Source organism: Peromyscus leucopus, chromosome 7 (genome assembly GCF_004664715.2).
Source record: "Peromyscus leucopus breed LL Stock chromosome 7, UCI_PerLeu_2.1, whole genome shotgun sequence".
Classification (NCBI taxonomy): Eukaryota; Metazoa; Chordata; class Mammalia; order Rodentia; family Cricetidae; genus Peromyscus; species Peromyscus leucopus.
The window spans coordinates 3,186,473-3,254,826 of NC_051069.1; the positions used below are offsets into that span (position 1 = coordinate 3,186,473).

A 68,354-nucleotide genomic window follows, 5' to 3' on the forward strand; every position below is an offset into this window, starting at 1 on the left:
AAGGGTCCATTTATTATATATCTTTACTTTTATATTATTTAAATTACTGTTTTCAGCATTTAAAAGCCTAATAATGTTTTTTGGGTTTTTTTTTTTTCTTTTGGTTTTTCAAGACAGGATTTCTCTGTGTAGCTTTGTGCCTATCCTGGAACTCACTTGGTAGACCAGGCTGGCCTCGAACTCACAGAGATCCGCCTGGCTCTGCCTCCTGAGTGCTGAGATTAAAGGCGTGCACCACCACTGCCCGGCAACAATGTTTTTATTCCTATAAGAAATTACTACTTATAATTATAAGAAAGCATTAAAAGCTCAATGACTTTTTTTTTTTTTTTTTTTTGAGGCAGGGTCTCAAACTCACTAAGTAGCCAAGGATGACCTTGAACTTCTGATCTTTCTGCCCCCATCTCCTGAGTGCTGGGATCACAGGCCTGGGCCATACTAGTATATGTGGGTGCTACAAGGCTCACTACGTGAACCCAAGGTTTGGTGCGTGCCAGGCAGACTGTTTACCAACTGAGCTACCCTTCCAGCCCCAGGACTCCCAGACACATAAAATTTTAGATCTTAAGAAGACTTGAAACTATAGCCTTCAAACTTGTCATTTTATGGGCTTTAAAAACGAAACAGTTGCGGGCCAGTGAAATGCCTTAGTGGGTAAAGGCACTTGCTAGCAAGCCTGACGACCCGGGTTCAATCCCTAGAATGCACACAGAGAACAACTCCCATAGGTTGTCTCTGCCTTCCCCACACACACATTCACTGTGGCATGTGTGAACACACATACACACCCAGATTAAATTTTTTAATTTAAAAAATACAGTTGAACATGTGGGTCATGCCTGTAATCCAAGCACTTGGGGGGGGGGGGGCTAAGGAGGAGAACTGTGAACTAAATGGTGAGAATCCGTATCGAAGAAAAAATAAGAAATACAAAAAAGGCCAAAGGTGGGTAGGAGCTGAACCAAGGTCAGAAAGAAAAGCCACAAACTGGCCTGCCCTGGTTCTCTCCTCCTCCCATCCCCCATGTCCATGAAAGATGAAGGTGAGCGTGCACACATGGGTACATGCCTGTCTGGGACACCCAGGATGACCTTGAGTGGCACTCCTCAGAAGGCACTGGCCCCTTGCTTTTTGAGACAGGGCAGTCTCTCTGTGGCCTGAAGCTCACTGATTACATCAGCTGGTAGGCCGGCAAGCCCCAGAGATCTGCCTGTCTTTACCTGTCTCCACCTTCCCAGGGCTGGGATTACAAGCGTGTGCACCACACCCACATTCTTATTTTTAATTCTGAGGCGTGAACTCAGATCTTCCAGTTTATGCAATGAATGTCTTACACAGACTCTTTATAATAATAACCATATTTTTTAAGATAAGAGGAACAGCATTAGAAAACCACTAAGGACCCCCACCCCACCCCCATGCAATGTTGAAGGTAAAGCGTCCTCTCTGGAAATTTCTGGAACTCATTCCATGCCTGTTCATGCCAGCCTCAGTTCTTAACGGAATTACAGAATGTAAAGACCTGATCATGGGAAGTTTGCCCTTAGAACCACAGCAGGTATTAGAGACTGACTTCATAGTTATTAGGAACAAGTTTTAGTCACTTACGAAAAGTCCACAGACTTTGTTTATAAAATCTGAAGAAAGTCCCTTGATCAGTAAGTAGCCCTCAAATCTTCAGCGGATCCATGGATGTGGTCATGCTCCACTTCTCCACAAGGTGGCACTCTGCCTTACTGTAAATTCTCTCCTTCTCCAAGCAGAGACAGATGGAATTGTGAACTCTAGAGATGGTTTCACGTGCCTCTGTGCGTAGTGTCCTGATAACACATTTATAACAATCTGATCTACCTCCCAGAACATGAGCATGTGACAAGGTGTGCACCCTGAAGTTCTGGCAAAAGAGTTGGCGATGTTCTGAGGGAATGTCCAGCCTTGGGACAAAATTAGATGTGAGAGGTTGAGCGTGTGTGTGTGGGGGGGGGGGTTGGTTGGTGTGGGTTTGTATGTATGTGTGTGGGTTTGCAATACGTGCATTTGAGGTCTGTTTTCCTGTGTGAGTAGGGGTATGTTAGTGTGTGCACGTTTATGTGTGCTGGTGAGTATTTGCATGTGTGTGCATGTTCTGGTGTGTGAGTTTGCATGTATACGTATGTTTTGTGGTGTGCATTTGCATGTTTATGTATTCTAGTCTCTGTGTGCTGAAATATGTGTGTTTACAGTGAACGAGTAAGCAAGAAACAAGGCTTGCATTAAGCCCAGACTTTAAAAGTCTTCCTTGTCAGCCAGGCAGTGGTGGCACACGCCTTTATTTCCAGCACTTGGGAGGCAGAGGCAGGCAGATCTCTGTGAGTACGAGGCCAGCCTGGTCTACAGAGTGAGTTCCAAAACAGGCTCCAAAGCTACAGAGAAACCCTGTCTCGAAAAGCCAAAAAAAAAAAAAAAAAAAAAAAAAAAAAAGCCTTCCTTGTCATATATGAATTCAACAAATCATGGCAAAGGCGATGGCATTGTTCATGTTCCTTTTCCAGGCCCCCAGACAAAGTATCTCCCAGGGTCGGCTTTATTCCGGCTCACGGTTTCAGAGGGCCTCAGTCGGCCAGAGTGGGGAGGCATGGGGATGTTTATGGCTGTGGGAACGTGGTGTGGAGAGATTGACATCGTGGAAGACTGAAAACGGAGGGAGGGAAGGGAATCTGGGGCCAGGAGTCATCTCCAAAGGCCGGCTGCAGAGCCTTACACCCCAAGCCCAGCCCCAACCCCAGCAGTTCTCACAGCCTTCAAATTACCACCCCACACTGGGAGCCAGGTGTCAGTGAAGTGAGCTTGTGAAGGACGTTTCAGGTCAAACCGAGACGTTCTCCCAAGCTCAAGGACCCACAGGGAACTTTGAATTCCCTGAGGGCACTGTCCTAAGACATTTGTCTACTTCTTTCCCAGCTCCTTTCCACACCTTAAAACTTTAAAAGTACCTCAATCTGATTTAGTGTGCGTGAGTGTTTCCCTTGCATGTGTGTCTGTCACCACATGGAAGCCTCACAAGCCTGTTGGATCCCCTGAAACTGCAGCTACAGTTGGTTATGAGCCACTATGTGGGTGCTGGGAATTGAACCCAGCACCTCTGCAAGAGTGGCCAGTGCTCCTAACCTCAGAACCATCTCTCCAGCCTCTACTCCTTGAATTTTATAACTTTGTTTTGTTTCTTTTCTGAAGCCAGGTCTTCTTATACTGCACAGGCTGGCCTTGAACTCTTAGGCTCAAGTGACCCTCCTGCCTCAGCCTCTTGAGCAGCTGGGACTGTGGGTAGACATCACACACACACACACACACACACACACACACACACACACACACACACACACACACACACACACACACACACACACACACACACCACACACACACACACACACACACACACACACACACACCTCACACACACACCTCCCGGGGCTTAAAGTTCATGTTTAGAAATCTGCTTGACAGTAAATAGCCTTGATCTGTAATGGGTTATAGCTAAGGACGTTCCTACCATTTAAAAGCAACAGTCACCCCCACAGTCAGATTTGACTGGTACGTTTCTTCCTGGCTGATTTCTCAGTGTCTGCTTTGGCTACAGATCAGCCATGGAAGAGGGTCTGCTGAAGGAGAGCAGATAATCATCCTAGACACAGCCACATATCCTAAAATGACATTGCGGTCCTATCTAGTGGTCATCTATAAGATTGTATATCTATATAATTGTACCCAGTCTTGGTTTGTAGCCTCTGTGGTGTTCGCTGTGACAAAACTCATCTAATGTGCGTTTCCTTTGATACTCCTGATGTGAGGGTCCGCCGGAGTCCAGCTCCGACCTGCTTGCACCTTTCGAAGGGTTCTTGGGTGGAGGAGATAGGAATGAGGAGATATTAGGTAGAAAGATAGAAAGAGACGATAAGAAAGGCAGAATTACAGGACAGCTTCGGGAGGGCCCTGGGTCAATACTCAGCCTCTGCTGCCCGCTGTTCGCCTCTCCCACAGGAGCTCTGCTGGGCTCCTCAAGGTTGAGCATAGCCTCTAGGCCTATCAGTCCGGGGCTCTCACAAGCACCCTGGCTGACTGCACTCTCCTCACCGAGGCTCCTCATGGCAGAAAGCACGCAGACCCCTACTGCTCACGCTGGCTCTCTCCGCATCTACTGCCTGTGACTCCATGATGCCCCGAAGATCTCAGCCGCTGCTCCCATCCACCCCACCCCCACCCCCGCATGAATATCATCACGCTCAATTAATTCCGAGCATGCTCCCTTAACCCACGTTGTTCCTTCTCTTTATCCTCCATACCTAAGTTCCACATTCTGGCACCGTATGTGGGGGTCCACCAGAGTCCAGCCCCGACAGACTCCCACACCCTAACGATTAATCTTTCAAATAATTTTTAGAATTATCTTATCATTTTATGTGTATGAGTGTTTTAGCTTCATGTATACATGTGCATGCTGGTACCTCAGGAGGCCAGAAGAGGGTGCTGGAGTCCCTGGATGTGAGCACTGGGAGTTGAATCCCAGTCCTCTACAAGAACAGCCAGTGCCTCTAACCACTGAGCCATCTCTAAGCCCAATGATGGTTAATCTTTATTGTTAACTTGATTTGATTTAGAAGCACCATGTAAACCTTTGTTTGGGGATGTCTGCCAGGGATAATCTACATGAAGCTCACTGAAGTTGGTGGCACTCTATGGCACTCTGTTCCCTAGGCTGCGATCTCAAACTGAATAGAAAGGAAAAAGTGAGCTGGGCACCAGCATCCATTCTCTCTCTCTCTCTCTCTCTCTCTCTCTCTCTCTCTCTCTCTCTCTCTCTCTCTCTCTCTCTCTCCTCTCCTCCCCCACCCCCCATGTGATGTTTCCAGTGGCTTCAAGCTCCTGCCTGTTGGGGAATATTATTTTAAGGTGTGTTACTTTTGTTTACATCACATTCATTTAACCCTGTGAAGCTGTGATACCTTGCCTATCTAAAACACCCGATGGTCTAATACAGAGCTGAACAGCCAATAGTGAAGCAGGAAAGAGAAATAGGTGGGGCTGGCAGGCAGAGAGAATATATAGAAGAAATCTGGAGGAGAAGGAGCCAGAGAAGGGGGAGGACATCAGGGACCAGCCACCCAGCTACACAGCTTCACAGCCAACCATGGAGTAAGGGTAAGATTTACAGAAGAGAATAGGAAAAGCCCGGAGGCAAAAGTTAGATGGGGTTCATTTAGGTTAAGAAAAGCTGGTGAGAAACAAGCCAAACTAAGGCCGAGCATTTATAATTAAGAATAAGCCTCCGTGTGTGATTTATTTGGGAGCTGGGTGGCGGGCCCCCCTCGAAAAGGAGCAGAAAACAAACAGCCCCTGCCACCACACCTTCCCACCAACCTGTCTTCTCTTTCACTTTCCTCAGACATTTTGTCAGGGCAGGGACGGAAGTACAAATCCATTAGCCTCGCCATTAAATAATGCATTACTTCCCTGTGGTTTCAGAAGCCCAAGAAACTCTCTTGTACCCCGACTTCCCTCTATTTCTTCCATTGATTAAAGACAATGCTTTCATGCCAAGTTTCAAGATAAGGCCAACCATGTTAACTCGGCTCTGGGAAAAGTGTTCAGGGTGTGTGATGGTTCATTTTAATTATCAACTTGATTCAACCTAGAATCACCCGGGAAGAGAGTCTCAGTGAGAGATTATCTAGATTATGCTGGAGCCTGTGAGTACATCTATGGGGGGGGGGAGGGTAGGCTCAATTACATTAATCAATGTGGGAAGACCCAGCCCACTCTGGGTAGCACCATTCCCTACGCAAATAACCTCAAAACAGTGTAAGAATAGAGAAAGCAAGCAAAGAATGAGCAAGCACATGAGATTGTCTAAGTTCATTGCTCTCTGCTCTGAGCTGTGGACATGGTATGGTTAGCTTTCTGAAGTCCCTGACTTGATGTCCGCACCATGTTGACCTCTAATTGGAACTGTATACTTAAATAAACCCCCTCTCTTCCCAAAGTTGCCTTTTGTCTGGGTATTTTATCACAGCAACAGAAATAAAACCAGAACTGGCCAGCCAGCCAAACCAAACCAAAGGTAGTGTTCATAGTTATAGTTTGGTTTTCTCAGGCCAAACCCAGGTCCTTATAACCTTAGTTGAGCGATCTACCCCAGAGCCATAATCCCAGCTCCTCCTCTTTGTTGGTTTTTTAGACAGTTTCACTGTAGTTCAGGCTAGCCTTGAACTCACTGTTTGGCCCTGGCTGCCCTGGCAATCAGGATTCTCCTGCCTAACCCCCCTGAGTGCTGGGATTTTAGATGTGTGCCACCATGCCAGGCATCTAAGACTTAAACAGCATTCTGATGACTCTGAAAGGAGATCATCCAGGACAGCGGTTGAGGGGACTCACACCCATTCCTGACCATGCCCCAGTTTTGCTCAGAACCCAACATAGCTGTCAGCTGAAGATTGCCCACACAGATGTGTACCACCACCAGGATGCCTATAGAAAGTGGCTGCTGGCTCACTCGCCCCTCTCACTCTAGCGTAAGAACTAGGCTAAGCATTTTGATTAGGAATGCATGGCTGGGACCAGCACAAATGCAAAAGAGGGCATTGGAGGGGGAGAGTGTGCTTCTCTCTCCCAGGAAACCTGCTGACTTAGGGGATGCTTCAGTCTTTCTACAGAAATGCTGCCTTCCGTGGACAAAATTCCAGCCACAATCAAGTTAATTGAATGCACAAATGTAATATTTTTTTCCGGGGCACCTCTAACTTAACGCCTGATGAGATGGCGTCCTTCGCATATATTTACAAAAGCTTTTCTTCACGGGGCAACGTCGGTTCAGATTGCTTATAGATGCTGAGATAGCAAGTCACCCTTCTAACGTAATGAGATAAGTCATCTCTATAAACTTGGCTTGCTCAAATGTATGTGAGTAAAAGAAATCAGGCAACAGGCTTTTCTCAATAAAGAGAACCAGCAGCTTGGACTTGATGGCTATGGTATGTTCTGCCTCATTGCTATGAGATGTTTCAAAGTGCTCCCTGCCCTTCCCCGCTTCTCCTCTGCTCCCCTCCCCTCCCCTCCCCTCCCCTCCCCTTCCCTCTCTCCTCCCTTTCTCGCTTACACCAGAGTTTTCAATTTGGTTATTAGTAGAAAAGGGGGGGGGGTAAAAGAAATAAGCTACATATCAAGCTATGGAGAGAAGCCTAGACACTGGAGGATTTAAAGGATTATTGTCCTCAAGTCATTTTTCTTGCTAAATGCAGCAATGTACCTACTTTATAAGCCTGCCCTCCCCCTTTAGTTATCGCTACTAAAAATCTGCATGCTGGGATCAACATGTTCTGATGAAGACTCTTACACGTCATCATGTGCCCATTGCCCAGTGATGAAGAAGCCAAGGGGAAATGGGACCTTCGGGGTCTCCCCATCAGCAGCTGCTGGCTAAGATTTGTCTCTTGCCTTTTATGTATCTTATTTTATTGTCTTATTTCACGTTTAGCCCAGGCTCACCTTGAGCTCTCCATGAAGCTAACAATGATCTTGAACTTCAAGTCCTCCTGCTCCTGTCTTCTAAGTGCTGTTACAGATGTGCACCACTGTGCCCAGTGTACACAGCACTAGGAATCTAAGTGCTGCTACAGATGTGCACCGCTGTGCCCAGTGTACACAGCACTAGGAATCAAGCCCAGGGCTTTGTGAACGCTAGGACAATCACCCTCCAGTCCATCCCTTGCCTCGTTTTTTGTTGTTGTTTTGTTTTTTTGTGGTGTTTGTGTGTGTGTGTGTGTGTGTGTGTGTGTGTATGTGTGTGTGTGTGTATGTGTGTGTGTGTGTGTGTGTGTGTGTGTGTGTGTGTGTTTTGGTTTGGGTTTTTTTGTTTTGTTTTTTGTTTTTGTTTGTTTGTTTGCTTGCTTTTTAATCTGGAAGCCTAGTTCCCAGAGGTGGAGGGTGGGGGTTCCTAACAGACCATCTCATACATACTTTGGGATTACAGGATAGACCTATCATGTCTGGACACTCAGGGTGTGTGCTGTACAACTTCATGGGTGAATACATGTATGTGGATTTTAATGTACAGAGCACGTTAAGTTGTGTAACATGACAGCCCTGGCCCACCTACAGGCCAGGGGGAATAAAACGTATGTACTTACTCACATGGTCGGAGTACAGCACATTTCCATGGTTACATGCCTCCATGAGATCCGGCTGTAAGGCATTTTCTCAATTAGTGATCAATGGAGAAGGGCCTAGCTCATGGTGGGTGGTCCCTGGGCTGGTGGTCCCTGGGCTGGTGGTCCCTGGGCTGGTGGTCCTGGGCTGGTGGTCCTGGGCTGGTGGTCCCTGGGCTGGTGGTCCTGGGCTGGTGGTCCTGGGCTGGTGGTCCTGGGCTGGTGGTCCCTGGGCTGGTGGTCCCTGGGCTGGTGATCCTGGGCTGGTGGTCCTGGGTTCTCTAAGAAAGCAGACTGAGCAAGCCAGGGGAAGCAAGCCAGTAAGCAGCACTCCTCTCTGGCCTCTCCATCAGCTCCTGCCTCCAGGATCCTGCCCTGTTTGAGTTCCTGTCCTGACTTCCTTTGGCAATGAACAGCAACGTAGAAGTAAGTGGAAGCCAAATAGACCTTTTCCCCACCGACTTGCTTTTGGGTCCTTGTGTTGTTATGTCACAGCAGGTAGAACTGACACCACCTGACATCTTTCCCCATTTCTTTGCAAAATGAAATTGTTTGAGAGCGTATGCCAATCTCCAGAGAGTGGCTTTTGCTTCAAGAGATGCTTTGGCCACACTGACTGAGGAGAACAGGCTAAAATGCGGAAGAAATGGAGACAGAACTCCAACAGCCTTAACTGTGGATTTTGGGAGACACCAGACAACCACAGCTCACACCAGAAGGAAGCAAGCAGGTTTCAACCAGTTCTCGGGCACCCTTCCTAGTCAGTTTGCCTTTTGGAGTTTCCCTCACACCTGCAGGAGGGGCAGGGCCAGCAGACTGGAGGCCACGGTGTTCAGGTCCCTCTGAGTCTGGCCTTCCCTTCGTCCTGCTGCCTCCCACCCCCACCCCCACCCCCACCCCCTCACAGCCTGAAGCTCATTTTCTGGAGAGAGTAGAGCGGGCGGGCGGGCGAGTGAGCGAGCTGAACACTTGGAAGGAAACACCGTCGTGGCAGCCTCTGCCCGGCCCTCTCAACTCACAGTTCAGCACAATAATTTGGGGTCAAAGAGAGAGGTCCCACTTCTTATGCATTTCCTTGAACTCTGCCCCTAAGCACACGGAGGAGTGGATTTGGGGATTCTGGGCTCTGATTCTAATGTGCTGGGAGATTATTTGACCAAACAGCCTAGGTTTGTGTAACCTGTCATTGTTAAGATATCTTAGTGGCCTTAGAGGTGCTTTATGGGCCCCTCATGCCCCGGGAGCCACACTCCATCTGAATTTCCATCTCAAGTGTGCCCAGGGGTCATAGTAGCAAGCCAATCAGCTCACAGACCCGTTCGGTTTGCTCAACACAGTTCCAGCTGCTGTCACTGCTTTAATTGCACTTCAATTCCCGGAGCAGAGCAGGTGGCGTCCATATTTCCAGACTCCCCGCTTCTGTCCACGGCTCATCTCACACACACGTTCTGAGCCTGCAGACTATTGGGCACACAACCTTTGGCAGACAGGTGTCTTCTGGTAGGAAAGTACAGTAGGGGCTTGTGGGGGGCACCCTCTGTTTGGAGACAGTACTGATAGAAGCTGCTTTCAACGGGACCCTGGGCCAGCAGCCTATGCCCAGGGTGCCCCCACATGTGTGAGCACAGGTGGAAATATAAAAACACACATGCTTATCTTACACAGTCCATTCATGAAGGGACCTGCCAGAGACCACGGACTCTAGGGAAGGCTGCTAGCTGGCCAGACAGTGGAAGGGGGGGGGGACACTGAATCCTCCTCATTGTATAGCTAGCTATTGTGTTACCAAAGCGAAATCTAAATAAACCCTTACTTTCTTTGCTCTTAGTGAACTAAAAAAAAAAAAATCATAGATTTGGGCTGGTAGGATTGTAAACTAATCCAGAGTCACCGTGGAAGTCAGTGAGGTCCTCAAAAATATTAACAACAGATCTTCCACGAGCCTGGCCCTAGCACTCCAAGCTGTTCACCCCAAATACTCCGAGTCAGTGTATTCCAGAGATCCTTGCGCATCAGCGTTGACTCCGGCACTAGTCACGTGAGGAAACTATGGAAATAACCCAGGTGTCCAGATATAGGAGAATGGATAAGGAAATGTGGTTTACATACACAGTGACTTGTTTTCCCCGGCCATAAAAAGAGAGCAAAGTCATGCCATTTGCAGGAAAATAAATGCAAGAGGAGATGACCATGTTAAGTGAACCAAGCCAGGCTGAGAAAAGACAAATGCCATTTGTTTTTTCATTTAAACATTGATGGTTGTCTCTTATTTGTGGCTCCTAGATTTTAGACATTCGCCAAAAACCATGTGTGCATATATTAAATGAGAGTAGGTGTGAAACTGTCTAGGGGAGGAAGGGGGTCAGTGGGGGAGGGAAGAAGACAGGTGGGATGGAGGAGGCATGAGAAGGATACCCACATACAATGTATTCATGTGAAAGCTTCAAAATAAATTTTAGAAAGCCATCAATGCTGAAGGCCATATGGCTAGACAATACATCATTTGCCTCCCCCCGCCTTGCGTAGAGAGCTGGTCTGACTATGAAAACAATTACCTAGGTTATTTTCTGGGGACTCTCGGGCCACTCTCGCTGAAAACATTGATCTCTCCCCGAGACCTGCAGAGGTCCCATAGGTGACAGGAACACATGAGAAAGGCTTCTGACATCTGTCTTCACATTTGTCCGTCTCCTCTGTGGCCTTAACCTTTGGGCTGTAGACACCCACAAGCCTCCATGAAGGAGAGCACAAAGCCATGACAGACGCACAGAGAGGAAGCATAAAGGAATTATGGAGAGAAGTCGGTGGGCAGGTAGCTCAGTGGTAGAGTGTTTGCTTAGCATGCATGGAGACCTAGGTGTGACCCCCCCAGTAGGGGGGTATGTGGTTGGTTTTAAATGTCGACTTGCCACCACTTGGACTCAGCTGAGTAGAAACATCAATGTAGAAACCATCTGGAACAGGTTGACCTAGTAGAATCTGGGGGTGGGGGTGGGGTCTCTTGATTGCTTTAATTAATGTGAGAAGGTCCACGTGTGGGCAGCACCTTCTGGTAGCAACCGAGACCAAAAAGGAAATGGGAAAAGGAAGGTCATCAGCTCTTGACTGCTTGACCTTTCTAGAGTTCGTTTACCCCATGCTTCTGCTGCTGCTGGTGGTGATGATGATGATAGTGATGCTGATGCTGTGATCCCTTCACTGACACTAGAGCCTGATGATGATGTTGATGATGATGATGTTGATGATGATGATGCCTTCACCGACACTAAAGCCAGCTTTTCTAGACTTCCAGCTGATGACCAGCAGCTCTCCAGGAACCCTCCAGGCCTCTAGTGCCATATTGAATCTTCCAAGGCACCCAGTCCCATAGACTGAACAACTATCAGGTTTTGGATCTTTCAGGTGTGAGACGTCTGTGGGACCATTTAGACTCTATTGCATAAGCTGATTTAGTAAGTCTTTAAATTTATTTATTTTTAAATATAAATTAATTCTGTCGGTTCTGTCCCTCTAGAGGACCGACCCTGACTGATACTGGGGAAGGTCTAGACATGAATAGTCATTATTCCCCTCTCTCTGTAACTCCTTTCCCCTGGAGCTGAGCCGGCACAGGCTCTCCCTCTTCCATTCTTTGGTCAACTGAATAGAGCTTGCTCTTCTGCCTCCCGGTCTCTGTCACTGACTTTATCAAGTGGCAGCAGAAGCGAACCATTTATTGGGTTGCAGCTGGACTTTTACCAGTTGTATGAATGGCCTGTCTATCAATGGATGAGCTACTGGAATCTGTGTGGAGAGCCTCCTCCTCGCTGTAAAACCTCATCAGGGACTTTAGGGCCCAGATCAAATGTTCCCTTCCTGCTGCCACCTACCTCAGTCCTTCCTAGAAAGAAGTTGCCTTCCTCCCCATGCTCCCGATCTTCTCTGGCGCGCGCCTAGCCCTGCTGGATAAGCACACTTGATGAAGCCTGACTTCCTGGCAGGCGGGTTCTTAAGGTCGTGATTGAGTGCAATTTATTTTTGTAAGTCTAACGACTTCCAGAGATATTTGCAACATTGGCTACAGACTCCAGGTTGGGGATTCAGCTCTGTAGGAGAGTGCCTGCTAGCATATATGAAGTCCTGGGTTCAATCCCCAGCCTTGCATACATCGGGCATGGTGGCACAGGCCTGTAATCCCAGCACTCGGGAATTGGAGGAAGAGAGTCATCCTCAGCAGCAGAGTGAGTTTGGGGCCACATGAGGCTTCCTGAATTACTAGAGACTCTATAAAATAAATAAACAAACGAACAATGAAAGGGACTGGAGAGATGGCTCAGAGGTTGCGAGCACATGCTGCTTTTGCTGAAGACCTGAGTTCAGTTCCTAGCACCTCCACCAGGTGGCTCCCAACTGCTTGTAACTCCAGCTCCAGGGGATGCCTTCTCCTGGCCTCTTCAGGCACCTGCACTCACATGCACATACATCCATACAGGCGTGCACGCGCGCACGCACACACGCACGCACGGGCACACACACACACACACACACACACAATTAAACATAAAAATAAGTTCCTTAAAAGTAGCAAAAAACCAAACAAACCCACCACAACAGCCAAAGAAAACCCAGACTATCCCACCCCATCTCAGACTTCTTCCCAGTTTGTGGCCAGAACCTCAGATACTGGCTTCCATCTGCTTTACTGGGACCTTGCCCCCCCCAGCCCCCTCACCTATAGACATGTGGAGTAATCCCAAAGGAGCTTCCATTAGAGTACCGATGTTCTATTTCCACCAGAAGTGGGAACTGAGCTTTTGAAATATGGACAGCGTGCCTGAATTGGTAATCGTCTCTTTATTGTGGTGCTAAGAATCAAACCCAGGGCTCCTGCACACCTGTGTTGTAGGACAGTCTTCCAAACATGGCTGGACCTTCGTCCACTTGAAGTCTCAGCAGCTGTGATGCCCCGCTCAGTAACAGGCCACGGTGAAGCATGGAGAGGCTTGTGACCCTCCCCCCTCCTCCAGGGTGTGCACATTAGTGTGTTGCCAGGTTAGTGTGGGGAGAAGTATATTGCCCACCCTGCCCCCATGTGAGAATATATAAGACAAATAATTGTGCTGAGAGGGACATTTTCTTCACTGATGAATCCACTGTTCAGTTGTCCATGCCCCTGTCAGTGACCCCTGACCTGTGCTCTCTTGAGAATCCTAGTTCAGCTCTGGTTCACCAAGTGAGCCTGGGATGGAATCATTCCGTTCATGGTGTGTCGTCAGTGTTTATCTGTGTGAATAAAATGTTTGCTGTCCCCAAGGAAAAGGACTCACAGAACCAGGTGGGTGCTAGAGTCCTTGCCTAAGAGCTCGATTTTGAACTGTGTGTGATTTAAGTTCACCCGTCATTTTAAAAGCCGCGTCTGTATAGTGGCTACCAGAGGAGGGAGCTCAGTTCTAGAACGTTCTTCCTCTAGGGGCAGCCTCCCTGGGTGAACAATCAAATCCCAAGGAAGCAACGGCCACGGCATTCTTGTTTCTAAAGTAAAAATGGTTTATTCATGCCACAGTACATAAGAGGTGAAGTGTCTCGCATCACAAACGGTACAGCCAACTCCCCGGAATGTTCCTGTCTTTGGCATAAGGGAGAGCATGAGGGGAAAGCCAGGCTATGCTAAGGCAGCTAAGATGGGGAGAGGGTCTCTATGGTCATCTTCACAGGGAGGAGCTCCGTGTCCATTAGCGGCAGGCCGATTCTCCGGATCGTTAGGTCGGGGGGCACAGGCAGGGCCACTTCTGCGTGATCCACCATGCCGAACCCTTCAGTCATCTCCACCGCACAGGTACAGCAGTGCCTTCTGGTAGTCACCCTTGGTGTCTTGCTACAAGGGGCCAGAAAGAGAAAAGAATGGTAGTGTCAGAAAAAGAGGACGGACTCCACGGCAGCCTGCCACACCTTTGGCGTGCCATGGTGATGTCGCAGGCCTGCACAGTGTGCCAAGGCCCTGGTCCTCCAGAGGACGGGCAGTGGGAAATGGCACTTTGAGTCCTACCATGACTGCAAGGGCGGAGGATGTACCCCACACTCCGGTTCCTGTGGGGAGTCCTCCGCATCCCCCCTTTTCTCCTGCACCCTCACCCTTCTGCAGAGGATGGGGTGGAGCCCCAGCTGCTGCTCTTCGGTCACATGAAAATAACTAGTGAAGTGAAGGAATAATTTCTAAGAGTCTAACTGTCCCCGGCTTTAACCTAAGAAGCCTGGACATACTGACTCTCTCTACAGTTGTCCCTGGTGACCATAGATAATGACACGTATGGGAATGTCAGGATCTTTTAGAAAGGGAGTGCATGTCCATAAGCTTAGCGACCTGGGAGAATGAGGCAGGAGGATCACAAGTTCAAGGCCAGCTCAGACATCTTAGTAAGAACTCTTTTCAAAGTGAAATAGGATGGAGATAGTTTAATCTGTAAGGTGCTTTCCCCACAAGCTTGGGGGCCTGAGTTCAACCCCCCATCTTAAAAAGCCAGGCCTGGTGATGCACACTGGAATCCCAGCACTGGGGAGCAGAGACAGGAGGATCTCTGGGGTTCACTAGCCAGCCAGCCTCATTCAGTCAGTGAGCCCCAAGTCTCAGTGAGAAACCCTGTCTCAACAAACAAGGTGGACAGTCCCTGAGGAAACGCACCAGAGGTTGACCACTGGCCTTCACACGCCCCTGCACACCCACACCCACACCCACACAGACACACATATCAAAAATATTTTTTTTTTTAATTAAGAAGCTGGGGATGCTAACAGTGGAGTGTTTGCTTAGCATATGCAAGGCCTAAGCTCCATCCCATAATAAATCCTGTGGGAGCTAAGCACAGTGGGAACATGAGGACTCCACCATCCTTCCAAAATGCACAGCCACTAGGCTGAAAGGGGTGGGAGCCGTGAGTGACACCCTCTTAGGTCTTCCCGAGGATCTTCGAGAAGCAGCAGTATCACAGAGTACAAAATGCCTTTGGACTTCAAAGTCTCTTAGATTGTCCCTGAGTGTTGCCAGATCGGCACCATCAACACCAATGACCGCTGTATGGTGACACGTGAGGAATGTGTAATCCTGCTCTGAACCTTAGAATCCATGACAAATCATGAAGCTTGCCTTCAAGTATTAACCCCTGATACATGGTGCCTCGCATCTATTGTCAACAAAATGAGAAAACAGAGAGGTCATCACCACTCTGCCACTGCTCTCTCTGGCTACCTCCACGTCCCCCCATCCCCCTACCCCCCACCGCCCCACCCCCCACCCCCGCCCACAGACACACACAGATCATGTCTGGCAAAGCCAGCCCAGTGCCACAGGCTTTACCTGGATGTAGTAGTACAGGGACTTGCCATATTTCCTCTTGAATTCAGATCTGATCTTCAACATGTCCACTTCACTGCGGGAGACCATGATCCTAATCAGGACCTTGTCACGAGTCCCCTTGCCCTGGAAGTCAAATTGATCATTTAAGTTAAGTTCCTTGGCAATATTACCATTATAAAAAATATAGACCACATTTTTCTGGCACTTATGTGGTTGGTTTTTTTAAAATTGATTTCTATTTTTAAGTGTGTGTGTGTGTGTGTGTGTGTGTGTGTGTGTGTGTGTGTGTGTTTGTAAGGGTTTCCTCTGGAGGCCAGGAAAGAGTACAAGATCCCTGGAGCTGGAGTTCCAGATGGTTGTGATCTGTCCAACAGCCACAGCTGGGTCAAACCCAGCCCCTCTACAAGAGCAGCAGGTACCATTAACGACTGTGCCATCACTTACATGGTTCAGCCTCACTTATATGGCTCTTGGTACTGTTGCTGTACAAGACTAAAAACACAATAGTGAAACTATTCCCTTGACAAAGATGAGCATCTTGGATTGCCAAGCACATTTGAATTTTTAAAGATTTATTTTACATTTTCTAAGTATGGGGAAGCACATATGTGTACATGTAGGTGCACACAGAGGCCAGAAGAGGGCGTCAGATCCCCTGTAGTTGGAGTTTCAGGAGCCTAGGAATGACTCCAAATAGACACTAGGAACTAAATTCAGGTCCTCTGAGGGAGCAATATGTGCTCTTAACTGCTGGACCATCTATCCAGCCAGCGCAGAAGTCAGCTCTGTGCTTATGAAGGCCAGCCTGCAAGTTTGCACATGCACCAAAGGCCTGCCAACACTTAAGGATGCAGAGAGGAAGGGCCAGCATGCTGTCTTCACGGCCCTATGTGAATGCATGGAATAGCCTGCACTGAGGAAACGGTTATCTGTGACCAAAACAGCAAAACCAAACAAACGAAAAACCAGGAGAGCTGGCAGGGCGGCGGCAGGGACAAGAAGGGTGCTCCAGAGAGGAAAAGCAAAGGCCTGGAGAGCAGAGCACTCACGGCCGGACAAGGGCGTGAGAAACAGGCTGCTCTGGGGCAGTTCGTGCAGGAAGAACCCAGAGCTCTGCATCAGCTCTGTGACTACATGCTAGTGGAGGTGCCAGGAGCTCCTGCTTCCTTTCTCATCCAGGAGATAAAAAACGGAAGCCCCGCAGGGTTTCCTGCAAGCCCCCGCAGGGTTTCCTGCCAGGACTTCAGGGAGGGAACTGAAAAGCTAACTCATAGTCATAGTCGCATAGTACCTGCGGATGGTCTCTCGCATCCTGTTTGTTTTTACCCTGGGGATAACAGGAGGCCGTCACTGAAACCCCAGCAGGACCCAGACACCATTGCCACCTAACCTTTCCCTACCAGTGACACATACTTCTGGAGCTGCGTCACACATACTTAAACAGCTGGGAGAAGGTGGATTGGTGCTTTCGCACCTGCCAAATACAATCTCAGTTAGCTAGCATGCTCCTGTCAGATACGGGGGGACCCTTCCTCTAAACCAGTGGGTCTCAACTCTTGGGGTTCATGTATCACATACCCTGCATATCAGATGTTTACATTACAATTCATAATAGTAGCAAAATTGCAGTTATGAAGTAGCAACAGAAATATTTTGTGGTTGAGGGGTCACCACACCCTGAGGACATTAAAGGGTCGCAGCATTAGAAAGGTTGAGAACCGCTGCTCTAAACACTAGTCGAGAAGATTCAGTATGAGCCGAAACAGCAGAGGAGTCTAGTGGAAATGGGGCCTCTGGGCCAGCCGTCCTTACCTTCATGGAGTCATAGAGCCGGTCAGCAAAGTACAGAGGTTTGTTCTGTATGCACTGGACTGTGGAGAGAAGAGGCAGGGTCAGGGTGAGTGAGTCTGCTTGCCTCCCTTGCCATGAGGGAGAGGATGGCCTGGCTCCGAGACACTGACCAGAATGGGCCTGTCACATGGATGCAGAATGTAGAAAACTCGGAATCCTGTGCCCACTAAGTCCCACCCACCGTGGTATTTCCAATAACGAGATGCGGAGGTCAGTGATGAGCCAGTGGGTACGTGAGCTTCCCCGCCACAGATCTCTCTTCTGCCCTGACTCAGTCCTCCCTGGCCACTCTCGGCTCTGCTGACTTAAAAGCCTGTCTGCAGTTCCACATTTAAATCTACAGTCAATCCTAAAACTCTCCAAGACGTGCAGAAAAGCCACCACACCGCCCAAGTCCCCTTGAATTAAGAAGATGGTCCTTCATTTCTCCTGTTTCCGTCCTCTCTTCCAGGGAGGAAAGGCCACGCTTGCTTACCCAGGTTCAGGAAGGCATTTTCCAGGTCTCCTTTGACCTCCTTCTTGATGCTTTCCAGCATGTCGTAAGGGCTGTAGTTCTTGTACCTTTCGAACACTGAAAAAAAAAAAAAAAGGCAACAAGTCGTATCAGAAGTGTTAGTCAAAACTGCACTGATGACCTACATAATTATACCCCACGATCAACAACAGCAGCAAGACAGACACAAAAAAACACAACACACACACACAAAACAAAACAAAAACAACCCCCACTCCCACCACCACCACCCCCCCAAAAAAACAAAACCTGAAGTGAAGGTGATCACAGGTGCCATGGCTGGGGTGGAGGTCACTCTGGTGGACCAGAGCTGAACTGCACCTGTCTTGCTAGGGGACCCAGGTCTAGCTCCTGCCCCTAATGGCTCTGCCTAGGCCACAGAACGTGATCACCTCCCTTTTCTCTGCCTGGAAGCCATCTATCTAGATGTCGTGAGAAGCGGGACAGCTGGTCATGTCCTCCACTTCAATAAACACAGCAAGAGCAAAGGCCCCTCCAGTAAGAAGGGGAGTAAGGAAGGACTGGGAGAAGGCTGGGCGGACAGCATGCTTGTCTTGCAAGCATGAGGGCCTGTGTTAACCCCTGCAGCCCATGTTTTTAAAGAAAAATCCAAGCATAGTAGTGTGTGCTTGAGATGCCAGTGCTGGGAAGCCTACAGCAGGAGGATGGGGTGTGGGGTGGGGGTGAATCTCCGGCCAGCCTGCCTAGCCTCGCTGTTGAACTCCAGTGAACTAAAAAACAAAACCAAACAGGGAGAATGGTTCCTCGGGTGTGATACCTGAGGTTTACCTCGGGCTCCCACATGTGCACCCATATGAAAATACACTCACATGTGCACACACACACACACACACACACACACACACACACACACACACGGGATAAAACAAGGTAATACATCAAATATAGAACATATTTGGGGACAGAGGGTCCAGAATGAGAAAGGAGACCAAATGATTTGATTAAAAAAAAAAAAAAACTGGGAGAGCCAGGTGGAGAATGAGCCTTGTTCTGGAAGCTCTAAGCCTCAGCGGAGCCTGCACCTCTGCCATCCGAGAGCCCCCTGGCACCGAGGTCTCCCTGGCACAGCACCCACCTTTCTGCAGGTGGCACACACTGCGCTCGGTCATGATGCTGATCCACTTGGGAACGTCGGTCCCTTTCCGTTTCACCCCGGCGTCATAGAGGTCCTGGGAGAGAGGCCGGCAACCGGGAAACGTCAGCCACACGGCCCCAAGCAAGTGTCACTCAAAAGCCCATCCCAGGTGACAAGTGAGCACGGAAGCCCACACTGCGGGTGTGACCCCCCAAATGTACCACTCACAACAAGTGAGCTCAAGTTTTTGGCTTCTCGGGACCACACTGAGCTATCTCCCTAGACCACAAAGCCCACTTCTAGCACTCAGTAAAAACCTTCCTCTCATCCTAGAAGTACTCTGCAGACGATGCAGGATTTTCAAACTGAGGCACCTGATTTTGTCCGCCGCTTTCATGACATGCCTTGAGATAACCCAACTGCTGGCCCCTTTACGTGAGGTACACCTAGGTCACAGCCGTCTAAACCAGTTTTACGAGGAAGGGGCAAGCCTCTGTCACCCTCCCCTGTCCCCACTGAGCGGAGCAGGGAGACCTCCTATCCTGCTCGGACCTACTCCATCCATTCCACCTTCCCTACCAGCTACTGCCAAGACCAAGCACTTCCATGAAGCCCAAGCCTGAAGGAGCCCATGGGAGCTGGGTACAGATCCGGTCATCAACAGCAGCATTACAAGTGTCACTCCCAGGAAGTAGGCGCAAGCCTCATATTTCTCAGATGGGTTGAGGCTTAAAAAGGGCCACTACTCCCTTGTAAGGGACATTACTTAGTTCTGCCCCTCCCACAGCTGTGGGCTGGACTCACGGACTCACTTCTAATGATCAGAGTATGACAAGAGTGCCAGTGTGTTACACTTGGGACCGGGCCATAAAAGCACGAGGGCTTCCGGCTCCCTCTTGAATCACTCAATCGTGGGAAGCCAGCCACCATGTCGACAGGACATTCAAGCAGCTACATAGGGAAGATCCCTTTGACCCAGTCACACTCTCGGTAATTGTAGCCCTGACAACATCTTGTCTACAACCTCACGAGAGACCTGGAGCCAGAAACATCTGGCCAATCCGGTCCCCATGCCTGACCCAGAGAACCTGAGAGATAACAAATATCAGTTTGGGGTTATTCATGGTACATAAATACATGGTTATGTGGGATACAACCCCTCCAAAAGTACAGGCCATATAAACTTCAGTCAAGAAGCTTGGCACATACCCGGGCATCCTGGTCAATCAGTTCATAGTCAATGACAGAACCATCCTCCGCTCTTCTGCCCTACAGGAAAAGGACAGGGAAGACAGTCAGACCTAGCTCTTTGTGCATTATGAGGCTGGAGGTGGTTCCTCTCCAACTCCGGTGAGCTGTAACTTCTTCATTCCTGAACAAACACCACCTACAGCTTTTCTCCTGTCAATCTAGACAAGGCCGGGGAAGAGCGAGGTCGTCGAGGTCGTCGGGGAAGCAAGTGTGCACACTGTGCCTCACCAGAGTTAGCCACCCCTGGGTGCCCAGTCCTGAGTAAGCATCTCCCACAATTCTCTGAGCCACCCCCCAGAGAAGCAGAAGCCATTTCAACCTCTCCCCGAAAACTGTGCCTCTTGGTAAAACACATGGCCCCCCGAGAGTGCCGTGATGATGTGCAAACAGAGGGGAAACCCTTGCAGAGAGCTGTCAGCTGAGCCCAGGGGTAACAGGGTTGGGACCTGAGCGGGACCCTAAGGGGCTAGCAGTATGGTGGCAGGTGGGGCCCCTCTGTACAAGACAGGCTTCCAGGTGAGGGACACAGCGTCCAGAGGGATCACAGAGCAGGAAGACAGAATCACAGAGACGAAGATAAACGTTGCCGTGCCCAGGGCGAAGGCAGTGGGGCTTTCCGGATGGGTGCGGCAGCCATGGGTTTTGCCCAAGGAAGCAAAACGATGCACGTGGATTCTAAAAAGACCCGGGGACTGTGGTGCCCAGACAGGGGCACGTGAAGCCAGGAGAGCCACAGAATTGTCGCTGTCACGGAGATGCGAGTGAGCCAGGCTGCAGCGCACTCCTCAGTCACATTTGCCTGAGAGGAAAAGTCCCGTCCCTGGACAGGCAGGTGTTCAGGTACACGCTGGCCGGAACTTAGAGATTCACAGGAGACACGCCTTACATCCATGTTAGTGTGCTAACGTTAGCCAAGAGCCCACAAAGGCCCCCACACATGCCAAAGCACAACACAGGCAAACATCTGCACACACAAGAAAGGCCAGAGGTGAAAGAAGTAAGGTCCCTTGCATGGGTTTGGTGTGGCCACAAAGAGTGGCGAAGCGACCTTCCTTCAGTCACTCGGTGAAGGTTCACACAGAAATCCAGGCCAGAGCTTGGGAGCCGCCCACCCCTCCCCTGGCCCCGGAGTCCAGTTGTCCACACGGTTCTGCAGGATAAGAAATCCTATTAACAAAATGACAGCTCTGCGGCGGCGGGAAGGCAACGGAATTTCTGAGCAGGCACGAGGATTTAGTTAATTCCTCCCCAGTATAGAAGGAGCTGTGCCTGCCTGTCTGCCTGCCTGCCTGCCGTGGAAGGAAGCAAGGGGGGAGGGGAAGACCCAGACCAACCTTTGCAAGGGCGACCATCAGCTTGCGGAAGTCGCCAGATGTGTCCGAAATGATGTCCTTCTCCAGATCGGTCTTGTACACTGAGAAAACACCACATCTGGCTTAACGCTTCCCACCGGTACACCCAGCCGCCAACCCCATCTATCTCTCGCCCACCAAGCTTCCAAAAGCAGGCATTGTCGTGGTAGTGTGGAAACAGTCTATTCCCAAGTCCCCATCTGAGGAGGAAGTCTCTAGAAGGATGTTCGCTCCCATGAGATCGGAGTTAGGGTGATTGTCAGTGCCAACAAACAAGTCTAAATCGAGCCAGGGGGTCCGCGGGCTCTCTTTAATCAGCGGACTCTTTTCTAATTAAAATCCTGGTTCTCAAGCTGGCAGGATGGCTCAGTAGATAAAAGTGCTGGTGGCCACAGCTGGTGAACTGAGCTCCAGCCTCTGGACCCCTCACAGTAGGAGGACAGAATCAGCTGCTTTGGAGGGTCTGACTTCCACACGTGTGCACAATGTGGCAGGTGTATGCTTATAATCTCGGTGCTGGGGAGGCAGAGACAAGGGCATCTGTGGGACTCACGAGCTGGCCAATCTAGCCTAATTGGTGAGCTCCAGGTTTAGTCACACACACACACACACACACACACACACACACACACACACACACACACACACATATATATATATATATATATATGCATGCGCATGCGCACGCGCAACTTGTGCTGAGAGGCTGGATCCCAGAACAGGCGACTCACTTTCTTTATACACCCTGTTAATCTCCTGCAGCTCTTGGTTGGTCCTGGAGCAGATGATTTCAATGAGGGAGTCCTCATCAGTCCCCAGGCCCTGTGAAGCAAGAAGCCCAGACATCAGTGGCCCTCCTCACCCTCAGCCTACTGCAAACAGATGGCTCTGTTAGCTACATCTCCCCACGGCACCCCTCTTGAGCAGTCTGTCTGTCTGTGCTCGACTCCTTCAGCACAAAGTAAGGCTGTTTTTCTGTCACATCACCAGATCCCAAGATGGTGTAAGTGGCACATCTATGTTCAACTATGTTTTTTAAAAACATGAATAAGACGAGACAGCCCTCAGATATCTCACAGGGCTGGGGGGAGGCCGCAGGCTCCCATTTGCCGTTAGTCTACGATAGTTTCGATCATGGCTGCCCGCTATTTTAATAAACAGGAAATAGTTGTCTTCATTGAAAAGAAATGGTATGTGGTTACTGTCAGGCGTCTGCCATAGATTAGAACATCTACTTAGCGGAGAAAGGTGTCATTAGGGTAAAAACTAGTCTCTCTTCTTTGAAACACAAAAATGGCTCAACATTTAAAAAATGCATCATGTGACATCCATTTTTGCTTGATTACTCTGCACTTTTTGGGTATTTTAGTGAAGGAAAGGGGAATAACAAAATTGCTAAACAATCCTAGACACCAGCACTTTATTAGGAAATGAGAGTTTAATGAGTGAGATATTCTGGTTTAATATATACACTTTTGAGCTTGCTGGAGAGCTTGAAAGGACTCAATGAAACATGTATTTCAAAGCTGGCTTCCTGATCAAAGTCAAGGCTTAATAACCAGGGTCCTCTAGTACTTGTCTTCACGAATAGAGAGGTACCACTTTGAACTAAGTAGAATTACAGCTGTTTAAAATGTAAATCAATTAGAAGGTGTTAATACAATAAGAAAGGTCCTTATCCACATGAAAAGTGTGTCAGCTATTAATTAAACTTATTAGAGTGTATATGCCCCTTTAAAAATGTGCTTTGTATAATCTAAGCTAAGCCCCAGGTTAATAGTTAATTTTGAATTTTAGTCTTAATCTAATCTTTGACTCTTCTCCCGGAGTTTTTAATCATGATTTTTCGCAGGTTCCAGCAAAGCCCCAAATTCTTCCCTTGTCAGCAAAAAGTCTACACAGCCCTCCGAGCAGGTATTCTGAGATGACCACCAAGTTTCTGAATATTTCCTGGGAGAGGCAGGTTTTTTTTTTTTTTTTTTTTTTTCCGGAGATGACAGAAATGAGAACTGACAGTAAGTCATGTGCCAGGAGAAATGCCGTGTCCTGACACTGAAGGAGCAGGCGCCGAGCACATAGTATCTCTCTCTCCATCACCCGCATATCGGAGAACTCTAACAGGGTTTTATCTCTGCTTTCAAAGGTGACCTTGGCAATTTCTAAAACTTTGGCCCAAGCTTTCCACAGCTTACCCATAATTCTTATCACAGAAGCAACTTCTCCTGTGACATACGGCAAGACACCGCCACTGGTATTGCTTGAAGGGAAAACTGACTTTATTTTATTTTTTTTAAGGAAAGCATCGTTTTAGTTAATGTCCCTTCAAGATGTGTGTATTTCAGAAGGGTTCCTCAACCAGGACAGCTAATGGAAAGGCTGGCATCAGGTCAAAGATGGCACAGTTAAAGCACCTTTCACGGGGTTCGATTACTTGGATTAGTGGAGTGACTGACAGCTCACACAGGCCTGCTTCGAGTCAATAATACCTAATAATAGAGGCCAGGGAAATCACATGAACCACAACTAAGTGGATTCTTGACAAAAGTAAGATGAACTGATCTGAGTGTTGATGGTTTGAGAAACCTAGGAAAAGATTGGCTCACACATGGCCCCAAAGGTCCAAAGATTTGGCAATCTCAGGAATCTACTTTCATCAAGCTGTTGTTGACATGAAACTATTCTCTCTCTCTCTCTCTCTCTCTCTCTCTCTCTCTCTCTCTCTCTCTCTCTCTCTCCTCTCTTTCTCCCTCTTCTTCTCCCTCTCCCTCTCTCCCTCCCTCCCTCCCTCCGATAAAGTCTCATGTATCCAGCCTGGCCTTAACCTCCCCACATAGCCAAGGATGATCTTGAACATCTGATCCCCTCTGCCCCCATCTCTGGGGCGCTGGGATTATTAGCGCGCACCCCATGCATGCCTGGTTACACGGCACTATATTCTTCCTGATCTCTCCCCTGCAGCACAGCCTATCTAGGAGGACACTCCAGGCAAGCCCTCCCAAATAAACTGAGTGCCACTTGAGCTATGCTGATGAACTGAAGAAAGAGACATTTAACAAGTCCTACAGTGGCTCTGTGCTAACAAGTCCAGGGGTGTCTGGTGACGCCCTGTGTGTGAGGGGGCCTCATTCCAGTGTGTTCTGGGGAAAAGATGACAGTTCAACTGCGTGTGATAGATGGCTTCCGCTCACTACGGATGCCTTACCCAGCTGTGCCAGCAGAGGGCAGCATCAGATTATCCAACGTGTCACAAGCACACCCAGAAAAGGGGCCCCGAGCTTTGCTGTGTAGGACATTTATACAGCTCTTACATTTAAGTAATATTGTGTAGCTTAGGTGGGCACAAAATCCAAGGGTCCTTCTATACTAGAATTTACTAATTTAACCTCAAGTCCCATGTTCAAAATAACTGCAAAATCAAAACTTAGATAACAATATTACACCTTGCCAAAACTTTCCACTGAATCCAGGTGCTATTTCCAACCTGAAATCGAGCCCTACCTGCACTACGTTGCTCATTTTGGGCTCAAATCTGAATTTTGGACCGGGACTGGATGGGGGGAAGTCAGAGGAAGCGGCACCAGGGGGGCATGGGCAGAATCTGCAAGCTTTGCTAAACAAAAGCTGTTTTTCTTTCTCCTTAACACCCCACATATCCTCCTTAAAGAGGAAGTGTAATCAAGGAAGCAGTTTTCCCGAAAGGCATTCCAATCGCCCAGGTGCCAAGTCTGAGCAGCTGCTAACTGACTTCTCAGCATCAGGAAATTTCTTTGCAGTCTTAAAAAAAGGGAGAGAAATTGAAATATTTTTGGTTCAAATCCTGACAACTTATAGCATTGGGGAGGGGGGGGTATGATTTCAAATAAGAGCCCAGCACAACTGACAATCACCTAATTACACTCACAAGGCTGTAATTCACATACATTAATGGGAGAGCTGACAGATGACATCCCACATGTGTTTACCTTCATGGAGGCTTTCAGTTCAGAAGCATCATACTGGGCAGGTGTCTTCAATAGGCCCAAAATCACCGTCTCCAGGTGGCCAGATAAGGCTGACTTCAGCGCTGATGGAAGCTCCTGCCAAAGGGAGATGGTTAGGAGCCACGCTTATGATCAATATCCATTTTAAAACCAGTGAGACAGAAAATGAGACATCTCTGTCTAAAAGGCAGGCTGTGAGTCTTTGGCCACTCTGTGATCTGGGGAGAACTTCCTCCCTACATTCCCTTCATCAGACCAGGGGGTCAGAAACCACATTGTAACAAAACCCATTAATATCCAGGCTGATCACTAGCCGGAAACCGGTGTAGCCTGGGAGTTCCTGAGAGAGCTAAGAACGGAGCTTCACAGTACCGTGGGGACACCTGTGGGAGACAGGGCACTTTCCAAGGTCAAAGTCTAGCTGAAAAGAAGTGAGGTAGATAGAACAGCAGAGTCCTCCAGGGCTGCCGAGATCCCAGGGAAGACTTGTGAAGCTGTCCCAGGGTGGGGCCTTGTAGCCTGCAGAAGTCCTAGCAGGGCCGGGAGTGGAACCAAGGCTGCCCTGTGTAAAACACTGCACCTCACAATCAGCCATCTACTCCTCCAAATCGGGGTGGTGTGAGTGAATATGATGTGAACTCCAGCCCCCCAGATTCCCCTTTTGACTCCCTGTTGAATATTATTTCTTAGGGGTGCTGCCGTCCTTGTGAACACATGATTTTAATAAAGCCAGGAGTCTGAGGCAGTACTTAACATATGTAGACAGATATTCTTAATTCAGGGTGGCTCTTAAAGATATTTTCCTTGGAGAGTGGGCATCTTAACAGCTAAAAGTACCGACTGGCTGACCTGAACTGAACGGAACTACAATGGTTCTCTCTCTCTCTCTCTCTCTCTCTCTCTCTCTCTCTCTCTCTCTCTCTCTCTCTCTCTCTCTCTCTCTCTCGCGCGCGCGCGCGCGCGCACGTGTGTGTGTGTGTGTGTGTGTGTGTGTGTGTGTGTGTGTGTGTGTGTGTGTGTGTGAAGGTCACAGGACAAGCTTAGGTGCCATTCTTCAGGTGCCCTCCACTTTGTGTTTGAGACAGGGGCTCTCATTGGCCTGAAACTTGGCCTTGTTGGCTGGCTGGTCAACTGTTCCTGGGGATCCTCCTGTCCCTGCCTCTAGAGGTGATGGGCAGCCTGCTTTAGAGACAATCTTTCCGAACACACGTGTCAAGAATGTCAGACCTGATGTAGATCTGAGGAAGCATTGGGACCAGCTCATTCACATTCTTTCTCTAGCTTCTGATGCCTAAACCTACATGGGAGGTAGGAGGGTCTTTCTAAAACAACACATACCAATTATGATGCCAGCCTTCCAAACTGGAACCCTAAGGCTAAGGGATCCCAACTAAGTCTACCCTCCACATTCCCCACTACCATCTCTGTTCCAGCCTTAACAGGCATCTGGGTACCTACTGGATTTTTCCACTTTGACTTGACTTGCTCAGAATGTCCAAACAATAATCCCATAAGGGATTAAAAAAAGAACAGTTGTCCTCTGTACAGAGAAACCTCATGCCTAATACTGGTTTGAATGTGCAAAGCACAAATCCAAATCCCTTCCTCCTCGTGGCCCCCCTTTGCTAGCTGTACCAAGATCTGTGGCTTGCCACCTGGGCAGGGTCAGTCTGGATCCCTCTAGAGCAGTGGTTCTCAACCTTCCTATGCTGCGACCCTTTACACATACACTTTAATACAGTTCCTTGTAAGGTAGCGACCCCCGACCACAAAATTATTTTCCTTGCTACTTCATAACTCATTTTGCTACTGTTATGAGTTGTAGTGTAAATATCTGTGTTTTCCGATGGTCTTAGGCAACCCCTATGAAAGGGTCATTTGCCTCCCAAAGGGGTCATGACCCACAGGCTGAGAACTGATGCTTTAGATCAGACCTTGACCAACAATGCATCTGCAAAAAAAAAAAAAAAAAAAAAAAAAAGCCAGGATGTCCTTCAGAAATGACCTCAAGCAGTTGTGGCATCTTTCTGTGACAGATGATCATTCTGGGCCACCAAGAATCATCAGGACAGTAGGCTGTCCCTAGCACATGGCAATGCCTGTGTATTTGCTGACCCTTCTCGTGACTCTGATAACATCTTTACTCCAACAGGCTATGAAGGGTCTGTGTTCTGCAGCTCTCTAACGTCAAATCAAGCTCTGTGTGTGTGCACAGCTCCAAGACCACACCGAATGAGCAGTTATTTCCTACTGTCCAAAGTGGTGGGCCTCCTGTTCCAGCAGGAACTTGGCTCTCCCAGCTCTCAGATCCTCTGGGAAAGCTAGAGACATAAAACACTCCGCTCTCCGCCTCACTGCAGATTAATACAAGTCTACTGGAAGAGGAATTTTAATGCACGTGGGATGAAGGGAGCCAGCTGCCTTCCTTTTTATGTCCTTTCCAACTATGTCAGAGCATGGAGGAGGGAGCGACGGCCAGGCTTGACCGGGAACTCCCAGGACCTGGTGGTCATGTCAACTCCGGGAACACACAGTCTCTTCTGGCATCCTGTCAGGTCACCTCCACTGTGGCTGGAAGTGAGCCTCAAGTCAGAGGGAGCTGCAGGACGCCACTTATGGCTCCGTCCGAGAATAAATGAAAAGCTTTTAATAGCAAAAAAAAGTTAAAAAAATTAAGTAGCACGTCCTTAAAAATAAAATTTCCCAATGCTGAAGGCAAAACAAGATAAACAAGTGGGAGAGCTGCTTTTAACCACGAGTGGACCAGCCACGGAGAAAACACACAGAGACCCCCGAAACAGCGGGAGCGGGGCACGCTGAAGATGGCGGGAAGAACACAGCGCTTCAACAAGCCCGGTCGCTGCGATGATTTGACAAAGCTAAGCATGTTATTAGTTGTGTGTGTGTGTGTGTATGCATATATATGTTCATGTGCACAGGTACATATGCACATGTATGTCTACATGGGAAGGTCGGTGGTTGATGTTTATTTTCTTTCTTCAATTGAGCTCCATCTATTTTTTGAGACAGGGTCTCTCACTGAACTCAGCTTTCGGGAATCAGCTGGACTGATTGTCCAGGGAGCCCCAAGAATCCTCTTGTCTAGACTCCCCAGCCCTGGGGTTACAATGACAAGCTGTGTATTTAACTTTTTTTTTTTTTTAACATGGATGCTGGGGATTGAACTCAGGTCCTTCCTCATGCTTGTGTGGCAAGCACTGTACCAACTGAGTTGTCTCCCCAGCCCTTCAGTGTAGGTGAGAAGATCCTGTTAGGATCAATGCCCAGTGGAGGAAACCATCCTAAAATTAAGTTCACAACATCTGATGAAGAAGCACAAGAAGCCAATAGAGGAAGTGAGTTGTTCCGTTTAAAGTACTAAGCACAGTACCTGACACAAAGTAAGCACCCGACAAGTGGTTCCACTGCTGCTATTCCTTGTGATCTATTCCAGAGTGTCTCCCTCATGTGCTCTAGGGTGTTACCTCTATGTTCCAGCTCCCACATGTGTGCCTGTGTGAGCAGCAACCCTCACAAGGATGTGAGGGGGAAAACCTTGGACATCCAAGAGTTCTAGAAGGCTCTTTTTGGTTAAAGACGAGCCACAATTCACAGAAAGAATGTTGGACAGTGGGTGGGGGGGTGGGGTGGGGAAATGACTCAGCAGGCAGTGGTGCTAGATGTAAAAAAAGCCAGATGTGGTAGCACACATCTGTAACCCAAGCATTTCTGTGGCAAGATGGAAGATGAAGACAGGAGAATCACCAGGAAGCTCCAGAGCCACCCCGGGGTAGGCAGGATGACACAAACAAGGGACACACATATACACACACACTAATGAAGAACAGAGCCAGAGATATCGGAAGACATTAGTCCAGCAAGGCCTGCCCTCCACCCCGGGGAGACTCCACTACCTTCTTGGTCCTCCTCTGATAGGCGAAGGCAATGTCCTGCCTCTGCGCATTGCTGCGGTTAGTCAGGATGTTGACGATGGTGACCTCGTCCACTCCTGCAGAGAATCAATTGTGAACCGTTAACCCACCACACTCTCCTACTACAAGGGACCTTCATACAGTGAAATCCGTGTGCTCTTTTCCACACCCAACACTCGGATGTCAAGAGCAGCTCTTCCCTCTTCCCGACCCAGCACAGACTCTCATCACCCTCTTTCCCAGAAAGCCTTAGACCTGGGGCCTCGACCCTTTAAATATTTGTACTTAAAAAGGCTATTTTATTCATGAATTGGTTCCTGAAATCAACCGTGGGAGGTGAGTGTGTGTGTGTGTGTGTGTGTGTGTGTGTGTGTGTGTGTGTGTGTATGTGTGTGGAACTCTGGCAGCCAGACGGAACGAACAACAAAGATTTAGGGGGATTTTAAATGAACATCCCCAAGTTGCCACTTAACTGGAGAATTAATAGACAGAACCTTCAAAATGAATTAATAGAGACAATTATTTATATTTATTGCAAGATTACGACTGTATAAATGGCTAGGTATAATTTCTATAATTATACCAGCTGTCATGACAAACGAGTCAGGCTTAATATGGCAGTTATATTTTAATAGCTTAATTGATTAATAGAACCACCCTTATTGAAGGCGAGATTGTCTCACAAGGAAAACACACATCCTGTGCTTTCAATCTTCAATAGGTGACTTTAATAATCAATTTTACAACTGTATTAAAAAAGAGTAAGTGTTTTAATCTAAATTAAATCTAAATTGGGAGTTTTGAAGTGCCACCCAAATGTTTCAGTACCTGTTTTAATTGGAACATGTGTATTTACAAAGATAAGCAATACCTAGTGGTATCTGAGAGTTTCCAATTTTGTATCAGAAATATTCCACACATGTCATTTAAGTCGGGAAAGCTCGGTCTTAAGGATTCAGGCAGAGAGAAGGCTCTCTCCTGCCTGACTAGGAACTTTGTTTAATAAAATGAAAAGTCTTTGCCACAACTGGGGAGATATTCCAGAGCCCCTGAGCTCACAAGGTCACTCACAGACTGCACACGGCAAGTCGGAGGCATCCCAGAGCACTTGAGCCCAGAACTATGATGTCTGCGGGCAAAGAAATGAGCAGATGGACACAGGATGCATTCTGATGCTTCATGGTCACTAGAAAGCTACAATTTCTGGGTATAAAAATAAAGATGGGGGCGGGGAGACGGCTCAGCGGTCAAGAGCACTGATTGCTCTTCCAGAGGACCCCAACTTCCAGCAACCATATGGCAGCTCACAACTGTCTGTAACTACAGTTTCAGGGGACCCAAAATTTCCCATGGCAAAACACTAATGCACATTAAAAAATCATAATAATAAAATTTTAAAGATAAAGATGGCTTAACATTTTTATATACTCATTTCAAAGTGAGGGCACACCAATAAACATACTAAGCCATTAACAAATGACCCTGACTTCAGCTTAGATTTTAGGGCAGTCAGTATAAACACAGAGACCCTATTGCTAGACTTGGGTCAGCTCTGAGGATGCTGATGTCACCCTGGATTTCCAATAAGGGGCTGGTTAAAAATCCTTTTGTCCACATACTGGAGTACTATGTGGTCATTTAAAATTACAGCGTGGAAATATTGCCTGCTCTGGGGAAAATAAACAACATACAAACAAAAGCACAGAATGTAAACCAGTCGACCGACTATAACCTAATTTTTATTTAGTTCTTCATTTTGTTTTTGTTTGTTTGTTTTTTCTTTTAGAGATGGGGTGTCACTATTTAGAACCAGTTGGCCTCAAATTCACAGAGATCTGCCTGCCTCTGCTTCCTGCATGCTGAGATTAAAGTTGTGTGGGCTACACAGAGAAACCCTGTCTGAGAGAGAGAGAGAGAGAGAGAGAGAGAGAGAGAGAGAGAGAGAGAGAGAGAGAGAGAGAGAGAGAAGGAAGGAAGGAAGGAAGGAAGGAAGGAAGGAAAGAAAGAAAGAAAGAAAGAAAGAAAGAAAGAAAGAAAGAAAGAAAGAAAGAAAGAAAGAAAGAAAGGAAGGAAGGAAGGAAGGAAGGAAGAAAGGAAGAAAGAGAAAAGAATATGTATCTGTGTATAGGACTGGACCTAGAAGCATATTTATCAGTTTTAGCAGTGATCATCTGAGGGGTGAGGTAATTAAATATACTTGTAAAATTCATCATAATGGCCATGAGGGGGGTGAGATACACAGCGAATGTTGCACAGTCCTTGAACTAGAATCAACCAGTGACCTCACTTCAGAAGACACTGAACATGATCTGGCACAGATCTGTAACCTCAGCACTTAAGAAGCTGATATAAGAGGATTGCCGGTTTTGAGTCAGCCTAAGTCACATATCAAGGCTTTCAAACTATTAAGAAATGGGAAGAAAGAGACGTGGGCCTCTTTTTCCTTTAGAGATGGGGAGTCCAAAGATGAGACTGAGGCCCAGGTCTGCATCAGTGACCTGTGGAAATGCTGGCTCCTGTGAGTCACACTCTGTATATTGCCCGCACTGGGGACAATGGACAAAGACCCACAGTTCCACATCGAAGCTCTGACAGAGCCTGACATTAATCCACATTTAGATGTCATCAGGGATGGTGGTAGATTTAGTCAGACTCCTAAAGGTTATTAAGTCAGAATGTGACCCTCAGCTGACCAGTACTGAAATCCCAGAACACTTACTAAAAACTCTGCCCCAAGCAGGCAATGTGGATCAGTGGATAAAGGCAATTGAGGCTGAACTTGACAACCAGAATTTGAGCCTTGGAGCAACCCACATCATGGAAGGAGAGGACGGACTCCCCAAAGTTGTCTTCTGGCCTCCACATGTGCACCACGGCATTCTTTCACGTACAGTAAATTAATCAACCAATCAATGCAAACAACCAAACTCCTGAGTCCTCACCAGAGCTCTACTCGTTAGGACACTCTAGGACCTGGGAGCCCCAAAGCAGCATTTTAACACCAACTCCCAAATAATCCCTTCCTTGGGACTCACTGACAGAGGTGGGCGACCAAGGCTGGGGAAGGGGAAATCTACCACTGTGCTGTACTGTTACACCATCGCCTACTTTTACGAGGCAGAGGGTTGACTGCGGTCTTTGGGAAGGGAATATTTACTTTTCTCTAAACAACCCAGGCAAGAAATAACACCTAGGAAGAGGTAGGCTACACAAACTGTAACCCCAGTTCTCAGCCACCAAAGAGGCATTTGGCATTCCTTTCAGCAGCCAGGTGTCCAGTTGGCCAAACTGGAGGTCGGTCTACTCCTTGGGAAGGAATCAAACTCGGGTCCTCTGCAAGGGCAGCAAGCATTCTTAACTGCTGAGCTCCACTCAGGCGATCTTTTTAAAATTTACTAAACCTACTCAAACCTTAGAAGTTAAAGTTGCCTAAGATTGTATGTATTTGGCTCCAGGTGAGAAAACAACACTTGGGCACAGGGTAGAGGCTAAGCATGTGTTCCCTGGATGAGAATGGTTAGCTAATCTAATCATCTACATACTTTTGCTATTCCAACTGAAGACATGGGGAAGGTCAGTCATTGTTCTAGTCCACCTAAGGAAGGGCTTTGCTAAACGACAGCTCTAAGAAGGCATGACTGACAGCTGGGCTCCGGCAGTGGCTTTGGGGGCTTGGGTCTTTTCAACCATCCACCATACTTTTTCAAGCATTAAAAAGTTTCAAGTAGCTGGGCACTGGTGGCGCACGCCTTTAATCCCAGCACTTGGGAGGCAGAGGCAGGCGGATCTCTGTGAGTTCTAGGCCAGCCTGGTCTACAGAGTGAGATCCAGGACAGCCAGTACCGTTACACAGAGAAACCCCGTCTCTGAAAAACCAAAAGAAAAAAGAAAAGGAAAAAAAAAGTTTCAAGTGTTGGCTGAACCCAAAGCCACAAGGCCTGCGCCCGCCCTCCTCCTCTCTGTGGGTAGAAATCCCAAGTCTGCTCCGTCCGTCCTCCTGCATTCCATGGAAAATGTGTGTCTCCACTGTCCATGGCAAGGGACCAAGAGCCGTTTGGAACAGGATGCTGACTCACAGCGGCAGAGACATGCTGACTGCACAAAGAGCGGATTTCATTTGTTTGCTGGGGGCTCAAGAGGCCTCAGGACGGGAGCTGCCTGCTTGGAAAGAAAAGGAGAATTGCCTTATCCAGGTCCCCAGAGGGAGGGGGCGGGGGTCGAGGGCTACAGCTCGGGTTGCTGGATATCCTGACATTTTTGGATGAGAAGAAATCATCTTTACGACAGAGCCTGAAGTATGCCAGGGAGGACTGGCCAGGGCCCCAGGGGTACTATGACGGTTAGTATTACCAACTTGACTAGATCTAGGATCTAGAGTCACAAACTTCTAAGCATGTCTGTGAAGCGTTACCTAGATAGGGTTAACTGAGGCAGGAATGCTCATTGTAAACGTGGGCAGCACCATCCCGTGGCCCGGGGTCCTGGACTGTCTAAAGTGGAGAGAGTGGACTGAGCACCAGCGTTCATTTCTCTACTTCCTGGCTGTGGATGTAGTGTGGCTGGCTGCCTCCCATTCCTGCTGCCACGCCTTCCCCACCGTGATGGACTATACACGCCCATCGTGAGCCCCAAGAAACCCTCCTTCCCCTAAATTGCTTTGGTCGGGTCTTTTGACCCAGGAATGAGAAAACTAACACAGGAGGCCTCTGCATAAGCAGCGGCAACCAAGGTGATATTCTGGAAAGTATCTGGAACTCAGGCCTGTATGACCTGGGGGCACCCTGCTTCTCTCTCGCTGCCTGGCATTCCCAGATATAAAACAGGGACCATGGTAAAACTTTTTCTAGAACACAATAAAGACTGAATGAATGATAGGAGGCAAGTCCTTCCCTCAGCTTCTCTGACACAGACCTAGCCCCTGCCTGGATTCAATGACTGGCTTATGAAAACACAGGGCAGACAGAAGACAGGGACCCTGTTTGCTAATAGCGCTCAGGAGATTAACAGTACAGTTTCAAGGTCGACTATGGAAGCTCCGTGAGAACTGGGAGAGAAAATGTATACTCAGGGTAGGGCTGAGGAACCTCAGGCCTCTGGCAGGTGTGGTATAGCTGTGGGACATGGACCCAGGTCGAGGACAGCCTCGCTTAGCTGAGTACCCAGGAAGGCACTTTAACCCGGAGATCAAACTTCTGTTCCCACTCTGTTCTGACGTCACCTTGGTTAAGTTTCTTAGAAAGGAACCAAGGCGACCCTGGGTTCGATCCTCAGCTCAAGAAAGAAAGGAAGGAAGGAAGGAAGGAAGGAAGGAAGGAAGGAAGGAAGAAAGAAAGAAAGAAAGAAAGAAAGAAAGAAAGAAAGAAAGAAAGAAAGAAAGAAAGAAAGAAAGAAAGAAAGAAAGGAAGAAAGGAAGAAAGGACCCAAGGCCTAGTCTGCTTTGTTATAGACAAGGGATGCATTAATAATCGAGAACCCGGAGATGGGGATGTAACTCAGTAGGTACCATGCTGGCCTAACATACATGAAGTCCTGAGTTTGGAACCAAGCACCACACAGCCCGGGGGTTGTGGTGCTTACCTCTAACCCTAGCACTTGGGAGGTGGAAACTGGAGGGTTAGAAATGTAAAGCCACCCTTGGCTACAGAGCAGCTTCTAGGCCAGCCTGGGATACAAGAGACCCTGACTTAAATAAATAAATAAATAAATAAATAAATAAAGCCCTTCTAAGGCTCAGAGAACAATCTAGCATGTTTCCAAAATCCCATGTAGTACCAGCAGGAAAACACAAGGAAGCAAATCCAGTCATAAGTGGAATAACATGTGTGACATGGGGGCACCTTTGGACGCCCTGGTTCTCCGGTCACCTCAGGGAACGGGAAGGGACAAACCTGAACGGCTGCCACAGGACCCAGCAGGGCCCCCTCCTCCCTCAAACCACCGTGCAGATAGACGCCAGAAAAGAATCCGGTTTCTTCTGCCGTTTCTGGGTGAAACTGGTGTTTGGGTTTCCGCGGGGGACAGAAGGGCCGTCTCCTCTTACAGAGGAGAAAGGGATGAGGCGAGGTAGCCAATGAAGGCTGATGCCAGCGATGCCAGGGCACTGGGGACTCCTTGCCCTGGGTTTTCCAGACGCCTGGTGCCTGCACAGCTATGCAGACGGTGCCCTTAGAGAGGCAAGCTGTGACTCCACGGGGGCCTTGTCTGCCTCTGAGAAGAGCTGTAAGATGAGGGCTGGTCTGCAGTGACCCTGAAGCCCAAGGGGCAGGCCTCCACAAAGGAGGAGTGGACAGCTTCCCTTCTAGCAGAAGGGGATAGCCCTGGAGTTCCAGAGGCCTTCCCCAGGAGTGTGCCTCACAGCGGCAGGGTTTTCTTCAACCTCCTCCATCTTATAAGTAAGAGGTTCTGGTCCCCGGCCAACACACCTCCTGGCACCCTCGGAGAATATACTCTCTTATTGGCTGCGCTCAGCTGCTGCATTCCCCTCCAGGCATGCAAGTGAAACCCAGATTCCCGGTCCTGGCTCACTCTCCAGTGCATAGGAGGGCGGTCTTGCGGCCTTGCTGGGAACCTGAGGTAGTTCTATTTTAAAATACAAGAGAAAAGAAGCGCAGAAACTCACTTCTATAGTTGGGCTCGCTCATGAGGAGGGGGGGCCTCGCCCTTCCGGGGAACACAAATACTGCTCGAATCAAAACTGGCAATAATAGAGCAACTCCCGGCCCGCCCTCCCCTCGGCAGACGCCAAAGCTGCTGGGATTCGTTGGCACCAGCGCTTAACTCCAGGGCTGCGCTGCTGCTAATTACCATCTATTTCATGGAGTCGAGATTCATCCTTTTCTAATTTAGCTGACTTTCCTTTCTAGTTATTTGGACCCATATGGTAAACCATGCCCAGCTGTGCTGAACACCCCAGAGTATATATTTAACCCAAGGCCATTCTAGACCACGAGACTCCTACGGATCAAGTCTCAGAAACCTCTTGTTAATTAAGCAATATCACGACTTTTGCATGGCCCAACTCAGCTTCTAACTAGACATAAATTACGTAAGGTGTTGCACGGTCTACCTCGGGCCAGGGAGTAAACACACGACAGCTCTGCACTGGGTCCAGGTAATGTGAGGAAAACATATCCAACATCCCTCCAAATAGAAACAAAGCTGGATCCTGAGAGTGAGCTAAATTCTGTGGTGAAAATGGATCAAAGCTCACGGGGACCATTCAGTCTTCTGGGTGACACCCAGCCTCTGTAATGAACCTTTGCTTCCTGTCCCGCAAATGTATCTGTGTCCCCCCCTCTGTGCTCTGAGACCCGTGCATCTTCTGAATAGTATGTGGGTTTTTACCTCCTCACACAATCTCATGGTCCTGAGCATTTTTAAAAGGTTAAGAGGACTGGAGAGATGGCTCAGTGGTTAGGGGCACTGGCTGCTCTTCCAGAGAACTCAGGTTCAATTCCCAGCACCCACATGGCAGCTCAAGACTGTGACTGGAGTTCCAGGGCTCCCAACACCCTCACACAGACACACATGCAGGCAAAACAGCAATGTACAGAAAATAAAAATAAACAAAGTTGTTAAAGGCTAATAAGTAAAACCACTTAAGCGGAGACTGATTTAGAGGGCAGCAAGTGTGATAGTGTGGCAAGGACTATGATGGAGGCGTGGAGTGGGAAGACAGGAGGCAGGGAGGCAATCGACTCTACACAGCTATAACCCCACAAGTAGGGCAACAAGGGGAAAGGGATCAGGAGCTTGAGCTAGCCTGGGCTACACTGCAAGACCATGATTGGGGGGCGCGGGGAAAGGGGACACTGGAGTAGAGCCATGCTTGACAACTATTAGGGACTCAGGGATAAAAGAAGTCATACACCTCTGGAGTAGCGAAAGCAGAGGCACCATCTGCTAAGGGACACTGTATGGAACAGGAGATAAAGCTAGGAAGAGAAACTGTAGCAGAGGCGGCAGGGAGCCACCAGAATGCCCAAAGGTGAGCTCTCCCAGGTGCTGGGAGAGAGTTACCAGGGTAGAGTCAGAATCAGATCTCCACCGCTCTGCCCCTCCTAATAACTGTCCTCATGCCCAGCTTCATCCCATGCCCCGTCCTCATGTTTAATAGCAGCTACTCTGTTCCAGGCAGTGTATCCCAGCTCCTCCTCTCCTTGCTCTTACTAGCCCGCAAGAGGCCAGCTCGCCCCATCTGTGTCAGGTGCAGGGTCACTAGGGAGCAGACAGCCATCCCTCAGCCCTGGTTTGCGTTTCTACGAGCATTCAAGGTTTGCCCTGTTTCCTTTGATGTCACAACAACGCCAGCTCCCGATAAAGCATCTGAGGTGAAGGTGTTCAGGAGTGTCTTAATCACTCCAGATTCCTGTCGGCTCCTTACCTAAGTGGTGTTACTTATCTGAAATATCGGGGGCATGTTTTTAATGAACTCATCCTGCCTGTCTCTGGAAAGGCCATGCATAACCATCATGGAAAGTTTGGAAAACACAGAAACAAAATACACTGAAACCACAAGAAACAATAATTCATAGCTTCATAAGTCACCAGTGCCTTGTCCCCCCCCCCTTTGAGTAAATATTGTAGCTGTCATAATAACATACGGTATACTACATTTTATTGCCATTTTCCTGCAGAACTGACACGTTTAAGGTGAATGAATGTTAAAATGAGCATATTAAATTGTCAGTATTGATAGATAAACATCAGCAAAATAGACTTAAAACAATACATATTAAATGTTTTATTGTAAAGAGCATCCGACTTACGAAAACTGTTACTTACCAAAACCACTTGGCACACACACACACACACACACACACACACACACACACACACACACACGGCAGAGTGGTTCCAACTGCAGCACTGACTGAGCACTAATGCTGGAGGCTGGATGGATTAAAAGGAAGAAGAAACAGGTGCCCTCGCTAATGCTGGACCACAACTGGGATGCATATCCGATAGCAACAGCATCAGACCACACACTGCCTTTCATGCCTGGAAATGGTCGACGACACAGTGACGAATCTAATCCTAACAGCTGGGGGCTGTGACACGGGTCAGGGGATGGGCAGAACTATGTTCAAATCCAAGTCTGAACCAAGGTCAACAGACATGAAACGTGTTAACTAACCCTCCGTGGTGCCATGTGTAAAATGGGAATGGCACATGGCATCAGAAATTAATCTGAAGGTCAGCTAAGCAGGATGCTCCAGAATGGCTCAATGCATTATCTGCCCGTGATAAGCCCTTAGTAAATATTGGTGAAGACGACCAAGATGATGATGATGGTGGTGGTGATGTCAGCCACGCTTGCCCACACGGGAATGTGGGAGCCCATGCCTCAGCCCTCAGGGCTTTCTTCGCCTGGGAACTATAGTTTTCCCGCTAACTCAGGGAGGGCCTGGGAGTGTTTTTATTAATGTGAGCATTTCAGCTGTGTGGCTAGAGATCAACTGTGCAGTCTTTACATTCCAGCGGGCTGAGAGCTTTCTCATGCAGGGATAAAAAGCACCCTTTGTGCTCAGCATGTAGAAGAGAACATCTTTGTCTAACGAGTTAACTATTAACCTCTAGGGTGTTTCCGCAAAGGTATATGGAGAAATCACAAGAATCACGCCCTATGGTGTGTGAAAGAGGAATTGTTTTAAGAACGTGGATTATATGTAGAGTGTGTGTGTATGTGTGTATGTGTGTATGTGTGTATGTGTGTATGTGTGTATGTGTGTGTGTGTGTGTGTACATATACGACTGTGGTGCCTGAAGAGGGCATCTGCTACTCTGGCGCTGGAATCAGAGGTGGTTGTGACTCGGCTACACCATGAGTTCGAGGCCACCCAGACAAGGAGGAGACAGACAGACAGACAGACGCACGGCCTACCTTTGGTCTTGACAGCCGTCTCGATGTTCAGAGCGTCCCTCTCGGCATCGAAGTTGGTGTAAGGCTTGACTGAGCCGTAGGCACTTGGGGGTGTGGAGTGCTGAGAGAAGAACACAAGCACACTCAAATAACACACTGCAAATCCTCTCAATGGAAGAACACCCGGAGACCAGACTCGGTACTCCCAGGTCTCTCAAGAATTCTAACCACTCTCATGCCAAGTAAGTAGGCGCCAACAGGCTCCCACACCCCTGTCTTTTTTATATAGGGTTCATTTTGACGCTGGGAATGGAGCTGAACTGGTGGAGTACTTGCCTAGCATAGCCTAAGCCATGACTTCCATCTCCCAGCACCACAGACACTGTGCTCGGTAGCCCACACCCTCGGTCATCCTCGGCTCCGTTAGGAGTTTGAGGCCAGCTTCGGCTACATGAGACCATATCAAAAAAAAAAAAAAAAAAAAAAAGGAAGAAAGAGAAAAACTTGTTTCCACAAGAGTTGCTCTTCAAAGGTTCCACTAGTTTCGACCACACCGGGCTCCTACTCTGCATTTCACTTGTAGTGAGAGCTTCAAAGCACAGGGCGCCAAGCGAGGGATCTGAGACCAGCATCTATTCAAGCTTCTGAAGAGAAAGAATCTGGTCTAGCAAGAATCTGAACTAAGTTGAAACTGTGGAAATGTCTGGAAGGTGAGTGTGCACTGCCAAGTGTTACTGCGGGCCTCTGCTGCCCAGAGTGCAACTCATTCAACAGCGACTTCGGGCCTGGGAATGTGGGTCCGTTGGGAGAGTGCTGGCCCCGAATGCAGGAAGCCCGGAGTTTGATCCCCAGCAGCATATGAGTGGGGAAGGGTGATCCCAGCACTGGGAACGTGGAAGCAGGGGAATCAGAAGTTCCAAGTTATTCTTAGCTACATGACAAGTGTCAGGCTAGCCTGGGATAGATACATGAGGTCCTGACCCCCAAATAAAGACAAATCAACAAATAAGCTAATGAGCAGCAACACTCATCCCCACGCCTCTATGGGCTGTGCAGCAGAAGGGACTTTCTCCAGGTCTGGGCTGTGACTGTCTTGGTGGCATCAAGGTGGGTGCGAGCCAAGCCACATCCTCTTTACGGTGACAAGTTCCTGTTCCTCTCCCTCCTCGTCAGTGCCCTCCTCTGCCTTCTCCAGGATGCCCCTGCCTCCTGCTCTGCCTGGCACATTTTCCTTATTGTCTTTTAAACAGTCCTTCCTCTTTGGGTGCCTGTCAGAGCCCACCACTTTCCTGAGCTGATGAACGGGAATCTCTGGCCCACCCCCAAGACAATGGCCTACTCCTCTATCCACTCTCTCTCCTATGCCTTAGCTTCCCTCCTCTTCTGAAATGTTCCTGCAGGGACAGCCTGGCCCCAAATGAAGGGCAAACCATGGGTAGGAGTGATGTGGCTTGGATCGGTGAGCGGTCCTGAACCATCTATCACTGATGCATCCCCTACGCAGTGGCCCTGCACCCTGCAATGCCCCCATTTCACGGCCTCCCTGGTACATACAAGTGTCGGTGACACATGAGGATGACCAACCGCGGGGCAGTTTCCGTGAAGAGTCAGCTGACCGTGGTGATGTCAACGGTCTCCTGAGCCAGCCCCGCACCCACACCATTGGGTCACACTACTAGTGACCACTGTGTCACTAGTGAAGGGTCACAAGGGAGCAACTGAGATCCACACTCCCAAGCGTCCCTTGGGAAAAACTAGAACTCTAAGCTCAGGGTCAGACATCAGTTCAATGGGGCCAAATGGGTTGATATTCATAATTCTGAAACACAAGTGTATTATCAAAGTTTGCCTTGCCTCATTTCACCACTTTTCAGGCATGTTCTCATCCTTGTGGCCCAACATTACTGTCTACAAAGTTCATGCTCACCAAGGAGGTGACTGAGCTACAAAATAATGTCCCCTGGTATTTTAAGTATAATTTTCTGGTGGGCCCCATCCATACCAATCTCAGGGTACATGTGGCCTATGGCTTTGTAGGTTGGACACCTGTGGCTCAGGTAGGGGATGCTCTGGGGAGCCTGACAAAGTGACATAGACATGGGAAGGAAATTTCAAGCAAAGTGCTTTCTGGAAATGCTTTCTGGATTTGTTCTCGGCAGCTACAGAAATTGGGCAGGAATCTAAGGAAAATCCTGTTCAGCTTCTTGACAGGGCCACCAGTAACTTATTGGCAAGGGCAGGTAGCTGGCAGTGCATCCACACCACACCCGGCTCACTGGTTAGGTGACAGGCTGTCATCATATCAGTGAGTGGCAGAAAGGTGGGTGTGGCTCTGTGGTTGCCCTAGAGACATAGAGAAATGGATAATCGGACATCTATAAAATCCACTTGTCTGGAAATTAAGTTATTAGGTAAACGTGATCTTTCCTTCCCTCACAATAATGGGCAACATAGGCCATTTTCGAGTTGAGCCCCATCCCTCCACATGGACTCCTAGGGTAGAGTAACTTCAAGAGCTGACTGAAGAGCTCTCTCATGCAACTTTTATTTTTAGGGTCTCAGGCTAGCCTCAAACCTGATGTATAGCCAAGGATGACTGGGAACCTTTACCTCCTCCTGCCTCCATGTCCCAAGTGCTGAGATTACAGGTGTGCACAGCTGGTTTCTGTAGTGCTGTGGATGGAACCCAAGACTTCATGCAAGCTAAGCTAGGCATGTACTCTGCCAATCTGGCCACAGCCAGAGCGACTTCTCGTGAAATTTGATACCAAGGACAATCTAATTATCAAAGGTGTTAGATAAAATCTGTTGGAGAAACAAATTATATAACAGCAAGACTTGTCTAGGCTCTAACAGCAGGCCAAGTTCCAAGACGAGGCAAGATTTAAATGAGAAACAACAAACAGGCTTTATTTAATATCGCACACACACGGTCTGTGTGCGCGCGAGCAGGCCCATTCATTTGCACGTTAAGGCAGCAGGTGCCACAGACAACAAAGAAGGGTTTGAGTACAGGACCCAAGTTGTCGCCTGTCTTTTGAGTGGCTCTTTAAAAGACAAGGTTTAATTCTGAGCTTCCTCGTGGACAAAAGAAAAACAAAACACAACAACGGAAAAAGCCCTAGGATTAATTACCTAACCATCCTTTTGAAAAAGATACATTCTGGTTTACTTTGTAGAAAGCTTTCCCAGGTGCTAGGTTAGAAACAGAAAAGTAGAGGCTCCGAGACCCCACCCTGAGGAAGCTCTGGAGATGACGGCTGCTTGGCACTTTACTTTGGGGATGTGCTCACTGGTAGGTTACCCATAGGCCAGTGGAGGCAGACTCATGCACACATGGGCAGCACCAACTGGATTCAGTGGGATAATAATAATAATAATAATAATAATAATAATAATAATAGCCATATGCTATTGCCTACAAGAATATTCCAAACATTCTAAGAAGCCTAAAAGACACTGGAATTGTTTTTTGGCACGGCTGAAGCTTATGATAAATAAAACCTCAAGGCCTGACATTGAAAACTCGCATGTCACCAAAGCAGTAATTACCACTCATGCAGTAAGCCCGACAGAGCACAATTCCAGGCATTTCCTCCTCCATGATGCTGTACAAGTTTCATTCGATGCCAAAAAGGGTTTTAGCACCATGACATTTATTTCAAATGAAACTGCTAGGAACGGTTAAAGCAATAAGGAACCGGGGCACAGGGGAGACACCTAATAATGACTGAATTATGGCCCCATTTTCCTTGTGTATACAGGGAGATCAGAGCACAGTTCAACAGATGTCCAATTTGCAAAAGCCCACGAAGTGAGAGATGAGATACTTACATCGCCCTCCAAGCTGAGCTTGCACAGGATTTCGTGGACAGTAGACATTTTGAAAAACTGAAAAAAAAAAAATCAACCACAAAGTCTCAATAAAGGAGGCTTTCTTTCCCCCAAGCACAGCAACTCATCACACTAATGTCTTCTTGGACCACTGCATTGGAGGCTGTTAAAGCAAAGTGTTTTCTCAAGCAGGCGATTCTCAGTCTTATCATTGAGAAAATTAAAGCTTAGAGACAGGTGTGCCTTAGGTTGGGGATGGATTACTAAACTGGTCTATCTCTTGCTCTGGTTCAACAGGACCTGGTGGGTCTGGTCTGTGAATGCAAAACCTAAAAGCTTCCTGTGGCCAACACCACTGGTTCAAACAGAGGATGGGCTCTTCCATCAGAGGTGATAAGCATATCAAAACTGCCATTACTTGTGTGTTACTCTCAAGTGACTTCACAGAGTAAGGAGGACAGGAACTGAGATCAACAGCGGCTCCATGGAGGCCTGATCCCAAAGGAAAGTGTTTAATAGTAGCCCCACAACCATTTCCCCCAGGGGTACTCAGAAGATGCTGAGGCTGAGTGATGGTATAACAAGCTTACCTCATGAGCATAAGGACCTTAGTTTGACCCCCAGAACCCATATGAAAAAAGCTGGGAGACTCATGGATCTCTGGGGCTCAGTGGCCAGCCAGTTCAACCTAATCAGCAAGACTCCAGTCAATGAGAGTTCTTGCCTCAGAAAACAAGGTGGGGACCACCAGAGGAGAAATGACACCTGATGGTGACCTCTGGCCTCCACACACAAGTGCACCCATGCACACAGACATGCGCGCACACACACGCAAAGAAGTTATTAAACTGTTCATAAAATGCAGATAGACCAACTTTCTGATATGAAGACATCTCATTGAGGGCTGACCTTGCATTTAAGATTTAGAACAGTTGCAATGCCATCGTCTCCCATGGACTACATTTTATCAGTCATCATTCAGGGCTGCCATACTGATGAATGGCCAACCTATTTGTGGACTAAGTTGTTGGAACTGATAGCCCCCACCACCAAGAGTGACTTCTCCTGAGACAAGAGAGGTCATTCCGCATAATCACCCCAAAGGGAAATGCAGCACACGGCCACCTCCCCAAAAGGTTGCCAACAGCATTTGTACTAGGCGTGCCCTGGGTGCCTGCGGGAATTAAGCTCTCTGTTCTCTGCAAGGAGCTCGCTTTGCCTCAGTGTTTTCATAAAACTGCTTTGAAGACAACATGTGACACAGCCATTTGCCAGCTCGCAGGAACATTGTGAACTAAGTGAATTCTAGGCTGTGGAAGGTAGGAGGTCAGAGAGAGGAGAGTCACCTTTATTTGTGGTCAGGATGTACTTTTGCAAGATGCTCACCCCCGCCCCTTGAAGCCTTTCAAGCCAGACAAAAAGGAAAGTAGTCAAAAACGTTTGCATCACCTCCAGTCCCTCGGCTCCTTCACTGCCTCTTCTTCCCTGGCTGTCCCCTGTATGTCCCTCATGTGCCCATGTCATTCTTCATGGTAAAAAGTCTTGCTCTGTCAGTATAATGTGGTGCATTCCCCCCCCCCCCAAAATGGACTATTACTTAGTGCTAAAAAGTTCTCAATCCCAACAGAAGACACAGAGGAACTTTAAATGCACATTACTGAGAGGAGCTGGGCTAAAATACTGCACATGGCTGTGTTACCCAGTTATAGGGCCATTCTAAAAGAGGAAGCTCTGTGGAGGCTGTAAATGATGGATGAATGGTTGCCAAGGTCGGGAAGATATAAAGGTGGAGCATAGCGTGTGTGTGTGTGTGTGTGTGTGTGTGTGTGTGTGTGTGTGTGTGTGTACCAGTTCATGTGCGCACACACACTTGTCAATAGCATGCATGTGGTGTGTGGGTGCCTACAGAGGCATGAAGAGGTGGTTGGATCCCCTGGAACTGGAGTTCAGGTGATTGTAAACCACTGACGTGGGTGCTGGGAACCAAACTCAGGTCCTCAGTAAGAACACCAAGAGCTCTTAACCTCTAAGCTCTCTCCAGTCTCCTCCCCTGTTGCTATTATTATTATATTTATGTATTTGCTTGTGTATGTGTGCACATGTGCATGCTGTGACATACTCGTGGAGGTCAGAGGACAACTTGTGGGAGTCGGCTCTCTCTCCTTCCATCATGTGGGTCCCAAGCGCTGAATCAAGTTGCCAGGCTTGGTGGCCAGTGCCTTTTACCTGCTACGACATCTCACTGGCCCTTTGCTGTTGTTTAATGCGACTACTAGGAAATGAGAGACTGCATATGCTCCTCACATTCTATATCTACATAGAATAATTGGAAAACAGCATTCTACATATGGGTGCTGAGCTAAAAGAATTCCAGAAGGCCACAGTCCAATCTCGGCCCCAAAGCCTCTTCCACAGCCTATTCAGACAAATTAACATCTTCCTTGGCAAGAGCACTCTCCATTCTACCTGGGCCGGAACCTGCCGGAGGCTCCCATCAGATTCACAAGGCCAGAGAGTTTCTAGAGCAGATAAGAGCAGTTATCGTCTACCTCTTGGGCTTCCAGACTAAGGGATTAAAATGCAAAGCCGAATGAAAGAAATGAAAGCCACCAGCTGACCGCCCCAGTGGCACAGCAAGATCTTATTGAGTTGTTCTTCCAGACTGTCTTCCCAGCTCTGAGTGCTGCTCTGCAGACAGCTGCCCACAGGAGCCCTCCCCCCAGGACTGTGCAGATCAAAGGCAATCTGATGTACCACTTTACACTCTCCATTCCCGTTAATTCTTCTCCCCCAGCCTCGACACCTTGAGAGGACCAATAAGAGGGATTTTTTTTGGAAGCCCCACAAATCTTGCTTTCTGCGCCAGCATTTATAATCATCTGCTCTTTCATCAAGTTGGCCCTCCCTACTCCTACCAACTCAATCCCCCATCTGATCTCATCAGAGAGTTAGAAATTAAGGCCAGTGCTTCCTCTAACTCCAATGGAGCATAACCTTCCAAGATTAGCATCAGGACCCAGCCCCACCTCCCTCTATCCATTCCCCACAAAGGATTAGTACTTAAAGAGCTCCTTGACCAGGCTTTCTCTGTAGCAAACTGGTTTACTTTCTCTCTGGCTCCTGTCCTTCTTACGCCTCCCCTCTCCACCTCCCTCTCTACCCCCCAAAAAAACAGGGGTGTCATGGGTGGGGAGATGCTCAGTAGATAAAGTACTGGCCACACAGGTGTAAGGATCAGAGTTCAGATACTTAGCACCCATCTAAAAGCCAGGTGGGTATAATCCCAGTGCTCCAGTGGCAGAGACAGGAGATCTCTGAGTATATGCTCATTAGTCTGGCCAAATGGGAGAGAGCTCCTCCGTCTTCAGGAGATCCTGCCTCAGTAAATGAAAGTGGAACACAATCAAGGAAAACAATGACATCAAACTTTGAACTCCACATGCATGTGCAGTCATACCTGCACCCTCATGCATGCACACACACACACATATGCATGTGCATCCATACCTGCACCCTCAGACATGCACACATGCATGCACACCAAACAACAGAGAGAACAAAAAGCCAGGATGTTACTATGTAGCCCAGGCAGGCTTCAAACTCACAATCTTCTTGCCAGGGAGTACAGGTGTATTCTGCCACACTTGGCTCTCACTATATTTTATGGCACTCTGTGCATTCCTCAAGTCACCACAACATTGGCATTGCTCTGATAAGGTCAGAAGAGTCCCCTTTCCACACAGCTCTCTCCAGCCTTTCTGTAGGAATTCCTTCATTCATTCAGTATTGAGTGCCCTCCATTTGAAAAGCATTGGAATAGCACATAGATTCATATGACTCAAAGCTGGAAGTATACTTTGTCTCATTTCCCCTACCAAGTCTCAGATCCCTATACAAATTAAGAATATTTATTTCCACAACTAGGTGACAGACTGTGTGTATGTGTGTGTGTGTATGTGTGTGTGTGTGTGTGTGTGTGTGTATGTGTGTGTGTGTATTCAAATGTACCTGTGTGTTCATAAGGATGTACTAGAAGGTGCATGCATCTGTGTGCAAACAAAGAAGCCAGAAGAGGACACTGGCTTCCTCCTCTACCACTCTCCATCTTTTTCTTTTGAAACAGGGTCTCTCTCCCTGCACTCAAAGCTTGCATTTTCTGGAGTAAGCGGAAAGCCAGCAACCCAGAAATTCTCCTGCACCCTTGCTACCTTTGTGCTGAGATCTGAAGTCCGGTAAAGAGTGCACAGCAAGCACTCTTTACCACTTAGCCATCTCTCCAGCCCCCAAACATGCACTTAAGAAGAGTTTTTAATATAAGTCACATTTATATTACAACCTTTCTGCACCAGAATGTCCAAAAATATCATAATAACGCCAAAGTCACAGAGACCAACAAGCATTATCTAAGTGCCCATATCCATAAATATTTCCTAGCTCATGCAAGTTTAATGGCAACCCTATTTTAGCTTAGAAATAAAATATGGCTTTTGCTTCTCCACTCCATCCAATCCCCTGGCTGTGCAGTTTCTCACAGGGCTGGTTAGTTGGTAGAACAAACAGTGAGCTCTCGCCATGACTGCTAAAACTTTAGTTTGACTAATGAGACTGGGTCAGTGTGTTGCGACTCCTGGGGTTGGAAAAGCCTCTGCAGTGCTGGTGAGGTCTGCAGTCCTGGTAACGGTCAGGTCATTTACAGACTCAGAGTCCATGCGCACTGAGACTGTACTCAAGGGACGAAGCGTCCTCGGCCGCAGCTCCCCACCTGTGATGGAGAATCTTTGCTGTCGACTTGAGTGGATTTAGATTTACCATGGAAACACACCTCTGGGTGTTTCTGTGAGGGATTTCCTAGTTTAGGGTCATTAAAATGGGAAGGCCCATCTTAAATGTGAGTGGCACCATGCCACAAGCTTCTGTCATTGACTGCATTAAAAAAAAAAAAAAAAAAAAGACAGTATGCTGAGAAGCAGCATTCATCTCTCTCTGCTTCCTGACTCTACGTGCAATGTGACCAGCCGCCTCCTCAAGCTCCTGCTTTCCCTGCTATTATGGACTGTATGCACTTAAACTGTAAGCTGAAATAAGCCCCTCCTCCTTCAAGGTGTTTGTAGTTAGCTATTTGGTCATAGCAACCAGGAAAGTAACCAATACACTGTACAAGAGACACTTAAGAGACTAGCCACGGTCCCCAGCAGGACAGGTCTGTACCCCAGGACCTTTAAGTCCTCTGCCTTTGCTCTTTAGACCTCACCTCAGTGGCTCTTCAATGGGGAGATTGTATCACAAAATTCAAGGAAGCAGAGTGGTTCAGTCTAGGGCTTAATGGTGAGGCCTCTATGTGTCCGCTGAGAGAGGTGAGTCACCAGGCAGAGGAACGTGTCAGGGGTGGAGGGAGAAGGGGACTGAGGCAGGAGAATACATCCCCAGTGTACCTCAGGAAAACAAGGGGATAGGTCTGTTAGGAAGCCCCAAATCCACGGACCTGAATGAGTGCTGCAAAGTTACGTTTGGTTACAGAAATGGTAGGTGTGAGAGCCACTGATTAGACCCAATACTCCTACTTACCTGTTCACCAAAACACAAGATTTAAAAAGAGATCTACAAAAGCCATGTGTGGAGGGACATGCCTGCAATCCCAGCTCTTAGGAGATAGAGGTAGGAGGATGAGAAGTTCATTGTTGGCTACATATTGAGTTTAAGGCTAGCCTGGGCTACATGAGATCCTGGCTTAACAAAAAATAAAAAAAAAATTTAAAAAACCCAAAAATTAGTCGACATGCCATGAAGAGGCTCTTCCCTGAACTAACTCCTAACTCCACAATGCAAAACTCAGGGTGCGGGGTGGGGATTTAGCTCAGTGGTAGAGCACTTGCCTAGCAAGCACAAGGCCCTGGGTTCGATTGATCGTCAGCTCAAAACAAAAACCAAAACCTCAGGATGCCTTAGGAGCAGAGCCACCCTCTCTTTTTGGCACTCTGCTCCCCAGATTTGCATCTCTCTTCCTAGCACCTCAACCTCACCCAGCTGACCGACTAGTTTCAACCTGCATACCAGCAAGAACTATCGGGTGAGCCATCTGTTGATGAGAACACTCTGTGCCAGGGCCTTGGTTCCCAGGGCGGGCTGGGACCTGGCTGCACTGGGAAAAGGAACCTTTCTCAGGCAGGTGTTTCTGGTTAAGAAACCAACCCAGTCCAAAGAGACTCTGAAAGCCACACCCCCTCCAGCCAATCTGAAGTAGCACCCCACACTGGTGGGAAAAGGGGGGCTGTCCCAGCTCCCCCCAAGTGAAGGGAACAGACTGGCTCCTGTGGCCTTGAACACAATAAAGGAGACTTAATCTCCATGCACAAGGTTCTCTCTCAGGAGACAAAGCATGGCAGCGGTGGAATCTGCCGGTAATTTCTATGTAACAGATGATCTGTTTTACAAATAATTTATGGTTTTGCTTTAAAAAAAACCCAATAACTAGATCTTATTAAATTTATTGCTTTGTTTCCAAAAAACACAGTTACAGCAATGCCCAAAAAGTACAAATGAAGTTGTTTTTAACCTCTCTCTACAAGGAAAGTGAAACACAAATGTTTGTAAAAGAGTCCGAGAAAGGATCTCACGGGCAATGCCGTAACCAGCAAAAATACATTTCACTGAGTTAAAAAGTGTTAGTTCAAGAAAGCCCAGTTATTATTTTGCACAAAACCCCCAAGGGCGTGTTGGGACAGGGCTGGTCTGTAGAGAATCCAACCAGGCAGTTTCAGAGACACACCCACTTGGAGAGTAGTTGAAGACACAGCATGTTGTTGGGTTACCCCAAAACAGATGCCTAGCAACCACGATGAATCAATCGGGAAATGGAAGGACTCCAAAACACGATTTTAAAGTCAAAATGGGTTGGGGTGGGAATGTGGAGGGCTGGGTTTCCCCACCACAGCCCTTCCTGTAGTTGCTGGACACCACAGCATACAAACCACATTGGGATCTTAACCAAGAAGAAAAAAAAATGCGTGAGTGATGGGGAGGGAGTTCCCACTGTACCCCACCCTCCACCCCCCCTACATCATCTTTAGTTAACAGAACCTTCTTGAAGGCGCATACTTTCCCCCTTGATTTTATGGTTCTGATTAATGCTTGAGTCACAGGGCCAAGTCAAGCCCCAGGGTTCCTGGAATTCTGCCCATGGCCTTGATCAGACTCAGCAAGAGGCGCCTACAGCGCTTGCTCTAGCCTGTCCCTCTGGCTGTCTGATCTGAATCAATATTTGTTTGCTAGCTACAGATACGGCCACTTCTTGCTTTGGGAGCCCCTCCTGATAGACTTGGAGTGGGTGGAAAGAGACCAACGTGGAAGAATGATGTCATTTGGCATGAGACACATTCAGGGTTGGGAAACAGCAGCCTGGGTATCTATAATTCAATCTCAGTGTCTTATGGCCCACATATTAGGCTTCCAACAGAGATCAGCGGCCAGAAAAAATGTTCAAGTACAAGACAATTCCCTACACTCTGAACCTACCTCCCGGTGTAAGTTTGTGGTTTCTTCTCTGTCTCCCTCCTCCTCCCCTTCTCTGTCTTTAGACAAGGTCTCTCATTCAACACGGGCTAGCCTCAGTCTCATGACACAGCCCAGGATGATCTCAAACTTCTGATCCTCTTGCCTCCCGATTTAATGTAGTGTCGAGGATGGAACTGAAGACTTGTGCGTGTTAGGCAAGTACTCTACCCACTGAACCACACTCTCAGTCCTTCACTACCGTCTTTGCACGGGTGCACAAATGCACACTTGCGCATGCCCTCTCCACATAAAGTCAGGCTAGACCACTAACTCTCCTCTCAGCATGCTCAGGACCATCTGCCCCTCTACCGGGAGCACCCCATCTTGGTCAGTGGGCATCTAAGTGAGACTTGAAGCTATAGCCAATCATTACAGATATCACCTTTCTCAAACACTCTCCACGCCCACACTTCCTGCTGTTCTTTGTGCATTTGTGAAAGGCCAGAGTCGAGTGTTCAGAGGACACCTTCCATACCGTCTAGCCCTGGGGCTTATGACTTATTCTTTTGTCCTGACTCAGAGGTCTGACGGTACCTGGGATGTGCTAGATGGTTCAATGGCAAGTTGGAATGGGTCACACACTGGGTCTTTAAAGTTTCAGGTCTACTTTGTTCTTTTCCAACATAGTCTCCTTTCTCAATTTCCTTTCTTCACCTAAAACTGAATGTTTAAAATCCAGGCCCAGTTCCACTCATTCAGACCTGGGAGCTCCCAATCCCGGCCTCTGAACATCTTCAGACAGCCTGGCAGATCATGTTAGGCCAGCCTCTTCCCATTTGTGATAAGTAGCTGGTACCCAGCCCCATCTCCACATTATCTGGATGCTCTGGTCCTAGTTCTGCCACAGGATAGCATGAGAACCACAGCATCCACAGGAACAAGCAGAGAGACAGACAGCAAAGAGGTAGCCGAAGGGAGGCAGGAGAACCACGTGGCCTGTAACTCCTCTGAGTTGTGTCTTCCGGGTGTGGCCAGGAGACAAAGGGCATAATGAAATGGCTCCATGTCATGGCCACTCCCTGTGGTTAGAGTGTCCACATCAAGTCTGGGATTTGAACTCAGACCACTTGGGTGCTGCCGATGGGTACCCTAAGAAGGCCTGAGCTCAGACGTCTTAAAAAGCGTCAATGTGCACCCTAATGGGAACATCTGGAGATCATGTCAGTGGAACCACCCAGAATCCCAAGTCCCCTCAGCAACACAGATGGAGACTGCCTCTGGTAACAAAGGAAAAACACACCAAACTGTGAATGGGTGGAAAGAATGTCTGTTAAGGACTGGAATTTCCTCTCTGGTGGCAGGCCAGACTAGAGAAGGGTGTGGCTTGGGGGATTATTTGTAGGTGCAGAAAAAGAGAACAGTCAACTTGTACTCAAGTCTCACAGTTGATTCTGATGGACAGGTTACATCCAGTTTGTTTAGACACTACTTTGGGATGAGCTCAGCTCCATGCCCAGGTCTGTGAAACACCTGTTCAGAAGAGGCAGAGGAAGTCCAGCTGGGTTCGCGAGGACATATACTAGTTTAGTCAAATAAAATTGCTCTCTCTACAACTAATTCACTGATCTGTTCTCTTTTTTTTTCTTTCCCCAACAGATTCAAAATCTAAAAAGCAAGGACTGCGTGCCTGTGTTTGTGTGTGCAAGCACACGGTGAACACATATGCATGTATATGTGTGTCTAGTCCACCGCTGTGTCCTCAGTACTGTAACTGTCACTGGGACACAGTGGGTCCCTAAAGCACAGTGTGTAAGACAAATGGATGTTTAAAGCAGCCCGTAGTGCCTGAGACTCCTTTTGTAACACACCCACTCTCCCCTGATGAAACAGGTCCCTGCACCCTGTACAAGCCAAGAATTAGAGCAAAAGTTCCCATCAACCCTCACACACATCAATCCAGGCCCAAAGGTGCCGGGAGAAACCACAGCCTTCAAAAATCAATAGCAATTTAGGAGAGTGCCTGCCTTGCCAGGAAAACTACTTAAATCAGAACTTAGCCAGGAAGCCAATGACCAAGACTGCATGTCTAATGCTAATCAATAGGGTACTTTAATAGCTCAAAGACACAGGATGTGAAACCTTGAGGCACCAGCCCAAACCCAAGCTCGAAGTTAAAGCTTTAAGTGCTGCCTGGCTAGCTAGCAAAACTTCCTGAACCTCTACCTCACCAAACAGGAAACCCTCAACGGAAAGATGCACCTAGGAGCCCGCCCCGGCTGCAGCAGAGGCGATGAGCACTTCTGGAGAAACCCTTGGACTTAAGGGAAGCTTCGGACTCGGTGGAAGAGGACAGGGCTCTGCCTAGTCCCATCTGCCATCTTCACGTTCCCTGACTCAGACCCACAGGCTTCGGCTGGGCGCAGCCCACACTGAAATGAGGAGGAAGTGGGTGTGGAGGGGACCGCACAAGTCTCCAAAGCCACGTACCACGTCCAGGGACACAGACTGCCAGAAGGTGGAAGGGAAAAGAAATCAGAGAAGGGGCAAAGACACAAGTTTTCAATTAACACGGTTTAATGAAGGCGATCTTTAAAACTAAGTGGGGGGGAGGAGGGGGACCTGGAAAGCACATCAGTGATTTATTCTTCCTACCCACAGACCACCCCTCGATCTACCATCTTGTATCCTGCTCTCCTGCCATTAGCACAGTGCAAATTATTATTATTATTTTTTCTTTTTTACCCCAGTGTGTTACAGGCTGGGGTCCTTGGATTCCAAGAGTTTATGGTGGTTAAGAGCTAGGACTGGATATGGCAAATTACTACACAAATGAGTAACTCTTAGCAGTTCTGGGAATGATGCCTGGATTTTGTGTACCCTACTAGGGTACTCTACCAACGAGCCAGATCATCAGCTCTAGTTTTTTTCTGAAATGGGGCGGGGGAGGGGGGAGGGAGTCTCACTATGTAGCTCAGGCTGGATTCAAACTCAGGATCTTGCTGCCTCAGTCTCCTGAGCATTGAGATTACCGCTATGTCTCAAGCTAACAGTTTTTTGCTTTTTGATTTGTACGACGCTGTGTTTTCAGTGTGCTTTTCTTATCTATTTTTGAATGAACTTGTTTTAGGGAACCTTCAGTGTGGGTGGTGCTAAGAGTTCGGAAACCACTTTTATAGATAAACTTCTGGAACCGCAGCCCTCCGAGCCAGCATTGGAACCTGCGGCCCAGGAGCCACACCCTTTTCTATAGAGACCCTGTCAACTGACTCACGGTGGCATCATGGTGCAGTGGAAGCAACTTTCCCCATAGAGCCACTGGGGACACTTCCTTCTGCACTCTTTTAGCGAGTGGCAAATTCCTCAGAAAGAATGAAGTCGCTGTCCTGCCAGGCAATCTTAGAGTTTGCGACCAAGACTGAGCTGAGATTGTTTTATGGGTAAAGGAGGACACTGGGTACTCAAGACCTGAAGTTCTGTTGCCTCCGGGGCCCTCCCCCTGTACCCCGCTCCGACTTCACAAATACACGGTTGTCAGTTGCCAGGAAATTCACCTGAAATTGCAGGAGTTATGGTCCAGAGGGAGAGGAGGCAGTGCGGACAGGCGGAGGGGAAAAGTCCACAGACTTCTTTCTCACTGCTGGGCCGCTGGCTCCCCAGCGGCCACACCCAGTTCCCCGTTGGCACCTAGCACGTCTGGAATGCCGTGCCCCTCGACTCCCCGCCCCACACGGGGTCTCCCCGCTTCCCAGAGGACCCCAAGGGGAAGCACGACCCCTCCACTCCTGCCCTGCACCCCCAGGCGTGGTAGGCAAAGAGACGTGTCACGACCCCACGCGGGACACTTTGCAACTCTGATCTCAAAGACCCGCAGATCGCCCAGTGGGGTAGGTCCTTCTCCGTGCCCCCCAGGGTCCCCGTCGCTGAAGCCTGCCCGCTCCCGGTTCAACCCCGCAACCCCGAGGCCATAGCGGACGACCGGGCGCGCCCCACTTACCTGGGCCGGGCGCCTAGTGCTGAGAGCCTCCCCACAAGCCGAGCGGCCCGGCTGGGCTGGGTGGGGCTTTTATACCCGCCCATCCTCCCTGCGTAAAGCCGCCCCACCTCCCCTCCGTCCCCTCTCCTCCCCTCCCCTCCCAGGCCTGTTCCCACTCTGCTCCGGGTGACTCACCCTCCCTGGAACGCTGCCCAGGCCTGGCCCTGCCCTACTTGACAGCCCCACCACCTCCCCAGACTCCCCTTACGCCCCTTTTTACTCCTGGGGTATGGGGCCCAGTGCTCAGCTTGGCCCTGGGTTATTAAGATTTCGGCAGACGGGCTGGCCCAATTCACTTCTTTTGCTTTTAGGCTTCTAGGTGTGGAGGTAATGGAGGGTAGAATTGTTTCAAGACACATATATTTGGATTCCCCCGAGCTAGGCTGTTGGCACCCAGCTCTCCATGACCGTCTGCAGACATATTAGTTTAACCTCTGGTCACCAGATGGGGGAGCGTGGGGAGGGAGGGCGGTTCTCCTGAAACTGCTCTACAGTTGAAAACCAAAGCCCCAGGGAGGCCTCCAAGCCATCAGGGAGACCTAGAGGTGAGGCCAGGAGGTGCCTCCTTCCCCAAGTCAGCAGTACTTCAGTGCTCACTACATCCCAGGATCTCCTGCCATCTTTCCTAATTGTAGGTTATTGAGTTTTTGTCTTTGTTTTTCCCTCATTCCCTTGACCAATTGCTTCTCTGGCTTTTATTGTTTCTTTTCAGCCTGCTTTTCCGGGGGAGTCACCATGTTTCTCTGTGACTGCCCACACTGTATCAGACCTCAGGCTAGCAGAGGAATCCAGAACACCTTCCACACTAGGTCTGTCTCTAAGCTCCCTCCTTGCACACTCCGTCTGTCTCTTTTCTCCTGGTCCTAATGGTTCTTCATCATATCTCCCATCTCTTTGTGTGTGCTTGTGGTTGACGTGTATCAAATGTGGGAGATGTCAGTCTCGAGGATGCTGTTCCTCAGGAGTGGACCACCTTGTTATTTGAGACAAGGTCTGTCTTTGGCCTGGAGCTCACAGTCTAGTCACAGACACGACTGGCTGGCCAGTAAACCTTTTACCTGAATTGTGGACAGACCTCAGGTTCATACCCTTGGGCCACAGCTCTTTTCCGGCTGAGCCGTCTTCCCAGCCCTGATCCCTGCTGACTTCAGCGTCTGTTTATCCTTCCCACCCACGTCTCAGTTCACTCCTAGGAACCAGAGGAGGACAGCCAGGGGAAGAGATACTCGGTACACAGTGCTCATTGTCACATAGCCAGGTAGCTGTGTGAAGACGGCCCCAGCTGGGGTCTCAACAGCCAGCTCAGGCTCTGGGTTGCTCGGCCCCGTCACTAAGAGTTACACAAAAGCCCCAGCAGAACCACAGTAGAAAACAACCGTACCCCCTTTTGATACAATGTCTGATTTACATTCACAGCTCTTCAAGATGGACAACTCTAAAGACAGAAACCACATTTATGTGTCTTCTGGGTGCAAACACCTTGGAATGTAAGAGTAGGCACACAGTGCCAGCAAGCGGTCGGCCCTCTGCCTCCCTGAGGTATTTCTCCTCCCAGCCCCACAGGCCACACACTCCTGCTTGTGTGTGAAAGGGTGGAGGTCCTCTCCCGGAAATGACATTTAACTGACATCATGTGAAACGTATAAAAGCCACCAAATACCCAAAAGAATTTCTGGCTTATCCTGGACATCTGGCAAAGCTTAACATATGTGACCAGGCTTCACTTGAGTTCTGCTAAACTTTTCAGTGACCTCATCCAAAAAAAGAGGCAGTTAGAAGTCAGGCTTGGCTATTCCTGAGGACAGTGTTGCCGGTTCTGCTAATATGAAGAACTTCTGAAACGCCATTCAAAGACTGTCTTCCTTCTTTGATTCTCTGAAACATGCCCTCTACTTTGCACATGGCAGACTGCCCTGGGTTGATCGCTGAAGAAGTCTTAGAAGCCGAGATGGTCTTCAAAACACCATGTCGAGTCTTGCTGGAGTCTTAAAATGTTTATAGTATTACACTTTTCATTTTGTGTGTTTGGTTGTTTTGCCTGCATGTGTGTTTATGTGCGTGCTTGCCTGGTGCCCTTCGAGGCCAGAAGAGGGTATCACATCCCCTGGAAGTGGGGTTATAGACTGTTGTGAGCCACCATGTGGGTGCTGAGAATCAAACCTGACTACCCCGGAAAAGCAGCAGTCAGTGCTCTCAACAGATGAACCATCTCTCCGCTCCCCCAGAATCTTAAAATACGTATATCTGTATAGCCACATCCATGTTTTCATCTTTATCCCGAAACTACTTCTTAATTCAAAAATCACTGACTATAATTCCGCTTGGGAAGCAAAGAGGTCTTTCTTTTGTATGTGTCTTTCTTCTTGTCCTGTCTCCTTGGCATCCTGCATTCTGTCTGGAGATCTCATTGGTTCTGATGTTAGTTCATCGGACACATGTTTTTATCAAAAACCAGTTTGAGGGGACTCTTACTAATACACATTCGGGATAATTTGGAAATCACATTGACCATTGCTAGGCAACAACTGTATTGCACTGAATACCCGGAATGGATAGTTCATTAAAAAAAAAAAAAAAAAAAATTCCACACAAAGGTCAGATGGGTGGGGGAAGGGTGGGGAGAGGCCTGCCTCAGGAGCACAAGGGCCAGAGTTCAATTCCTAGAATCCGCATTCAAAAGCCGACTGTGGTGTGCACCCTTGTAATCCTAGCATCAAGGCATTGAAGGGGGTGAGGGGAGGAAGGTCCTCGGGGCTCTCTGGCCAGCCAATCTACCCTACTGGGCAGTTTCTGCCACTGAGTGATCCTGTCTCAAAAGAGTGCCTAAGAAAGTATAATAGAGGTTGTCCTCTGGTCTCTATGCACACATGTGCACACACACATACACACTCACACACTTAACGTACACACAATACACACACCCATACATTCATACACACAGAAAAGTTCTTATTCCAGCTGAATAGAAGGTTGTAAAAAAAAAAAAATGTCAGGAAAGCTTTGTGGGCAGGTTAACCTCTGAAAACGGCAGGACTAACTGGTCCCCCGCAGGTCTTGAGACGGTGGTCACTTCACTAGCTTGTAAGTCTCTTCAGCTCTAGCCACGCTGGACTCATAATAAGACCTCAGACAGGTTTTGTGAAGCTTGTGTCATGACCTAAGCCACACAGAGGCCGCCACATGGACAAACCACAGCTTCTACTTCATTTTGAGATATGTTCAGAAACATCCGAGGGACGGACACCTGTGTCCTCAGACATCACAGGTCCTTACATCACAGGTCCTTATCTCCCCACTGGTTTGGGGCAAAGCGGCAAGAATGATTTTGCTAAAAGGCATTTCAGAGTTTTTTGAGTTTATTTGGTTTGGAGTATTGTTTGTTGTTTGAAGCAGGGTCCCAGGTATCCCCTGGCTGGACTTCAAATCACAGCTGAGGAGGACCTGGCCCCCTGATCTTCCTGTCTGTATTGTTCCAGAACTGGGCTTACAGGCATGCATGACCGCTTTTTGCATTTTTTATGGTGCCAGGATTGAACCCAGGGCCTAAGCACATTGGGCAAGCGCTCTATCTACTGAGCCACATGCCCAGCCCTCTATGACACAACTCTGATAATATGACCCACGTTTCTGACATCTTTTCCCTTTACTCTGAGGACTGTGCTAGGACTCAGGCTCAGCCTGGGCGTGCCTCTCTTCCCTGTGCTCAGTTAAGATCATTCTTAGGCCAACTCACAGGGATAATTCCTGAGCTAAAGACAACCTAGTTCTTCTCTTTCTTTTCTGAAAGAAAAATATTATTTTATTTTATATGTAAGAGTGTTTTGCCTACATGTATATCTGTGTACCACACACACACTTGATGCACGTGGAGGCCAAAAGAGGGTGTTGGGTCCCCTGGAATTGGATGGCCAGCCACGTGGGCACTAGGAAATCAAACCCGAGTTCTCTGGAAGAATGGCCAGTGAGTGCTCTTGACCACTGAGCGGTCTCTCCTCCCCAGCAGCTTAGTTCTTAGCTCAGTACGTTTCACTCCAATGGAGGGAATGGGCAGTATGGGGAACTGAGCCCAGGGACTTGCACATGCCAGACATGTGTCCTGTCACCGAGCTAGCCCTCTTCACTACAGATCAGACTGGCAAGTCAGAGGATGGACCTCTCAAATCCTATCAGCCACTACCATTTTTTTTTCTACCAGCATTTTCAACACATCCTAGCACAACGTTATTTTGTATTTGTATTTGCATACAGATACGTAGATGCTACATATTGGTTATCAAGTGAAAAATATAATTCGGTAGACAGGACATGTCAGTCATGTTCTTACATCTATTAAAAAGGGGTCATTTTTCATAACTTAAAGTATTTTAGTGAGGGGCTGGAGAGATGGTTCAGCAGTTAGAAGGTATGTAGCTCTAGCAGAGGACCCGAGTGTGACTCTAGCACCCAGGTAGGAGAGCTCACAATTGTCTGTAACTCCAGTTCCAGAGGTATCTGATGCCTTCTGCTGGACCTCACTCATAGTGCATATACCCCCTCACAAATACATACAAATAAATCTTTCAAAAAACGAAGTTAGTAAGAAAACATAACAGAAATGATCATTTTACTGTCAACTTTATTGAAGGCTTTCTGATGTATTTTGGATGTTTTGAATATATTTAAATTTTAAATACTGCATCCTGTTACCTGGGGTTTTTTAAAAAAGAAAGAATCTAAACAGAACAAGATTAGTAATCTTATGTGTAAATACATATATATTTGTAGGTAAATACATGGGAGAATAGATACCAAATTGATAATGACTACCTTTTGGAAAGTCCACATCAAAAGAATGGTCACCTTTTAAATATAGTTTTTAAAAAGATAAAAACTCATTTATTTGTATGTTTATGGATGTTTGCCTGCTTGTATGTCTGTACAGCATATCCATGCAATGTCTGTAAAGGGGAGAAGAGGGCATTGGATGCCCTGGAACTGGAGTTACAGGAGGTTGTGAGCCACCATGTAGGTGCTGAGAACCAAACTTGGGTCCTTTTGCAGAGCAGTTTGTGCTCTGAACCACAGAGACATCTCGTTAGCCCTCATTTATTAATATTCTGAGTGAAGTCTCATGTATATTCTGCCAACTGAGGTACCCATTAATATTTAACATAATTGCTCCCATAATATTAGAAAGAGTTGAGAAAACAAAATAGATAAAGAGCCAGGTAAAGGTGAGCTGCCTTCTTGGACATTAAGATTATGATAGACTATGCCAGGATTGGGGCAACACTCAAATCTTTAAAAAAAATTATAGCCAGGTGGTGGTGAGGCACACCTTTAATCCCAGCATTCAGGGGGCATAGGAAGATGAATCTCTGTGAGTTTGAGGCCAGCCTGGTCTACAAAGCGAGTTCTAGGGCAGCCAGGGCTGTTAAACAGAGAAACTCCATCTCAAAAAACAAACAAAAAAATCATTATTATGTGTGCGAGTGTATGGTCTGTGCATGGGTGTGCATGCCACATGTGGGGTGATCTGAGGACAACTATGTGAGGACAACTATGTGGTGTCAGTTCTCTCTTTCCATCTTTTCATGGGGTCCAGGAATTAAACTCAGGTCTCCAGGCTTGCATAGCCAACACCTTCACCCACTGACCCATCTTGTCAGCATTCAAATTTTTTTTTTTTTTTTTTTTTGGTTTTTCGAGACAGGGTTTCTCTGTGTAGCTTTGCGCCTTTCCCGGATCTCGCTCTGTGGACCAGGCTGGCCTTGAACTCACAAAGATCTGCCTGCCTCTGCCTCCCAAGTGCTGGGATTAAAGGCATGCGCCACCACCGCCAGGTGCATTCCAATCTTTTTAATGGCATTTTTAATGCATATATAAGAAAGCTCAATTATTAAGAAAAACATCTCCAGATAAAGGACAGGTGGGAGCACCCTAGCACTTTCTGCCAACAAAGAAAACACTGCAAAAATTAAGAAAAGTAAAATATGGTTGATTCTCTATTGGTAATTTATGGTTAGATCATCAAAGCATGATGTAAACCTGGAGTGTGTGAAGAACATAAATAAATGCCGGGCAAGTGAATATAACAGGATAACGGGTGGCATGAAGCTGATGGGTGGGGTAGAATCGATGCCGTTAGCCCCACGGCCCTTTTACTGTCTGAATTGTATCTTTATCTCTTGGTATGGTGCACGTATGTCAGGCTTCACTCTCAGACCAGGAGCTGCAAGGTCTTCTTGGGAAAGCCCTGCCCCTGGCCAGTGTGAGCCTCCTAAAGAGTGTCTCCACATGGAGGAGCTGACTTGGTTGCAACGGACTCTGGTCGGTCCTGGAAACCACGGGCCTGAAGTGGTAAAAAAGCGTCATAGTCTCCTTTAGCTTTAGACCCATATCCTTAATGTGCACAGTGCAATTAGGTCTCGTGAGCTTGTACATACACACGTGCGCTGTCACACAGAAACAAGTTTTATTTATTCGCTGAAAAGGCCAGGTATTTTTCTAAGTGGCAGTGCTTTGAATAATTAAACTTGGGCTTAACAAATAGATCAATAGATTAATTTCTTAAAGTCTTCCTCTTTCTGCTCACACCACAGGGAAAGAGCATCCCTTGTGTTAGTGAAGATAACCGACCCTTCACATACATGGGTTCCATATCCAGGTGTTCAAACACCTGCTCACTGAAAATGTTTGAAAACGAATCCTGCATCTGTATTGAACACAAACACTCTTCCCTAAACAATACACTAAGACAACTACTAAACAGGCTGTTCATCTTACAAATGCAAATACCACAGCATTTTGTTTAATTTCATTTTTATTTCTCTGGTTTCAAAATATTATGGGGTTAAATAAAGTCCAAGTTGTATTTGTAGGGAAAAGGGGCTGGCTAAAGAAACCCTCTCTGACCCGGAACTAGGGAAAAATGGCTCAGATCAGTGCAGAAGGAAACACAGTTTGGCTCAGATCAGAGCCATCTCTGCCCCTGGCCAACTGACCTATGAAACCAACCAAACATAGAGCAGGAAAGTAGCACCCTGGCCCTGGAACCCAGGACCAGGGAAGGAAACACAGCTTGGGTTTGGGATCTGAGCCAGAGAAATGAACACTTTATCCCCAAACCCAGAACCAAGGAAATATGCCCTGACTCTGAAACTAGTACCAAAGAAACACTCTTGGTCCCTAGAATCAGAGTCAGTGAAAGAAATGTGTCCTGGCCTTAGAGGTAGTATCAAAAAGTCAAGGCAGGCCAGTGAAAGGAACACAGTTTGGCTCTGAAATCAAGGCCATCTCTGCCCCCTAGCCCACAAAACTGATCAATCCCTAGGCAGACAAAAACAAAAAAAACAAAAAAAACAACTAACCAATCACCACCCCCAAGACATCCTATATAAACCACCCTGCCTGGTTAGTTGTGGGCTGTTCTCTCCACACTGGTAGAGGCAGCTACTCTCCTGGACCCCTCCTTCCCAAATAAATCTCTTTTTCAGAAGAGTTTTGGGTGTGAAGATCTTCATTCACTGGCATAGAGAAGAACCTTACTGAGACATCCCATTGTGGACAGAGCAATGAGGAGCTGAACAGAAGATCCTTGCTGAGATGTCCTATAGTGGGCACAGCAAGGAAGAGCTGAACAGAAAAACCTAGCAGAGACATCCCTCAGTGGACAGAGCAAGGGAGAGCTAAAAAAGTAACATTTTTCTCTGGAGCTGGAGGGGATGGCTACATTTCTGCAGAGGTTTCTCCTTTCCCAGAGTGAAGCAAACAAAGCAACATCTTAGGCTGAAGAAGCAGAGCTCTGCTAGGAAGCCCCCTTAAGTGGGGGCTGAGCAAAGCTCAGCTGGAGCGGCTCTCCAGGAGAGGAGCAGGATTGCTATATCCTGCAGGGAGACCATCCCCCACTACCCCAGGTATAGCCTGATTCCCCAACAGTCAGGATACCCTTCCTGTCCCAGCAGCTCCAGGCCTGACTCTCCCGAGCAGTCAGAATAACCTCCCCTCCAGGGCAGAGCTGTCCTAAGCAGCTGGAGTTATCCAGGATACCTCAGCCTCCAGGGCTGCTGTCTCATTGCAGCTCCAGCCATTGCCGGACTCTTCAAGTGGTCAGGATACTTCTCCCCCGAGTTGCAAAACTTACGGTATCGAGCTGGTCTTTGTTCAGCCTTCAGTGCCTCAGATGAAGCAGAACCAAAGCCCAGGAGCGCAAGGACACCATCTTACAAAGTTAGTACAAGGCACTGTTTGAAGTCAAATGTGTGTTATGGATCGCAGGGCACAGGCACCAGCTCTAAAGAAGGCAACGGAACAAGGGGATCCAGCATCAAAGTCGTCTGGGGAGAGAAAGCAGGTGGTGAAGACAGGCTCTTCTTTCTTTTATGGTACTGACTGAGACCGTGAGTCCAGCAAGGGACCAGAGTAGGCAGTAGCTACTTGGATGCCATCAGTGAAACCTTAGGGCACTCCTGGCTAGTCAACTGGTATTGTCAGGGGGTGGAATGCTAGCCACTAGAATGGAAACAAATGGTTCCAGTTTCCACCCAGGCTGTCCTGTCCCCAGCCTCTAGGATTTCCTCTTGTCTGTTTTTCTCCAGGTTTTCATAATCGGTGGTGACCGTGTTCTTGATGAGCTTAAGACTGGAAGATCTCAGCATCAGCAACCATAACGTCAAACACTGTGCTCATGCCAACAGCGTCTGCCCCCAGATTCTGTGGTAGATATGGTTGGGATCCGCCAACGTCTTACAGTGGCTTCCCATAGCTCTGACTCTTTCTCTCATTTGTTTCCAGGCACCGAGAGCCTTCCACCTCATTCTGTGCTCAAAAGTATCAGATGTGGCAGGGAAATGAACCCCAGACATTCTATCACTGGGTCCTTTGAGGGGGTTCTGGTATAGGAACTAGCAGGTACGTTGATGTGGTCATGGATCAGTATGGTACTCCAAACCTCAGACTTGGGGCTGAGCCTTCTAGCTGCATTAGTGACCACACACACAAGTGTATACAACCAGAAGCCAGAAAACTCACTGGAGATGTTACCTTCCAGAGTGGCTATACTGTGTGTATATGCAATTTGTCCTGCAGCATCACTCAGGCTCAACCACGAAGGAACTTAAACCCCAGCTGACCATCATGACCTGGCCCTGTGCTTTGGGGAAAGCTAGGTGTTTCAGTGTGGTCAATTATCTAGGCTAGTGTTAACTTATCAGTTAGACTTCCTAACCCAGAACCACAGGTCACTGCCAGTTGAGACTGGTGCTCAGTGTAAGGGAGAAGCCATCCTGCAGTGTTCTAGAATCCTCACATGTAAATCTGTCTCCACAGTCTCATCAATGCCTGCCCAAAGACTCTCCACTTCTTTGGTCTGCTCCGCCCTGTCTCTGGGTCTAGTCACCAATGGGAGCCTTGGCTAGACACCAAGGGAGCCTGGGGCACTGTGATCCATTAAATCTAAAGGACAAGGGTAGAACAGAAACAGGAGGTGAAACTAAGGCTCCACAGCTGGAAGAACAGAAACTTCCAGAAGGGAAGTCAGGGAGGTACGGATAGGTTTCTGGTGGGCTAAGAGGGGCTTTACCTGCTTCTGTGTTGCTCATTCAGGGTGGCAGAGGTCAGGCCTACAGTGGATAGCTGGTACAGATACAAAGTCAGCTCTACCATTTCCTCAGACAACAAAACCAAGAGAGAACAGGGAAGAACTTGGAGACTTAGGGAGGAAGGGGTGAGTGAGGGAAAGCCCAGGAAGATGGATATTGTGAGGCTACGACACAGAGGGACAAGGATGGTTCCCGCCCTGTTTACATCTGGGGTTTCTTACCTTCCCAATCTCTCAGCAGATTACCTCTAAGTTCCTTACAAGCTCCTAAATTAATAAAGTTATGCAAAGATAGAGTCTCAGTTTCTAAGACTGTTAAATATCACTGAATGATTCATAAGCCAGCGTTATTACTCAGGCAATTGAACTTCAGCACCATCCCTCTGCATGCCAGCATCTGCTCTTCCCAGGGCTCTGGGGATGCCTGACTGCTTTCTAAGAGGGTGGGTCTCAGGATTGAGGTAGAAGCCAAAGGCAAAGTAATGGGCTAGCTGTTCCCTCGACTCTAGCTGCATCTCTTCTCTCTTCGTGGTCATCCCCACATTCCAGGGCTCCACTCCCTGAGCTGGAGACTGGCCAGATGATCTCACTGGTCTTTCCCGACTCTGGTTTCTATGATTCATCAGCTATAGCAGCTAGGGTGGGGTCAAAAATACAACTCCAGTCTCAGGTTGTGCAGCCCAAAAGGAAGGGCCCAGAAAGACTGTTAGGATTTGAGAAAGAGAACTTTTCTTATCAAAAGTTTTTGTTTGGTTGGTTTGGTTTTTGGTTTTTGAGGCAGTGTTTCTCTGTGTAGTCCTGGCTGTCCTGGAACTCGCTCCATAGACCAGGATGGCCCTGAACTCACAGAGATCCCCTTGCCTCTGTCCAGTGCTCGGATTCAAGATGTGCGCCACCACACCCAGCTCTTATCAAGTTTTACAAATACTTTCCTATGAAAATTGAGGCAGAAAAAGCACTTATCCTGTGACAGATGAAAACACATTTGGTTTTGATTCCCACTCCCCCCCACCAAAAGCTGTCATGATCAATCTAGTACAACACTCAAGGACTCCCAGGATGGGTTCATACCGTGTAACCAACATTAGATTCCACTAAGTGCCAGGCACTGGGCAGGGCTGCGCAACAGACGGGCAACAGGAAATGCCTCCTCCACAAGGTCTCATGGAAGCAAAAAATTATAGGTTGGTTGGCAAACGTATCAGAAAAAAAACACAAGCGCTCCAAGACCACAGGGGGAAAAGACTAGCCCTGCGAGGGACAGTTAACCATTAGAGAGATGCAAGCCACTCCTTCTGGGCCAATGCTTCAGTTACTCAGAATTCTTTGAAGTTATTGCACAACATAAGTAAAAGAGGAAATAGAAGACACACCCATGCATTCTGGACAGGCAGGAAGTGGCCGGGTAGAGGTGTGACTGTTTATTTTTACACAACCCATCCTGAATAAAGGCTGGTGGCAACATTGGTCACTCGGGATATGATTAATCACTCTATTGTGAGACTATCTTCCTCTGCTTAAGTATTTCTATCAAAAGCAAATCCTGGTCATTGGAGCGGAGTTTTGAGGAAAAGCTAACGGTCATTCCCGCTAGGGAATGGTGACAAGGCTGGTGACTAAGAGGGTAAAGGTTAGCAGGAGGGTAGAAAACTGCCCGGTTGGGGTTAAAGGTATATAAAACCACAGTCAGGCCTGTAGTTGAGGACGCTAATTTATGAATGCAACAGGATTGCTTTTCTTGTGATAAGGACATTTAAACATTTTGATATGAGGTTCAAAGTAGAGATCTATGGGCCCGATCAAGTGTTTATACTAATTTAAAAAACAAGCAATACTGCTTAAAAAATTGCCAGTTTAGAGGGAAGGATAAAGTAGTAAAAACGTAGGGGCTGAAGTGGGATCTTCAATGGTGACATATTTATGGACAATGAACTGACACAGCAACAAAAGACTCTTAAAAATCAACGCTCCAGCTGGGCAGTGGTGGTGCATGCCTTTAATCCCAGCACTCGGAAGGCAGAGCTAGGTCGATCTCTGTGAGTTCGAGGCCAGCCTGGTCTACAGAATGAGATCCAGGACAGGCACCAAAACTACACAGAGAAACCCTGTCTCGAAAAACCAAAGAAAAGAAAAAAAAAATCAACACTCCAAGGTGTGAATAGGGTGCATACCTAATCACAGGAGGTGCAGTAGGTGTAAGTGTGCTAGTAGAGGCAGGAAGATCGGTCAAATACCCAGGCTGGCCAGGGGCTCTATACATAGCTAAGGATGACCTGGCACTTCTGGTTCTCCTGCTTCAATTTCCTTGGTGCTGGGGTTACAGGCATGTGCCACCATGTTCAGTCAAACCAGGGGCATCATACATGCTAGGTAGGTGCTCTACCAGCTGAGATACATCCTTAAATCTCAGTTGTTATTTTACTTTTTTTTTAAAAAGATTGATTTATTGTTACTTTGTGTGTATGTTTTCCCTACACATATGTATGTATAGCACATGCATGTCTGTTGGATCCTCTGGAATTGGGATTACAGGTGGTTGTGAGCCACAGTATGGTGCTGGGAATCGAACTTGGGTCCTCTGCAAGAGCAACATGTGTTCTTAACTGCTAAGCCATTTCTCCAACTCAAGATACTATTTCTTAAGTGACTTCCCTAGGAAGTCACCCATCTTTTTCTAGAGCCTGAGTCTCTTCAAATGATGCATCTGGAGCTTAAGCCTCCATAGAGAAAGTGTGGAAAGGAACCCCTACTTTATTTGACTCTATGCTGTCAGGTAAGCACGGGCATCTGATGTGCTCATGGGAAGGCTGCAGGACTCACCACCCTTTGATTTACCCATCTCTCTCTAGTATACTTGCTACTGAACCTCAAAGCCAGGGCATGGCTGCATCCCCACAGATATGGCAGGTTTGACTGGCACTAAAGACACAGTGTGGCTGGCTAGCCAGCAAAGAGTGGTCACCTTGATTGACATCAAAAAGCAGCCTCCCAATGCTGCCCTCAGACCTCCTTCACTCCCAACCTGTCCCCTGTCTCTTGTACAATGATGCTCCTTAGAGAAAGTCAGCCATGTTGCCTACCCTATTCCCACCTCCCAAGAAAAGCTTTTAATTAACCCCCATGCCTTAGAGTGCCCCACAGTATTTCTTACACAAGTTCCCCCAGCACCTCCTGTAGGCTGGCTCCTTTCTCCTCCCCTGTAGGCGAGGCCTTCACCCCACTTCACTGTTCCAACAGCTCACATCTAGCAATCCCTCTGCAGTGTCTCTTGTGCTTAATTTCCCAGCTTTTCCAAAACTCCTTTCAAAATTTAGCCCCTATGGCAGTACCCTTCACTGATTCAATCTGACATTTCACATTTACACAGTGACTTGTTGTCTAAAAGGAACTTGCCCATCCATCATTTACTACTAAGTGGCTACTGTCGCCTATAGAATATGCTGGAAAGGCATTACCATGAAGACTTTAGGGATAAAAAGGCCCAAGCGTGAAGAAAGAAGGGATGGATCATATCCACTGGGAAGGGTCATCCTCAGTGCTATTCCCATCCACTGTCCCCACCACTCCTTCATCCAACAGTCACCAGTTTTGGGGGGTTGGGAAGAGCTCAGCTGGTGAAATGCATGCTGTGTAATCCCCAGAACCCATGCAAAAAGCTGGGCAGCATGGTGGTGAATTTGTAATCTTAGCACTAGAGGAATGAGGACAGACAGATCTCTGGATCTTGTTAGCCTAGCTGATCCAGAGAGCTCCAGACTCAGCGAGAGACCCCGTCTCAAAAATAAGATGGAGAAAGACTGAAAAAGATACCCAAGGTTGACTCTGGCTTCTATACTCTCAGTCTCTTTCTCTGTCTCTGTCTCTCATTCTCTCGGCTGTCTACCTCAAAGCTCATCCTCTCACATTTCTTTACCCCTCGAAGTTGTAGCTGACAGCCTTAGCCTGCTGGATGTGAATTAGCTGTAGCACTGGCTGCTGGGAGGCAGAAGGCTTGGCTGTCAGCAAACTCAGCACTCCCCTGGATACAGAATGACATTTTGGCCCGAGGCACTTACTAAGTTACACAGTCCT

General features: G+C 48.0%; 1 protein-coding gene across 1 annotated transcript; it reads right to left on the bottom strand.

The window, feature by feature from the left end:
* Nucleotides 1–13,682: 13,682 nt before the first annotated feature.
* On the bottom strand, nucleotides 13,683–54,749 carry Anxa2 (annexin A2). The gene is made up of 13 exons (XM_028865941.2): nucleotides 54,668–54,749; nucleotides 43,183–43,239; nucleotides 39,370–39,469; nucleotides 29,469–29,563; nucleotides 25,537–25,650; nucleotides 22,306–22,396; nucleotides 21,557–21,636; nucleotides 20,181–20,240; nucleotides 18,972–19,065; nucleotides 17,837–17,932; nucleotides 17,323–17,381; nucleotides 15,511–15,633; nucleotides 13,683–14,034 (listed from the first exon to the last, which is right to left on the bottom strand). The coding sequence occupies exons 2-13, from the start codon at nucleotides 43,228–43,230 to the stop codon at nucleotides 13,975–13,977; spliced, it is 1,020 nt and encodes a 339-aa protein (XP_028721774.1). The 5' UTR covers nucleotides 43,231–43,239; nucleotides 54,668–54,749; the 3' UTR covers nucleotides 13,683–13,974.
* Between the last annotated feature and the right edge of the window lie 13,605 nt (nucleotides 54,750–68,354).

Excerpts from the sequence above, each read along its gene's own strand:
- Anxa2 (XM_028865941.2), bottom strand. The coding sequence starts at position 43,230 with ATGTCTACTGTCCACGAAATCCTGTGCAAGCTCAGCTTGGAGGGCGAT. Across the intron at positions 20,241-21,556 it reads TGATGGTCGCCCTTGCAAAG|GGCAGAAGAGCGGAGGATGG; the intron begins GTTGGTCTGGGT and ends CTTTTCCTGTAG. Across the intron at positions 14,035-15,510 it reads CCCTGTACTACTACATCCAG|CAAGACACCAAGGGTGACTA; the intron begins GTAAAGCCTGTG and ends GGCCCCTTGTAG.